The sequence below is a fragment of the Melanostigma gelatinosum genome, assembly GCF_949748355.1.
Source record: "Melanostigma gelatinosum genome assembly, chromosome: 4".
In the NCBI taxonomy this organism is placed as follows: domain Eukaryota; kingdom Metazoa; phylum Chordata; class Actinopteri; order Perciformes; family Zoarcidae; genus Melanostigma; species Melanostigma gelatinosum.
Genome location: NC_136637.1, coordinates 15,519,726 through 15,573,495, shown reverse-complemented (window position 1 = coordinate 15,573,495; position 53,770 = coordinate 15,519,726). Strand labels below are relative to the sequence as shown.

Sequence of the window (53,770 nt, the reverse complement as noted above, 5' to 3'; positions counted from 1 at the left end):
GCCGTCAGCAGAGTGTAAAGATGGTCGGCCAGTCTTCAATGCTACCAGGGGGCAGGAAGCCTGTGTGCCAGTCTGCCTCAGAGCTCACTTCAGGCTTCCGGTGTGTCCGATGTCGGCTGCTGTGGTAATATACTCTCACCAAACTCCTGTTGTGTGAACCAGCAGCATATCTGACCTGTAACTTTGGATTCAGAATAGATTTTGTCCGTTAGCACTTTTCGGAATTTGGCTTAGTATGTTTGATGCCACTATAATAATTTAAGGATTACCAAATCCCTCCTTGAATATCAAATTGTTAGCATTGATTATTTACTGAGGGTCAAGTACAGTAAAACTTAGAGAGCTTTGCATAGAGGAGGGATATTTTGAAATATAGTATTTATAATCATACAGTTGTAAAATAATTCACAAACTGTGTAAAATGTTGCTCACAAGTTTCTATGGATCATTGTTATATCTGGACACTGGTCTTGCCTCTAACGTAGTTGTGACACATGCAAGAGTAACTTCCCTGGTTGCCCTGATCGTGACAGTGAGCGTGTACTGTCGGGGAGAGGCAGTCACGTATCTCCTGAGTGAGAGTCCTGAACGGTGACATGTCACTGTGTTGGGCTGCTGTTTCAGTAGTATCAAACAAGGGGATGGCCAGTCTTCAAATCATGTGCCAACATGCGTTTGGGTACTTCCGGTGTCCGATGTACGATGATGGGGTAATATACTCTCACCAAACTCCTGTCGTGTGAACCAGCAGCATATCTGACCTGTAACTTTGGATTCAGAATAGATTTTGTCCATTCGCACTTTTCTTAATTTGGCTTAGTATGTTTGGTGCCACTATAATCATTTAAGGATTACCAAATCCCTCCTTGAATATCAAATTGTTAGCATTGATTTTTTACTGAGGGTCAAGTACAGTAAAACTTAGAGCTTTGCTCAGAGGAGTGATATTTTGAAAGAATTAATTTACAACTGTATGATTATAAATACTATCACTACCGGTATGTAAAGTTTGAGGATTTACTCTAACTTCCTACATTAGGACAGTCTTGTTATGCTCTCATTCACTCACTCATCTCTCTGGCTCTCGCTCTCTGGCTCCTACTCTATCAGCTGACAGTGGGCGATTTCGCCACGGCCTCCCTCAGCCAATCATATATTTCCTGTCAAACTTTAAAGACCTGTTCTCTTCTGTGCAGTCAGCTGTCATTTCAGTAGAAACCGATGTGACCCTCCTCCCCATTCATCATCACATCGGTGCTCAAGGTTTCTTCCACTGAGGGCAGTCCCACTCCACATGCCATCATCTAGATCTTCAGCCTGCCCCTACTGTCTTCAACAACTCCACAGAAGACACCTGGAAAGCTCTGAGGCAGGCCGCGGAAAAACCACTGGTCATAGCATCTGCACAGTCAGCATGCTGCGTCCGACGACAAAGCATGGCGCTGATGATAAGACAGGGGTACTCGAGGCCCGCGGGCTCCGGCCCGTGGGCTTTGAGTTTGACACCCCTGTCTTAAGAACTGCATTCTGGGAAGACTACGGAGTTACCCAGGTAGTAGCCCTGGCTTCTCGGAGCCAATGCTGACGGTGGGCGTTTGGACTATGGGGAAGACTCAGTCGTGCTCTTAAGCCCTGCATGGTGATAGGTGTCTCTTTGTGGGGCAAGCCAGCGCGGGCCGGAGGACTTGTTCCTCTGGAGCTTGAGTGGCTGCCGTCAGCAGAGTGTAAAGATGGTCGGCCAGTCTTCAATGCTACCAGGGGGCAGGAAGCCTGTGTGCCAGTCTGCCTCAGAGCTCACTTCAGGCTTCCGGTGTGTCCGATGTCGGCTGCTGTGGTAATATACTCTCACCAAACTCCTGTTGTGTGAACCAGCAGCATATCTGACCTGTAACTTTGGATTCAGAATAGATTTTGTCCGTTAGCACTTTTCGGAATTTGGCTTAGTATGTTTGATGCCACTATAATAATTTAAGGATTACCAAATCCCTCCTTGAATATCAAATTGTTAGCATTGATTATTTACTGAGGGTCAAGTACAGTAAAACTTAGAGAGCTTTGCATAGAGGAGGGATATTTTGAAATATAGTATTTATAATCATACAGTTGTAAAATAATTCACAAACTGTGTAAAATGTTGCTCACTAGTTTCTATGGATCATTGTTATATCTGGACACTGGTCTTGCCTCTAACGTAGTTGTGACACATGCAAGAGTAACTTCCCTGGTTGCCCTGATCGTGACAGTGAGCGTGTACTGTCGGGGAGAGGCAGTCACGTATCTCCTGAGTGAGAGTCCTGAATGGTGACATGTCACTGTGTTGGGCTGCTGTTTCAGTAGTATCAAACAAGGGGATGGCCAGTCTTCAAATCATGTGCCAACATGCGTTTGGGTACTTCCGGTGTCCGATGTACGATGATGGGGTAATATACTCTCACCAAACTCCTGTCGTGTGAACCAGCAGCATATCTGACCTGTAACTTTGGATTCAGAATAGATTTTGTCCATTCGCACTTTTCTTAATTTGGCTTAGTATGTTTGGTGCCACTATAATCATTTAAGGATTACCAAATCCCTCCTTGAATATGAAATTGTTAGCATTGATTTTTTTACTGAGGGTCAAGTACAGTAAAACTTAGAGCTTTGCTCAGAGGAGTGATATTTTGAAAGAATTAATTTACAACTGTATGATTATAAATACTATCACTACCGGTATGTAAAGTTTGAGGATTTACTCTAACTTCCTACATTAGGACAGTCTTGTTATGCTCTCATTCACTCACTCATCTCTCTGGCTCTCGCTCTCTGGCTCCTACTCTATCAGCTGACAGTGGGCGATTTCGCCACGGCCTCCCTCAGCCAATCATATATTTCCTGTCAAACTTTAAAGACCTGTTCTCTTCTGTGCAGTCAGCTGTCATTTCAGTAGAAACCGATGTGACCCTCCTCCCCATTCATCATCACATCGGTGCTCAAGGTTTCTTCCACTGAGGGCAGTCCCACTCCACATGCCATCATCTAGATCTTCAGCCTACCCCTACTGTCTTCAACAACTCCACAGAAGACACCTGGAAAGCTCTGAGGCAGGCCGCGGAAAAACCACTGGTCATAGCATCTGCACAGTCAGCATGCTGCGTCCGACGACAAAGCATGGCGCTGATGATAAGACAGGGGTACTCGAGGCCCGCGGGCTCCGGCCCGTGGGCTTTGAGTTTGACACCCCTGTCTTAAGAACTGCATTCTGGGAAGACTACGGAGTTACCCAGGTAGTAGCCCTGGCTTCTCGGAGCCAATGCTGACGGTGGGCGTTTGGACTATGGGGAAGACTCAGTCGTGCTCTTAAGCCCTGCATGGTGATAGGTGTCTCTTTGTGGGGCAAGCCAGCGCGGCCCGGAGGACTTGTTCCTCTGGAGCTTGAGTGGCTGCCGTCAGCAGAGTGTAAAGATGGTCGGCCAGTCTTCAATGCTACCAGGGGGCAGGAAGCCTGTGTGCCAGTCTGCCTCAGAGCTCACTTCAGGCTTCCGGTGTGTCCGATGTCGGCTGCTGTGGTAATATACTCTCACCAAACTCCTGTTGTGTGAACCAGCAGCATATCTGACCTGTAACTTTGGATTCAGAATAGATTTAGTCCGTTAGCACTTTTCGGAATTTGGCTTAGTATGTTTGATGCCACTATAATAATTTAAGGATTACCAAATCCCTCCTTGAATATCAAATTGTTAGCATTGATTATTTACTGAGGGTCAAGTACAGTAAAACTTAGAGAGCTTTGCATAGAGGAGGGATATTTTGAAATATAGTATTTATAATCATACAGTTGTAAAATAATTCACAAACTGTGTAAAATGTTGCTCACAAGTTTCTATGGATCATTGTTATATCTGGACACTGGTCTTGCCTCTAAGGTAGTTGTGACACATGCAAGAGTAACTTCCCTGGTTGCCCTGATCGTGACAGTGAGCGTGTACTGTCGGGGAGAGGCAGTCACGTATCTCCTGAGTGAGAGTCCTGAACGGTGACATGTCACTGTGTTGGGCTGCTGTTTCAGTAGTATCAAACAAGGGGATGGCCAGTCTTCAAATCATGTGCCAACATGCGTTTGGGTACTTCCGGTGTCCGATGTACGATGATGGGGTAATATACTGTCTGTAGAACGTTAACATTGTAAATAACTGACTGTATTTTGATTGTTGTAAAAAACTGATTTATCGGCCTCTGCAACACAGACGCAAGCATGCTGTGTCTATCATGATGATCAAAGTATGATGTCATACTTGTGTTGATCTCCACAGATCCTAAAAAGATGGCTTGATCCAAAGCAGACCATTGAAAACCTACAGAAAGCCTGATGTTAATCAATCAGTCGGACACACAATCCAAAAGGTACCTTAGGATAATACAAGACAAACAAACAAAAATACCTGCGCTTTGCCGTATTGTACACTTGACCTACAAAGTTTTCTCCTGCAATGTTTGAAGCACAAAATGATTCGAGCTTATAGCTTAGGTATTAAATATATTGACAACAGACCTGAGACATCCGACACATCCAGATACAGTAAGGGGTCTGGTCTGGTCTTGTTTACTAGGAAACAAGTGCATTGAACATAATCTGATGTAAAATGTGGGAATTTAACAATAGCAGGCTGATTGCAATCAGTACTTTATTGTCATTGTGGATTGAACATTTGGGATTATTCTCTGTCCCCCTTTCAGTCTGTACTGTGTGCAATAGAATCTTATCTTTCATAGATTTACGAAGAAAAAAGTATATTGTAAGCCACTTTTGCTCACCAACAATGACATTATAATTTCTTCAGACCTGTACTTAAAGGAACAGTGTAACATGTAGGGTGGATTTATTGGCAGAAATGGAATATAATATTCATAACTATGTTTTTATTTGTGTAGAATCACCCAAAACGTGCCCTCCTCTCTCTACCAGCAGTACCTGCAGGCAGAGTAAATCAGCAGAGGGAGGAGGACAGAGGACAGGAGGAATGACATAATGAAGGAATGATAATATCTGATGTTTTGTTCTTCATTCTTTATTAACTTCACTCACTCAACTTGTTTATTTTACTGACATTCTAGACAACAAAGAAAATGTTTTTTAAAGCAATTGCTTTTCATGAAAACGAATATTGTACCGATAAGAGTAGCTCCTAGTATTATTAAAGTCCTAAATTTCCCGACCTGAAGTCCAACATTGTTTTCCGACACACTTGGGAATGGAGGGGTGAGCGGAGTGGTATGTTGTTGGTTGCAATTTGCAACTCACCACTAAATGCAACTAAATCTTTCACACTGTTCTTTTAAGATTGTGAATGGTGGTAGTCGTATAAAGTATTTCAATCCACACACATATAAAAGCAAAACATAAGGTCCATATTACAGTGTACTGGCAAACATTAGAAAATAAATATTAGACTTTGGAGGAGTTTTTTCCCAATCGTTGCGTCATGCTGAGATTTTAGAGATCTATTTTGTTAAAGTTGTAGAGAAATGTTTGATCCAGATTGCGTCTGCAGTGTGACATACAGTACAAGTGTGACTGTTGAAAGACTGATGCATGGCAGCAAGGAGAGACAGAGATAAAAGGGAAAACTAAACCGAAGCGCGACAGTTTAAGGGCGTATGATACACGGCACACACCAGAATCTCAGCAAGAAACTCCATCAAGGTAACAAAATAACACACTATTGATTGGCATCAGCAGGTATCTGCCGTTGAATCCATTGTATGAATAGAAGTAGATTTGTAAGATTAGAAAAACATGATTACTTTTCTAATCCAGGAATTCAAAGGATATTGAAAATGATGGAGCAGAGCAGGAAACAGTTTAGAAAACAATTTCATTTTTTGGAAGATAAAGACATGTTTTGTCCGAATCATGCCTAAATGTATACAATCAATCATTCCTTTAATAGCACACCAACGTTTTCCAGACACTGTGGTTCTGTGTTAATGTCCAAAATCCTCTAAAATTACTATTTTGAATATGATGAAAGCGAAATGCATTTGTGTTACAGAGGTAAAGTGTTTTATATATATTTATTTGTTTCCCCCCCATTATTCTCACTTCACTTTCCCAGGCTCGATTCCACCATGGACATGGGAAAGTAAACATTCTGTTAAGATGTATGTTTCGTCATCTCTCAGCAAGGAGCATCACATCCATAATGATAGCAGATCACAAAGAAAAATGATATGCACAGAGCCCAGTGGGCTTTTTCCTACAAAAGAAAATTGCTGTAGTTGTCGGGCAGTTGAAAGTTTCCATCCAGAATTGAACCTGGGGCTCCAGTCCAGAGTGTCAACTAGACCAGTGACTTCCACTGGTTGATACTGATGCTGCATAATTGTTTGGAGGTGTCTAATAAGACTATTTATGTTCGACAATTGTTTTTTTGAAGAGTACAAAAATACATAATGAGGAGGGTACTGTCTTGTTAACCAGACAAACTGGCTAGTTTGCAATCAGTGCATTTCGTTATTTGTATTTTAAAGCTGTAAGCAGCAGACCAAGGGAATGTACATTTTTTCTTTTTCTATTTGCAGGTGTGGGAAATGAGAGAACCCACATGGCAGTAGAAATTCATGGAGAAGTATAGAGTACATCTAAGATATACATGTGTGACAGGCAGAAACAAGAGAATCTGTCACACCATTGGTGTGTTCTTTCCAGCACGAACATATATTTTGACTATAAGCCTCACACCTGGGGCTGTTACATTAGCAGCCATTTCACATGGAGACGAATGATACACATATTAGTGAAGATGCTGTACAGTAAGTTATACGAGGCTCTTCTCAAAAGGGATAATAATTCATGGCATGTGATAGGCCTTGACTGTAACATGGCTAACTGGCAGAGATGTGTTGGCTTGCACTGAGTGAAATCTTGGAGCACTAGGTGGCAGTTAGGTGGCAGCTCTTGGCATGAAGCTTCTGAGACAACAGGTGGTCTTGGTCTTTACGGACGGGTCCTGTCTCCCAGAGGAAGGTTTTTGAACAGGTGGTTGCCTGGGTGGAAAAGGTTGGTGGCAGTCCTTGCTGCCCTTTTCTTTCTGCTGGTGGCTTTAGACTCATCAAAGTGGCGGCCGACAGCTCATGACCTGTGCAGACAGCACTCTGCAGCTTGGCGTCAGGGCCAGAGGTGGCCTGTTGATTGATCGGTCTGGAGGGCATCTGAGCATCGCAACTAATTATGATTAATGCCTCGGTGTCTGCTGGATCACAAACTGCAGATGCGTGAAATGAACTTTAATTACTCAGTTTGTACAGTTCAGTTGTTTTTGTTTTGCTGTGATAGACCACTGACTGAGCTACTGTGTGGATGCGCTAAATAGATCAACCATTTTAAAATGGCTCAGGGTGTGCATATAAATGTAATCTGTAAATGGTGTATAGATCCTCTGTCTATTATCTGTTTTAATTAGTGATAAAAACTGAATCCATGCATATTTAAAATGTATATTTTACTATTTTTCATCGACATCAAGATCACCCTCGACTCCAAATTATTTGTCTGCTGATTGTTACTTAACTTGGACGTTTGACCTTCACTGTGTAAAATTATATGGATGTTTACGACATCATACACATATTGTGTCCTGCAGTTAAACCTTTGAATAAGCAGAATTGTTATTTTGAGAATTTTCAAAGGTGCTATTGATGAAATTGACAACAATGTCACAACAGCTACTTAGCTAATGAGATGAACCGAGGACAACAGCTGATTACTTGACAAGTTTGTTGCACAGCCTGCGTATTTGATGGTCGAGTGGATTGAGACACAGACAGACGCTTCATGTCAAGTGAATCTTTCTTGGTAGCATAAGGTAGCATTTTGCAACATGTAGCTATATGCCTACATTAGCTGTAGATTTAGCTTACTTTGTGCAATAGTGTTTCAAGATTGATTCAATGTAATCTATGGTAATCGTAGGATATAGAATTTTGTAGATATTTTATTAATTTCTCCAATTTGGAACATGCAATTCCCTGTGCACTGCAGTAGTTTTAGGGATTGTTAAGCTTGTCATCAAAGCGGTGGTGTAACGTTAGTGCAGGATATATACACAGATATACAGTGTGTTACGACATCAGCTGATATGGAGCCTGGATCAGGATTCTAATTATTCAGTAATTCTAATGAATAAATTGAGGGAGAAAATAAGAAAGAAATCATATTTGAAATAGATAGATAGACAGATAGATAGAGTATTCCTGAAATTACTTATAAGGTTCATACATTCAATATACCGATACTCTTTCCATTGGTTGATTGGTTGATTGGTTGACCATTGTATTAATTTATATTCAAATGGGGCTTAAATATTTTTCCCAATATGGACTTGATAGAACGTAATTACATATATAATCTCCAAGAGCTTAGTAGATGTACACAATTACTTCAAATTAAACATGCATAACGACAGATCATCCACAATATTGGGTTGATTTTCACAGCATGTTCTCAATTTTTTAAATCTATTCATAGAATGAAAGTGCTTCAGACATAAATGTTGTCGATATATGATCCAAACAGAAGAACTTAAAAGAATGTTTGTGTTAAAGAGACCGCTAAACATTTGATCAAACTGGACTTATTCTCGTGTTATACTTGTCCTCGGCAGGCCCTTGTGAATCAGAACACCACCATCATACAAGATAAGAAATGACCCCCGAAGAAAAACAGATAAGTTCTCACCGTGGGCTGGCAGATTAATCATTGCCTACCCCAGGAGGTTCTGATAAGCATGAAAACAGAGGAGTTTACAAAACAGTGGTCTGAGCACCCATGAACAATTCGGAGCTCACATATAAGCATAATTGGACCAACAGATCCTTTGACTTTCCAACTGTTTTTCAGAATTGATTGAATGTAGAATTTGTAAAATATGGCCAACATTTTGGTTAAAAACATTCAGAAAATTGACAAACATTATCAACTATGTGAAGAAGTAACAGTGAAGACGTCTATGTATTACGTTGCAGAAATCGACTAAAATGAGCATTCAGTCTCTTGATCATCCGGTCTGCCCTCAGTCCAACATGAGAGGACGAAAAAGTAGAGCTGCCCCGCCAGAGCTGTCTCCACTCTCTTCCAGGCAAAGTCACCTGGCTTTTGGGGTCTGATCCCGGCCGACTGCCCCAACTCCCCGTGGGCAGCACTAACAGACAGTGGTAAAGGTGAAACTGACCCCTATTTGTTTGGAGCATGTGGCAAGATCTTACACATAGCACATTTAATCCTTTATTTAATTAATCTTCGTCCCACTAAGATTTTAAAAAGCTCAATAGAAAACCTGGCTGAGACAGATTAAGTGTGTGTGATTACAATATTGATCTTTAATACTTATTCATCCCAGCATTATGCTTCTTATCCTGAGTAGATGTTGTTCTTACATATAGACAGTCCAAGTCATAAGATACACATTAACATCCCATGACTGGAAGGGAATCAATGTTTGACTCAAGGGCAATTTTAGGAGGATGCTTGTCAAGACAAATGATTGTACTTTATATCTTTAAGACCGGTACAGTACAGAGCGAGAGGAAGATGCTCCTCATCAAGCCTGGTAAACAGGCTTTTTAAAAAACAGAGCCCACCAGCCCCGATCACCCTGTGTGGCTCCCCCATCGACGTGGTGGAGTCCTTCCGCTTCCTGGGCTCCATCATATCCCAGGACCTCAAGTGGGAGCTCAACATCAGCTCCATCACCAAGAAGGCTCAGCAGAGGATGTACTTCCTGAGGCAGCTGAAGAAATTCAACCTGCCAAAGACAATGATGGTGCATTTCTACAGGGCCATCGTCGAGTCCATCCTCTGCTCCTCCATCACGGTCTGGTACGCTGCAGCCACTGCAAAGGACAAGAGCAGACTGCAGCGCATCATCCGCTCTGCTGAGAAGGTGATTGGCTGCAATCTGCATTCCCTCCAAGACTTGTTCACATTAAGAACCATGAAGCGAGCACGAAAGATTGTTGCCGACCCCTCCCACCCTGGACATGATCTATTTGTGCCCCTTCCATCTGGCAGGAGGCTGCGGTCCATCAGAACTAAGACCTCACGCCACACAAACAGTTTCTTCCCGTCGGCAGTCGGGCTCATTAACAGAGCCCGGGTCCCCCACTGACTCTGGCATCCCCAGGACAATTTCCTTCTGGTCTCTTTCCTTCTGGTCTCTCCCCCGCACATCCCTGTCTCTCTATTTAAACACACTCGTCACTGTCTCTTTATTTAAACACACTCGTCACTTTTAACATTCATACACTTCACTTGGTTTACGGTCCTGTTATCTGTTTTTGTGTGCACTTTATTCCATATCCTATATTCCATATCTTATTGTACATTTCAAATATGTTTCTATTTCCTGCACTGTGCTGACTGTTTTTGATAGTTAAATGTTATTTGATAGTTTATGTTATTTTGATAGTTAAATGTTGTAGCTACTGTGTTAATTAATAGTTCCAATACTTGAAACAAACAATTGACTCGCAAATGTAAGAAAAACCTTTTTTTTAAAGCAAATGCCTTCTGCACATGACACCTCGCATCGACATATAATTAAACCTAATGACAAAAAACTAAGGATTCTGATAAAGTACGTTACTTCCTTTGCAAATTTGGAAGTAAAAGCATCCATACATTTAACTAGACCATTTTAAACAGTTCATGATAAATACATAAAACATAAAACACATTTCCGTACTGTATGTTTAACACTGAAATGAATGAGTCATCAAATAAATAAATATGGCGTCAAAACTTGGTTCACCTGCTTGAATTTAACATGTGACTTTTAAGTGGTTCAGTAAAATAGACTTGACTTGCTTATAATTAGAGTGCACGATCATTGGTAGACATCTCCCTACAGAAAGCTCAACAGGGCCATGACATTTGAGACAAGACATTTCAAGAAATTGAAAAGTAAAATATTCATCAGTTGTGTTAAAGTTCCTGGGAATCTATCCATATGAAATTGCAAAGACTTGCCTTGCAGTCAAACCGGCAGGCTCTCACATTCGCTCAACCTCTTTTACTCCACATACTTGATATTGCTTTTTTCAGCACAAGCCTTTTGACTTCCTTGTAATTGCATCCACCGGCTATTTCATCATATTTTTAGCCAGAAGCCAGGAAAGCCCATGCACAGGCACGCTGAGCGATTAGGATGCCTCGAGGTGTCACCGACAGAATCACCGAAACAGCATGACCATTCTGTGAACACTTCTCCCTGAGTTGCAGCCCCTGACTGTGGTGAACAATACTGTTAATGCCTCTCAACATGAACATGACTAAAATATGTATTTAGCATGAATCAGGCAGAAAGATTGACAGGTTTTCATCAGATTGTTTTGTTACAGAGTTAATACTTCCTAAAACTTCCTTAAAAAAAAACTTCCTAATACTTCCTTAAAACTTCCTACAGCAGAGCCCCACGGGCTCTGCTGTAGGAAGTTATAAGCTTTTCTCTATTTCAGATACAATAATGGCAAACTTCGTCTACTTCATGACATTTTTTGCAATCTTTCATCATCACTACATATTGCTTTGTAATGTGTGTAACTTTGTCTTTCTGCCTGAAGCTGCTCGCCCGTTTCTGCTTCGTGGGGCACGGCAGAACTGGCCTTACCGCACTTTTGGCTCTGGACCGACAAACCATGTGTGTATTGTGTGCACGCGTTTAACCTGAACTTTCCGGTCGTGAGGTGGGCCTGATGGCTAGGGCCCCTATAAGCATCCCATCGGTTGATTTGAATGGTGCAAGGGTGTACACTTCGTGCTAGCTAGCTAAGATGTTGAAAAGTATTATTCCTTTTAGTTCTTGTAAAGTTTTTAACTCTCACAGCACTTGAAATTTTAAAAAAATATAACAAGGTGGGTGGCCAGTAATAACCACAGACAACTGACTGGATATTAAAACAGTAAACCTCCAAAGCGTCATGAATTGCCTTCTGTTAAAAAGTAGGTTCAGGACAAAGTTATTACAATTTCCAGTAGAAAGATTGTGGAGGGTTTCTTTTTCTAGATATCTTTTCTATCTTCATTTTTTTCAAAAACTGTTGAATGACAGTAGTTCTGAGGAGCTGCGTTAGCTGCAGCACCCAAAACGACTGGTCCATTCAGGTGTAGGACAGTTGTGACACTTCCTATTAGAGTGTCCAGGATTCAGGACATGAATGAAATAAGCCCTCAGATCAAATGTATTCATCCAGAAAAGGGCTGTTCAGCAGGAACCTGCCCCCATCTCCCCTCCATTTGGAGGCTCGTCTGTCTCAGGTCTACTTATCCAACCGCAGCCATGAATTCTGGTTAAGGGCTGAAGTAGTGTCTTTGTAGCTTTTGTCTCTTTCCCTCTTTCTTATCTTTCTGACACAAAACCAAACAGGATGCAGGGTAAAAATGCTGTTGTGACAGAATAAGTGCTGATACTGTAGATGTGAAAGGTCAGCAGTAAGGAGACGCAGAGGAGGGTCGATCGGAGGATTTCAAAGCTTTTCAAAGCCTGTCAAAGTGATTTCCTTTGACATGGGATCTTGTTCTTTTGGGAACCAAAGACAGACTTATGGGCAGACATGCAAACAGAGCACAAGACAGGCAGGAAACCACCAAGACAGTATGCAGGATGATGGAAAGACAGACCAACAAAATAGAGACATACGTGTAAAAACAAAGACAGACAGCAGCAAGAGAGAAACTGATACGCAAGCAGACCATCAAATTGGCTCATTCATCAAAAAGACAGTGAAACTCTGGACAGCTTTTTGGATGACGTTGACAATATTTCCCTCTACCTGTGCCTTTGTGCAGGAGGTAACAGATTATGATGAATGGACCATTACTTTGAGGAAAGAGAAGTCTCTAATATAAAAAATCCAGAAACATAGGTCCGTACTTTCTATTGTTTTAATGCAGTGTCTAATCAATTTGAACATGTTTAATGATTGTCCTCTCCAAAGGAAACAGCAGCATTGGATGTGTGTTTGAATTAGCATGTTGTTTTACTGCCATGCAAGTCCTATCTGGGTGTGACATGATGTAGCACGACTCCGGCACTGTTCCAAAGTCCACTAAAAGTGTTTTAGTTCTATTTTGTGTTTAACAAGTAAAACAAGTTTTGAAAAAAAAAACACTTTGCTTTGCTTTACTTGTTTTAATTAGTGTACACATCCTGTCTTATCTTTCCTGAATATCAGCAGGAGGAAAACCAAGTCGTTCCTTATCCTGGATCACTGACTTCAGAGAAGATTAATAAAATCAAACAAGAAAACTAGTTTTATGTAAGTACATATAGATAAAGTCAATAATTACTCATTAAATAGCAAATTCATATTCAGGTGAGTGTAATGCTTTAGAGATGCAAGCTGCTCCAGCGAAAATAGACCACAATGTACATGTAAGCCCTGATTGAGGCCCTTGCTTCACCAGCTGTGGTGGCAGTGGATCATCTTCAGCAGGTGCGAAGGAGACAAAAGTTCACACTCCATGTCCTTCCAACACTCATAGTTGTTTTCCTCAGGCTTTTCTCACACGGCGTTCACAGCTAAACCTACGTGAATAAAGATGCTGTAATTTGTAGATATCTAACGAAATCAATTCATAATATACACCGCAAAACTCCCTCAGGGCGGGTGGGACGCGAGGCAGATAGGTCCAACAAAAACCGGCCTCTCGTTCGTGCCCTGTGGGAAACAAGAAGTCAATGTTGACTTTTCCTAAACCCAACGAAGTACTTTTGTTGACTAAACCTGACTCATTCGTTTCCTATGAAGAGTGGAGTTTCTTTTAAAAAGACTGTATGGTTGTTACGAATGGAAATTGCCTCGTGTTGCTGGACTTTCGTAAGAAAATGCATGAAAAACAAGGAGTTGTTTTTAGTTCTGTCATATGGGTAGTTTTGGATGCAGAGCATGTTAAAGGCGTTTAATTTACCACACAGTCACGGCAAAAGATCCCACTGTTGCTATGTCAGCCCTCCTTGCAGAGGCCCACGACGATGTCAGGATGGGAAGGATCACATGTTGCTGCCCTTAAGGTTTGCTCCCCTCCTCACCCCAGAGCCCCAGCTCTTTGTGCCTCCAACTGATAAGACTAGACTAATACCTGCTAAACCCACTGCCTGCGTGGGAGACAATAAACTCCCTTTATTCTTACCTTTACTTGGTGCAATGGAAAATGGAATCTAGCCACGAGTCCATTGTTATTCTGAAAAGAAAACCCATTGAAGGTAAGGCTGTGTAATAGCAGAGCAATACTGTAGCTGTGTGATCTATAGGTATCTGACATGGAGGGAAAGCTGCAGAATCAAAGAGCAAAATAATACACAGAACCTTGGAAGGAAAATCACTTCTGTCTGATGCATCGTTCGGCCATTCCTCATACTGTAATTACACAGATCTTTGGATTCCCAGCCGATCTGGAATCAGACCGCAGCTTGCAGGAACATGAATAATGGAAGTCCTAAAGAAGTCTCAATTATGTTTTTATATTGGGGGAAATTAATGATTCATATCTTAATATCTTCAGTGCTAAAGAGGCTTTTGGAGATCTCTGACAGATATTATGCTGTATTAGTATTCAGTTATTTCCACCCATTCAGGTGCAGCAGCTCAGCCCTCAACCAATGAGGATTCACTGTAGGAGACAAAGTCAGAGAGGCATGTTATTGTAATCCCACCACATCCATTTATGTTTCATGAGACAGCTTCATAATATACAGTGCAGGCCAATGATGGATGGGGGGATATGAAGAGCATCAATAATAAACGAGCAGACATTGATTGTCAGATACATGTGTGTGTGTGTGTGTGTGTGTGTGTGTGTGTGTGTGTGTGTGTGTGTGTGTGTGTGTGTGTGTGTGTGTGTGTGTGTGTGTGTGTGTGTGGTCTCTAGCCACCCCAGGCAAACCTGGTTCTTGCGATCAGCTTTGCATGATGATTACATCCTCTACAGTGATTTACGTGCCGCTCACCATCGTGTCCTGCTCTTAACCCAGTGGGAAATGCCAATAGCCAGATGTGTTGAATGTGTTGACATGCAGGTAAGTCCACCAGGTGGGTTCATTATGGAGACAAGCACGGAACAGACAGGCGTTAAGTTATTGCCAGCTGTGGCTTACCTTCAAACATCACAGCGCTTCCTCCTCATGTCAACAGGGCTGCTTTTAGATGTACAGTGCAGCGTAGATGTTGGATAGGGCTTTTTGTTGTTGTTGTTGTTGTTGTTAGCTACTGTCTACTGTAAGTCAGGCCAACAAGCCGAGTCTGGGTGTGTATGGTAATGAAAAGGTGCATATTGAAGGCTAAACAAGTTACAATAAAGTTAGTCTCAATCCAGATTGAACCATTAGGTATGCTTACATGCTCAAAAGAAACAGATTATGCAGGAAATTGGATGACAAGGCACTGCTGTATGCACAGGTTGTATTTTTGAGTGTCTTAATTTGACCAACAGTGAAAATGTATAAACTACTTATAAACTGACTTATTTAGACATCTAGAGGTATTTTTGAGGTTTTTCAGTTGTGTTCGGACTTCGAATTAAAATAAATAAAACACAACTGAGCATACATGAAAACTTTGCTTTCATCTTGCCAAACATTTTCAGTCTGAAGAGAAAACTATAAATCTGGTTTGTCTAATCTCTCAGACCGATTATGGGAACTGGGTCTCTTACAGTACATGACATCACATTACTAGAAACCACTCATGGATTTTTCGTAGGCTCAGAATAATACAAGGTAACATTTATAACGAATTATTCTACAGATTACTCTGAATACCTGTATGTTTTGTGTTTTATTATATTAAGTGTTCAGAATGTTGCTATTTGCTTTGCATTAAAAGTTGAATCACAGAATTGAGAGTGTATTCAAGCACAAGCGGAGATCTCTATTAAGATACTGCAGTTTGGAGTCACTGCAGCTCATAATGCTGAGCTACCGATCTCTGATGATTATGGGAACCATTTAAAACAGCCAGAAACAACGATGAGCACCGCATATTAATAAACCTCCAAAGGAAATTTAAAAAAATGCTCAGAGTGCTGTTTTGTGATCTAAAGAATTTGTACAATCAGACAACTGGATTAAACACGAGTTTGACTTGTTCATGTACTCTGCTTCCAACTGTGATTTTCATTACCCTAAATGCAGCTCTAAATATCTGTTGAGTATTGCTGTGCTGCATCTGATCTATGCTACTGCACAGGGCGTTTAACTCTAAATCCAAACATGAATGTTGTAAACATGTTAAAATCAGCTGCACCATTATGTAAAAACTGCATTTTACATAATATGTGACAGGATCTGTTTGTTCTAACCATCGTTTGATTGACTCAATTTGTAGATGTGAATCAAATCAAACTGAATAAACTGCAGAAGGATCAGACTCTGAGGTAGTCTGGATTTTAAAACATAAACTCTGCTCGCTGTTTACCGAATTCAGCAAGATCGATACAAATTGTCACTGCGGAGTGGCCACACAAATCTGTATGTTTTCAACTTGCTGGGCCACTGTTCTGTGGAAAAAACAGTTTGCTTTAATGTAACCAATGCTGAAGCAAACTGCTTTATACAATCAAGATGGATGAAGTGGAGAAACTTGACGCTTTCTAACTTTTCTGCTTTATGTTCCTCTCATTTTTAAACCCTTTCTTTGGATATAAAGAATGTGTTGAAGTAGCGAATGTTTTTCATGCACTTTGAAACTGCCTCATACATGAAGTGTGAATAATGTGGGTATAATACACATCAAATAAAATACAATTCATATTTTTTTACATTTTTCAGACACACTAGCATTATATCACCACTGGTGTGAGACAGAGGAGTGATGTGATGTGATCTGATGTGGTGTGAGACTGGTGTGACACTATCTTCACAACGTTTTTTTTTTTTTAGAGTAATTATGCCTGGATATCACCATCAATTTGACAGGGATCTTTTGATCCTGAAAATGCTAGAACTGCCTCCAATTAAAGAAGATGATCTGCTTAAAAAACAATCACCACTTATGCTGTGTTTTTTAAATGAAGAAAGTGTTCAGCCTCGGGGATTGAGCATGCACGGCGACGGGAACAAGGAGTGAATGTTAAACTCCTGCTCCACCTTTGTGTCTGGTCTATGAATGTTTGATCACACCATTTAAATTCTCTCTGCATCGGGACGGGGCAAAGGTGCCAATTTTCTCTGATATTCCGGCATGGTGAGTGACAGCGAATGGGTGTCTCACTGAGTTAATGAGAGCGATCCAGAAAGTCCATTTTACTGATCGACAATGAAACCACTGACATGTTTTCACATTCGGCTCGAACATTGACAGCTAAAAACAGTGAGACGCTGGCATTAACGTCAGCACTTGATATGTTACCACAATTTCTTCACGAGCTATGCTTCGTGTGCATGTGCGTGTGCAACCAATTCACACTCCCAACTCGTCAAATAGCAGTTGGTCAGTGCCCATTGCCGTCTGAAACAGACACACCGTGCTTTCAACTAACTCCAATGTAAACCCACCCCCGTCATGATTAGATGGGCAGAGCAACTCACTTAGTATGAAGAGCAAGAGAGTCCACAAACACAGGACTTTCATCTAGGAGACCCATGTTTGTGTCCTGTATGAAACTAAAAGTAAACATTGACATTTTGTCACTTTGTCGTTAGTCACGCAACTAATTTGTCACGTGACTCACGAGAGTCATTAGTCATTTTGGCAGGTCCCATTTTTGTTCTCTAAGACAAAAAAAGATGAAAAGCATATACAGAGATTTGTAGATTAAATGAACTTCTCTATTAATCACTACAATCCTCTAGTATAGATTTTCTTGAGTCAAGGACAACCCAAAAAAGCGACAATAGCTTTTTAATCAAAGAAGAGCCTTGAGGGATGAACCAAGGACACAAGGAGAAGGCTGTGATTTCCAAAGGAGTGCTTTCTTTCAGGCTTTTAAACCACAAATCATCGCGGAAAGTTACAGAGTTTCAAGTTGTTTTCGGGAAATACAAGCCTGTTGTCATATGTAATGTTTACAGGGTTCAACACTGTAGTTCAAACGTGACAAGCGATGGTTTCAGCATAAATGGTCTGTGTCTTCGTTGGAGTTCGGTGAGGACTATTTAATCCGAAATAAAAGTAGGTCAATTCAATCACAAGATTTAGTTGTTTTTTGCTTCTGATAAACCTTTGAATTTACCTTCAGAAGGCTTGAAAGCTTCAGCAGAGTGAAGCAACCGTAGTACGGTAAGTATTTTTCTGTGTTGTGTCTCACCACCACCTCAGCTGCAAAATGATTTAAATGTCAAATTAATTAATTAATAAAAAAGACAAGGTGATAAATGAAAACAACCATTTAGTATCAAATATCTCTGCTTGGCTGCTCTATTTGGGCTAAAAAACTATTTTAAAACAGATTCACCAACCTGATGTAGAGACGAAATATCTTCTTAAAACCCACAAAGACTGACATTCACCAACGTTTCTTATTTGGGATTTGATCTTCGGTGACAACAGAATCAGCGCACACTTGCGTACATTTGAGTGCTGACACGATTGTGCAAAATGTTGCACTTTCTATAATTCTGCACTTAAATAAGATATAAATTGCAATCATATTTTCATCAGTTATAATATTTGTAGACTTTATTTACATCTTTGGTGGTGGAGTACAGTCAACATGTGGTTAATGGAAACCTCTCGGAGTATCTAGCTCATGGTGGTGATGGGGAGGTCCAATAGTAACAGAATCTAAATGATATTCAAAGAGGGGCATGTGTGGGAAAGTTGCATTACATGTCACCATTCACCCATTTGCAGCCATTCATACACTGATGACAGGGGATACCCTGCAAGATGCCACCTGCCCATCAGAAGTAACTAACATTAATACCCACACAGAGCAATTTGGGGATAAGTGTCTTGCCCAAGGACACATTGACATGGACTAGCGGAGCCGGGGATCGAACCACCGATCCTCTGATTGAAGGACGTCCCTGCTCTGCCACTGAGCCACGTTTTAGCTTGAGAACTAACACTGCAGGGACTCTCTGACAAATTGAGGCTGATATAATGTCTTCATTAGGTGGTTAAATTAGGTGGTTGAGGGTCAGTGTGTTACTCGCAGACACACGGATGTTGATGGACATGCAATCTATGGGTGAAATCAGTTATGAGGCAGTTTTTCTATCCGACGGGCCGCTCTCCCACCCACACAGTCTGTACCTCGAGTCTGACCAAATCAGCTCTATAGACATTTCCTCAGTTCAATGTTCTTTCAATCCTTTTTAATCACTGGATTAAATAGTTTCCATTCAGTTTGATCAGGCTTAGTGCGGAGGACAGAAATGATTTATGACTTTGTGACTAAGCAGCTCACAACAATGAGTTTATACTTTTAAGGTGGGCTGAAAGGTTATCTGAAACAAAGGGGCCGTTCCTTGAGAAACTGTCCGATTCTGATGGGGAGTAGAGTGGATATAAGGTGATGCTTATGCCAAGCACAGCCTATATTAAAAATGGCCTATTAAACATGCACTTAGTCAAAATTGATGGCTGCTAATGAAGCCGGTGCATTTCAAATTGGCTGAACAATATACAACATGTGTAGCCTTTTAGAGGAAAGACGAAAGACAGACGGAACATCTGACAGCAGTAGATGTTGATGTCCTCCGGGGAGTTTTAATCTGCTGCTGCTGAATGTTGCTGAACAACTTGAGTCTTAAGAAGCAAAGTCCCCAGATTCCCCAGTATATTGTTTCAGAGTTTGACAGCGACAAACAAACCCAAGGTCACTCAATCACACAGGTGTTTTTCTCAGTTTTTCTGTTACCAGGAGAGTTGACTACAGACAATAGAAGCTTCAGAGCTTATAGATGTCCTTGTGCTAAACTCCACTCGAACGGTCTTATTTTAGACAAGATGACCAGCTGGCACTTAAAAAAGAAGAAAGGGAAAAAACAAGCTTTAGAATTCCAGCTGGATTTAAAATTCCCCCGACTGTCACTTTTCCTTGAGTGTTTTGGGTAACAACACGATTGAATTCTAACAGGGAGACCGCTTCAATCAATATTTGGAGCACTTTTAAGATGTCGTCTCATGGTAATGACATGGCACTAACTATTGTAAAAGTAAAACTCATCTCTCCACTGTATGTGCAGATATTGGTGTGTGGCTAACAGAGAGAGGAATTACTCTCATATATGACCTGTAATCATCTTTCAGTTATCAAAGCACTCTGTGTGAACAGAAATGTAGAAAGTATGTGGACATTTGAGCAAGGTAAGTCCCAAACATTACATCAATAGGTGATTAGGATCCTAAAAATAATAACTGAACAACTAATTTGAACCAGGAAATACATCTTGAAAGAAACATAATGCCTATTTTATTACATTTTGGCAACTAAGGCATGATTCATGTTTGAATGAAGCTTAGCAGGAGTTCAGTCAGGGAGACTCTGAGTCATTCACAAATCTCTCTGTCTCTCACTCTCCGGTTTCTTTTCTGTCTGCTGAATATCGGCTCTAGTTAAATCAACCAGATGTTCCTGAAGCCAATCATATCATTGCCGTAAAACTTTAGATAAAAGACTGTTCTCTTCTCTGCTGTCAGTTGCCATTGAAGTGCGAACGGACGCAACCCTCCTCCACCTCGTTCACCAACAGTCTTCATCACGTCAGTAGCCAAAGTTCCTTCCACTGAGCTCATCAGAAGTCCTGCTCCACGTCCCATCATCCAGATGTTCAGTTAACTCTCCTTACCGCTTCACCACCACCATCGGTGTCTGATTTCCTAATGGAAATGGGTATTGAACAAACTCAAAGTTGCTTATAGTTAGGCCATGTGTTCTGTGCTTTTTTAACTCTCAACAAATACCTCCGACAACAACTGTGCAGAGCTCATCCTCCTGCTGCTGCTGCTATGGTGTATGGATTGACTCGTGGACTTCCCAAACTTATACCTGGCCGATACTATTTATTTTGCTGACAGGTGGCTGTTTGGTGTTTTTCAACAAAGCAAGGCAGTAATGTGGTGTGTTTCACAGGGTTTATATATTCAGCGTGAGAGCCACGGGGATCACACACGCTGTCCCCTGACACCCGACCTGCTCTGTTTCCACAGAAACAAGTGCATGAATATGTTTCCTCCAGCCTGGCCGGAGGAAACAGCATCTTTTATTCTTCCGTGGTGCAAAATGGCAAGAACAATTTTGTTTTTTGGGTAGGTTTTGTTTGAAGCAGGAAGGCTATTCAGAAGTGAATCATCGTCATGATTGTCACCAGCATCACGATGGGTTTCTCACTTGGTCTCTGACACTGAAACTGTAAAATTTGGGGGTGTTTTGTTTGAAGTTTTGAAGTTTACTAGTGCACCTATACTGCGCATACTGTAATATGTTGGTGATTTATCTTCTCCATCTTCTGATTTTAACTTGTTTATGTTTTTAACTATTTTAACTTCAAAGATTCTTAAAATTTAAGAGGTTTACAATTTTATATATTTCTCTATAACACACATATTCAACACTATATCAGCAAAAGACGGGTGCTCCCAGAACAGCAGAACAGAGCCATACTGCCAGATGTACTGAACATGGAAATAAAGTGATCCTGACTGAACTCTGATTGGTGCACAGAAATTTGGAATTCACGCTGGTCTCCATGCTCCTTTTAACACCTCTGCAGTTATCAAATCATTAATTAAGCTGATGTCGAATCTGCCCAGAGAGCCTGGTGTGGGAGAGAGATACGACTGCAGGCACCACCGGCCATCTGGGGGTCATGTGTGAAGATTGGAGCAGTACCTATATTTTGCCAATCAAACGGATCACTGATGAATTGATCACATGGATATATGTTTTGTATATTAGGTGGCCCTGAGAGCTCAGTGCACAGCTGCCTCCAAGAAAAAAATATCCAAATAAACCAAACACAAGTAAATTAAGAAAGAAAACATAGATCACATAACAAAGTATGGTAAATGAAGAAAACAACAACAATGAGAATACAGAAACCTTAAAAGGTCAATTTGGGAACCGCTGTTAAAGGTACAATCCAGAACTGACTAAATGTTTGTATATTGTTGAAGTAAAATGGGAGTTACAAATGTAACGATGGTTCAATGAATTCTGGATGACCCTCGAGTCGTCACGCATTCTGTTCCTTCAGAATCTTCTTGCCCAGATTCTGAGTGACAGACAACTCTGGCGGTCAACCAGAATTCATGGACCCATAGTTACATTCAGAACTCTTGTTCTATTTAATTCTTCCTAAAACAAATGCACTGGATGACTGATACCACTAGTGTGATGGGAGAACAATTTAGGGTTTAACCAGCACTTCTGGAGCTCTTCAATACAGGGCTTAGAAGGAGGGACTGAGAAGGCATAAGGCTGTGGCGTCTGCCTGAAAGAAGCACTCAAAGGAGCCGCTCCTACAGGAGCTTTATCCAGCCCCAGCCATGCTAAAGCCATCCTAATAGCTGGCTTCCTTGTGGCATGGCCAGCCTCTGATCCATATAAAGACCCACCATCCGACCCCTGAGAAAAAGCATCAGATGCCCTGTATCTCAATTATCGCTCTGCCCATCATCACACAAACTGTTGACAGTACATCATCCTCTAAACAAGGTGAGTCCCTTGTGGCGGAGTCACTAAGAGGAGCTGGCCTCCCTATTATAAGGCTGGAGATTGAGGAGGAGCTCTTTAATCTGAGCAAACTCTGATGAAAGATTACCAACATTGAGAGCCAAAGCTTCAACCTTTCTTACTTTTTTTGGTGGACCATGTGAGACCGCCTTGAGCCTCTTTGATGTTGTTGGGTCTGCAGACACACGAGCAGGCAGCAGCCCAAAATCCTCACCTATCTCTGCAAGTCTTGCCATTTTTACTGACAGTGGCATGAAACTACAGTTCATACAAGGGTCGTCAGATACGCCCGGCCTGAGGTTACATGAGTTATAGACATGCAAGTTCAACATGTCCTGAAGTGGGTCAGTCCCAAAAAATAAACACTGACTAGATGAGTGAAACAAATACATTACACAGCCAATACTAAGCAGTTACTTTTAAGAAACTACGTTCGGAACACAAATTCACAAATGTCTACACATGTCTTTACACATCCGGCCCCAGATACAGGATAACTGTAACATCTTGTTTACTTTGCTTTCTAAATGTTTTTTGACATTTCAAGGTCCACTTCCTTTCATGAACACTTGCACATGAACTCCCTGTCTCTACCAGCAGTGTTGACAACCTTGACATGCGATTAGAGGGGTGAAGGAAGCCATGGATTTTTCCTATTTTGTGATTTGTTATTTATTTTTCCTGTGAGCCTGAGCAAGACCAACTCTGGCTTGAATATGGTGTTCCTGAGTTATTGTACAGTTAAATGAAAATCGGATCTTTATGTAACTTGACTGCTTAAATTGTTTGTCTTTTCTCACCCGCCTAAAGTTAGTTTGCATCAGGTATTTAAAGCTGCCTTTAGATTCATGCACCTGTTTTGCCTGTAGGACAGTGCAGTCTGTGTGTTTGTGAACATATGTTACCATTGCTACCGTAAAGAGGTTAAACCTGTTTTATTTGGGTAACATTTGTCTGAAAGTCACAGCCTCGCATGTTGCTATAGCATTACTTTCATACTTATTATTTTGTTCTTTTCAAATCTGAATTGCAGCTTTAAATTGTCTCCTTCAGCAGGCTTAAACAGCAACATATTATGGCTCGGGTAAAGTCACCATAGCCGAGTGAGAGCGAGTATCAGGCAAAGTTTTACCAGCTGAATATGACAGAACAGTTTGGCACATCATTGAGATGCAGTACAGGTTTAGATCAGAGCTGGCATTATTGGCCACATTTCATGGTCTGAATCTTTTAAATTCCATTTCCTAGTCAGCTAATGGAGCACTGCAGGTGGCTGCTAAGACACTGATCTGCTCTCAGTTCAGTGAGTGTGTGAGCGTCTACGTGTTTGGTATGTGTGTGTGTTTGGTGATGATAGCTGATCCTCACAATATCAGATCCCTTTGAACAATGAAAAAGGGGCAAAGTCAGAATAAAGTGGCTCCTCACAAGCCTGTCAAACTGCATATTTATTTGAATATATTTGAGGCTTTTATCTGAGTCTGGGACATGCTAAAATGATTCATAGCATCTTCTATTTTGGGATTAACTTCCAGGATTCTAGACTGCCTTGTCGAGCACTTTCATTGTGACACTAGACTCCAGGAATCATAGACACCGCTCACAGGATTTGCAGGACACGTGGCACACAGATGTGTATGAGAGATTGGAGCCATTCAATTTCTCATCAGTACTTGCGGACTAACTGCTCCTAATGGATCCCCTCTCAAAGGTTCCTCTGTGGGACACTGACAAGGTCAAAGGCTTATAGTTGCATCATCTTGAAAAGTCAGAGGTGGATCCAAATTTCCTAGTTCGCAGTGACATCAGCTGGATGAAAAGAGGAACTGTCAGTTGCTTTTCTAAATTGCTTCCTTAGTTTCATCTAAACATATTGGTCAAGTCAAGCCGAGCATGTGTTACTCCTGCATCCCTCCGGTGCACTTAAAGTGTTATTGTGTATAATGTTTGTAGAAAGTCAGATGATCACACTGCATCAAAAAGACATAGCCCAGCAGTTACAGACAGACACATGCATCAGCGACATCTGAGCTGCTTCACACTGGTCTGTAGCTGTAGAGATGCAGCCTTGCAGGTCGTAGACTGCTAATGTTGCTAAATATGCATTAAAGTGATATTACTGCAATCCACTGGTGGATCAGACTGAACCCTTGCTTGTGTCAAAGTATGAACAACTTGATATCCTGATTGCAGGTTTCCGGTGGCTTTCATGTACATGCTTGTGAAACCTAACCGTACATCATTAGGCTAACATTTGTTTCAGTCCTAAGTTTTCTCTTTTACCCCTCCAAGCATGAGACCTCTAGAGAACATGTACTGCATGCTTTTTCAGTAAATGTTGTTCAGCCTACTAGGGGTTTTGAGTTATAATGTTGGAATGAAAGAAAATCTAAATTTTTTATTTTTACAAATACTATTTTGATGCTATTATTACAAAGAATCCCACGACAACATAACTAGCCTATTAAATAGGCCGTATTTGCTGGGTTGCCAATCACCCTAATAATGAACAGCGTCAGTTACTCCCATCTTAAATTCATTAGGGAAAGTTGGAAAGACTATTCAGGTATTTAGGGAATAACCTACAACATAATATTAAAACATAAAAATGTTTTTTTAAGTGTTGCTCTGAAAGACATAAAGCTGAGCAGTTTGTGTGTGAGTGTATGAACACAATGATTGGTTGCGATGCAATGGGCACCAGCTAAAATCATGCGCAAGGCAACACTACATCCCTACCTCACAGTAATCACTCAAAAGGTTATTCCAAAGGATACATGTTTCCCCTGCTGATGTGTTATGTGAGTTACATCGCTGAAGACAACAATGTTCACTTGTGTTATAAATGATTTTAGTTTCCGCACACAGTGCAACTCTACGGCTACAGTGCCCCCTGCTGCCCGACTGCTGTCATTACATGCCACACATAACAGTTATATAGAACTGTTCATTCATTTTACATTTTTCTTTATTTTTTTCAGTATTCTTACAGGCTTCAGTGTCATTTGGGAAAATATCAAAGCAGATAGACAATTTTAAAAATGCACATTTTATTATTTATGAATTGTGATGTCTATTCTGAGATGTAATTATCTGCACAAGTAACCGTTCACATTAAGATGAGTTTATGAAGAGCGTTTAATGAATTGGGTCCTGAAATAAAATGTCAGCTCATCTCGGCTGTCTTCTATCCTTTTTTCTCAACTGTTCAGCCAAAGATTCCCTTCTTCTTTGCTGTTGACGAGAAACAAACATGTCACTCTTTGCACAGCATACTCATTATCTCGCATTTCTCCAAGCCTGAATTCATGTCCCTGCCCAATTAGTGTTCTTACCTTTCTCAGTAACAGTATACATCGCCTCCATGCCACCTTTAATGTGGTCAATGACGTGACAGTGGAGCAGCCAGGAACCAGGATACTCAGGACGCATCTTTACAGTCTGAACAGGGAGAGGATGGAAACGTCAAGTGAGTCACAAGTTTCATTTTTATTCATGTTTGACAACACTGAACCGACAGAATCCAGTTTTCCTGCAACTGACTGATGCAAAATGTTCTAACATTTTAAGTTCTATATATATATATATATATATATATATATATATATATATATATATATATTTGCTGTTAAAGATGGTAGGATTGGCAAAGGAACACTTATATCATATATGCAGCAGCACAATTAAAACAATACTTTTACCTGATTTCCTTTTTTAAAAGTGAGCAAAAAATATTTTAAGTTAATCTGTATTCCTTATTTGGTGTGTCTATATGAATTTTGTAACCTGTTTTAAGAGAAGATAATATTTTAACATATTTTACAATCCAATGGATGATGAACAATAACCTTTTACGACACTGATCCCTTGAAGTTGTGAATATAATAAGACAAATTAAATCAGTTGATGCCACGTCAGGATGTTTTGAGGTTTTACCTGAAAGGTTGCTGGAAACAGCTCATACACATCCGTACGATGAGGACCTCCACCCAGCTGGAGAGAAAGAGCAAAAAATAGTTGGAATTTGTGTGTATTAGTTTGCGTAATGTGTGATTGTGTAGGCATGTCTTGCAAGTTTGTTTGTCTTGTATACCTTATATTCCACACTGTGCCCATGCCAGTGTGCGGTGTGTATGTCCACATCATTGCCCATTCCCATCAGGTACCAGTACACCTTATCACCCACCTCCATGTTTAGACCATTCAGATTTCCATACATATAACCATTGATGGCTGCATATACAGAAAAGCACACAAACAAACATATTGGAAAGACATGAAGAATATTTCGATCGACATCGAAAGTAAAAACAAATACCATCGGTCAAAATGATGCCGTTTATTTTGATAAAGATTATCTTTATCTCACCATGCATCTTGTTGCTCTCTATAAAGGTTTCATCATCCTTCAAGTTTGTGCGAGGGTTCCTGATGTAGGTCCTGATATTTTCATCCAGATACCTGGAATAATAATAATAATAATAATAATATTAATAATAATAATAATAATAATAATAATAATAAAAGGATATGAGGTGGGACCCGATAAAATTGCATATAAACTTCACTGTTGAACCATCTACTGATGAAATTCTCTAAACGGAAAATGTTGACATTATTAAAGTGTGTGGATTATCCTGATTATCTGTGAGAGGGTTTACAGAAAGTAAGTATTTCAAATTGACAGTGTTAATTACCATAATTGAAATTCCAATCAATTCCATTGTATGGTGGTGGCGGCATACATTTCAGACAATTTCAAAACCTCAGAATATAAAACCAAAAGAACATTTTTTTAGATACCATGAAGTAAAGGGACAAAATCAGTTTTGCATTTAAATTAGACACCTTAACTACTAAAGGTCTAAACAGTTCATAGTTAGTTTTAAGGTTAGACTCCACTTACCAACTTTCATTCTCATCAAAAACCAGGAAAAGCAGCGCGAACTCTTTCACTTGCTTTTTCATACCAAGACTCCTGAAAGAAACACAGTTTATAAAGCTGTAAATTAGCACTCTATAAAATACTTTATAATATTGTTTTGTGATGCAGAACAAAAATTCATTCCTGCCTCATCATACCTTGAAAACACACACGCACACAGTACATGCTGCATGAAATGATGCAGAGACACTCACCTGCCCCAGCTACGGCGACAGATCACCAACGGACCAATCAGACCGCTGTACAGGTCCTGTTAGGCAGGGAGGCGAGGTAAGTGTGTGTGTGTGTGTGTGTGTGTGTGTGTGTGTGTGTGTGTGTGTGTGTGTGTGTGCGTGTGTGTGCGTGTGTGTGCGTGTGTGTGCGTGTGTGTGCGTGTGTGTGCGTGTGTGTGTGGCGTACCTTGGTAACATCAGCAGTGGAGTAGTATGCTGACACAAAGCACTCCTCCTGCTCTGTGGTTGGTCCTGTATTCTTTGTAACGTACCACTGGTAGGAGTAAGTCTCACCTAGGAAAGACATGTTTCTAGGTATTGAATCCTATACTATGTGAAAAAAGTATATTAGAGCTAAGTGAAGGACCTTTGCAGAGTCCTTTTGGTATTCTCAGAAAATTGTAACTTTGTTACACAATAATAATGAAGTAAATCTACAATTAAAATGTTGCATTCTGGGATTAATTCCAATATTTCTTGATGGTCTGCAAGCAGGTAGACACACTACCTGGTTGGGTGAGATGAACTGCCGGGATTTCTGTCTTGACTCCATGGGCGTGGATGGAATAAGGCCTGGACGCCATGTTTTTAAAAACCACCGTCACCTTGTCTCCCACATCAGCGTGAATCATTGGACCTGGAAGACGGGAAAGTGTTGTGATTACAAGACCAATCCAGCTGGAACATAAATCCAAGATGTTTCATACATAGTTTTTGTGGCTTTTATATTACAATCACAGTTTGTGCATTCCTGCTGCCCTGGCTGAGAGCCTACCCATGATGCCGAGGTGTTCTATATCAGCTGCTCTTTCCACTTGCTTGGTGAATTTGTTATTGGTGAACTGGCGGTAGACCACCTTCTTGTAACGGGAGCCGATAAACCCACCCTGCTGGTCCAGGAAGACAGAAGCAGGGCTGCGGAGGGAGAGAGACGGGCTTATTTTGCAGAGGATTAAATGTTGTGTGTGTTTATGGTACAATCACCTCATGCGGATGTATTTAAGCATTCACTTCCATTTGCATGTAAATGTCTTTGTGCATGAATCTGTGTTTTGCTGTTTGGTTATCAAAAGATACAAAACACTAAAGACAACAAAAAACATTAGGTACAATATTATTTCATCTTGACATAAATAACTGAGCAGAGTTAAATGAAATAGTAAGGAGAGAAGTTTTATAAAAGTGCAAAGTTAGATTTAAAGGATAAGACTGGTGGTATTCTACTGTACATTTTTCTTATTGTTAAAAAATCCCATGAAAACACCAAAACCAACAATGTGTTAGTCCATCTCTCAGCCCCTCTGGTTCCTTCGCAAGACCTTTAATAAACACGTCTCCAATAAATAATCTCATTTTCAAAAGGCTCCATTTTCTAAAACAGCTGGGAATTTTAAGAAAACTTTACTCAAACAGGAGTACACAGAGAACTTGTTGGGCACCATTTTTATACGGATTACTCCATGTCTGGTGCTCAGCTGCATGCCGGTGTGTGGGATTGACTCAAAAATAATGTGTGTTTGTACTGAAGTAACATCTCACCAACAGCAACAATATGGCTCATTGATGGGTTTTTTAATAGTTTTGGGGCAAAACTTGAGGTCTAAGATGCATCAAGCTTAAAAGGCAATACCTCTTAGTCAGATCAATTGCATTGCTGGTTTTGGTCTTTTTCTGACATTTGTGGACAGTAAGAAATATTCAGGGAATCAACATTTATCTTATCCTTCAAGTTTTATACAATGTTTGTATAATAAAATAAACTGCATGCATGTTAAGGTAGTGCATGGTTTCCGCTGTCATCAATCTTTGGAGGCCAATTTTGCCGCCAACTGTCTGCAGAAGTCCAGATATTTGTTAAGCAACTGTTTTCATGCTGTACATGTGCAGGGGACGATATTTTTTTCCGACGATGGCGAAGGCATGAACCGCCCTACTCTGCCTCTGATTGGCTTACCCTGATATTACCCTAACCCCAACCAAGCTATCTCCTCATACACAGGCAGAGTAGGTCGGGTCATGACTTTGACATCTTAGGGGAAAAAAATAAATTGGTGTGTGCAGGTGGTACTGTACTTCTCATGACCGCGGAACATCTCAGCCTCCCAGGTACGGTTTGGAGAGTAGTCCCAGTCCATCTCCATGGCAGCGATGTAGTAGGTTTTTGAGCGCAACATAGTCTCACCCTGACGCTGAAATATGCTGCACTTCGCTACCGTGTAGTTGGCTCTCATCCCACCACGGTAATGGTTCACTGTGGCTGACACCACTTCAAACTGACCTGAAACAAACACAATCATCATATGTACAGAAATACACAATGTACACGTTCGGCTCAATAATTATCCCAGACACCCAATGTTTGAAATCATTCGGTCTCTCTCACACACACACACACACACACACACACACACACACACACACACGTTATATTCTCATTCTGTTTGAATTGTGAGATCAAAACAAAGTTGTAACAATGTCACTGAAGGTTCTCACAAGTAAGAAGTACAATCATGTGTGCGTGAGAGAGAGACAGAGAGCGAGAGAGAGAGAGACAGAGAGAGAGAGAGAGAGACAGAAAGAGAGAGAGAGAGACAGAGAGAGAGAGAGAGACAGAGAGCGAGAGAGAGAGAGACAGAGAGAGAGAGAGAGAGACAGAGAGAGAGAGAGAGAGAGACAGAGAGAGAGAGAGAGACAGAGAGAGACAGAGAGATGTATACCCATGCTGTCTGGCTCCATAGTGACAGTGTGTGAGATGTGAGGGAAGACGCTGATGGTGTCTCGTCTGTTCTGGCGGTAGATGAAGCGGTTTCCCTGGAAGTAAAGGCTGATGATGTCCGTCTCTGAACCCAGTCCTGACACGTGCCATGTTACCGTATCCCCCTTACACATGGTCAGGCCTGGGAGGTTCCTATACACAAAGCCATTGATTGCTAAAACAGAAAGACACAGAAACAAAACATACAGTGATTAGCTCAAAAATGATAAAATCATGAAGGGAAAAAGCTAAGCTGAGCTGAGCTGCCAGTGATCAGTGTGTGAGTGTGCGTCGCCTACACACCGTGCATCTTGTTGCTTTCGATAAAGCCATCGTCCTCCTTGTTAAAAGGAGGCTCTATGGGAGCAGTGGTTAGGGACATAATGTTCTCATCCAGATACCAGCTCAGGTTCTCGTCAAACACAGTGGCCATGAGGTGGAACTCTTTTTTATAGTTTTTCTACATGAGGAGAAGAGAGAAGGATCAGGAGGAAAGGTGTCTAATTGTGATTTCATCAATACATTTCAGTTTTCTGTGTCCCTCTATGGCAGACCTCTATTGAAGCTGTTCTCCAGCCTTCTTGCCACAAGCCAGATATGTATCAGATTTAGGTCCACATATACTGCAAATATCCCCCAAATCATAACTGGAAACACCAGATTTAATGGGATGTGACCTGATCAAACATAAGTTTAGTGATGCCCTCTTCTTACTTGTATTCCTTTTTTCAGTGATCCAGGACGACAGATAAGGAGCGGTCCAACCAGTCCAGAGTGGGTGTCTTTAACAGGGTCCACTCCAGAGTAGTACAGATAGGTCAGACAGTCGGCCTCCCCTTGGACTGGACCAGCACCCAATGGCACCGTCCATTCATAGCTGTGCAACGTTCCAGGTCTGACTAGAGCAGCTGGGGGAGGGGTCACCACTCCTAAATGTATTAAAAGAAAGAGGAATATTATAATGATGTTAATGCATGCTAACTTAGACTGGCACTGTAATATTCCAGCTTTTAGCTCACTTGGTTCCCTCTTCAACTCCCGCAGTTTCTTTGCTGTATGGGACTCTGAGGAGGAGAAGAAGTGTAGGGCAGGAAAGACGGAGACATAAAACAAGATAAGAAAGTGTCTAAAGTATAATCTAGTACATTGATAACAGTGTGAGTGCATGTGCTTGTATTAACCTTCCAGTTCATTGTGATAGAGCGTCCCATCCTGTTCTATACTGTACTGAACACCATGAGGCTGTATACTGTAAGGCCGGCTGGCTTTGTTCTTAAACACCACCTTGATAGTGTCCTTCTCTTCAGCTCGCAGCACAGGACCTGGAGACATGGATGGACACAAATGGACACACAAGCACACATTTAGGACAAAGGACCATTAGATGACACTATGTTGGGAGATATCTCATCATGTTAACAAAATCCTGCCGACATATTTCAAACATTAGTGTTGGAACTGGCAAACTGTTGTTGAAGTGATCTGACGAAGTCTGTCCAAAATATGAACAAAGACCTCCTTCAACAATAACAAAGCTATAGAAGGTCAGAAGAATTTTTTTTTAAAGCTGTTTTTAGTTGTAACCCAAATATCTTTGGTTGTTTGGGACAGTTGGTTGGACTAAACAAGCTATTTGAAAATGTTTGGGAAGTTGTGATGAATAAAAAATGAAAAAGTAATCTGCAGATTAGTCAATGATGAAACAGTCCAATGTTGTATGGAAAGTTTTAACCAGAAAGGGGAGCAAGACATATAATATATTTCGTTACATACCATACTATCGATATATAGCATTTTTCATTGAGTAATAAGCATGTTTGGCTGTACTAATTTGAGTTTATTTGTGCCTCCAGAGCATCGCTGACTCTGGAAAAAAAAGTGCAACCAACCCCTGCCCAGCCTGGATTACCCAGAATTCCAAGGTGTAGCTCCGCTGGGCTGCGTAGCATCTTTGTTGTGAAGGTAATGTCCGTGTATTCCACATAGCGAACCTTCTTATAGCGGCTTCCAATACGGTTTTGACTTCTAGTTACAAACATATCTGCTTCACTACACAAACACACACACACACAAACACACAATACAAATTATTAGCAGGTCTCTTACAGAATCATGAAGATTAGCCTGGACAATTTCTGTGAGAGTGTGTGTGTGTGTGTGTGTGTGTGTGTGTGTGTGTGTGTGTGTGTGTGTGTGTGTGTGTGTGTGTGTGTGTGTGTGTGTGTGTGTGTGTGTGTGTGTGTGTGTAGGTGTGTGTGTGTGTGTGTGTGTGTGCGTGCGTGCGTGCGTGTGTGTGTGCAGTAACCAACCCATCAGTAGGCGGCGTAGGAGCGTAGTCCCAGACTTCCTCTTCAGCAGCAATGAAGAACGGTCTGAGCTCACCGTGTGGCCGGGCCTTGTGGACGATGGGGAAACACTTCTTGATCTCAAACAGAGCCTGCATTCCAGCTGGACAAAACCACAAAACAAAAACTCACAAAGAAATACTAAACAAATTTGTTCATTATCCAACTGGGTGACAAAAGGACTTGCTTGAATCAAATTAAGAATTAAGGAAGTCGGCTCACCCATCAAATGGTCATTGACAGTGCACGTCAGCAGCCAGTGTCCAGGGTTGTCAGCTACCATTTCAGCTGTAGTGCTGGAGCCGGGGAAAAGACTGATTATGTCTGTGTGGTGGTTCTGAGTGGTCAGGATCTGGCCATGGAAATGAACTGAATGCATGTCCACCTGTTGCAGATAAAATACATTTAAACTGGGTTAAGACCAGGTGCTTGCTGCTAACACCAAGACATGATGTGGGCTATTGTGAGTCCAGTTTAGCAGCCCTGCAAAAAAGTAACACATGTTCACAAATTTAGTTTTTTCAACAAACTGTCAACAGAGGCCAGATGCAATTGTAAATGTGACGGTTACTGTTCAGACTTTCACCAACAAAATGAGAACTAGAACTGCATGCACTCAGACAATAAATGTGAGTCCTATTACAGGTACTTGGTATTGTTAGTATACGTTAACATATTGTCAATATAGGCCCAGTCAGACAAAGCTTGAGCTTCTTCTAAATGTGCTCAAAAAGACAAATCAGACAATAACTACAAAAGGTTCACTCAGTAGAAAGCAGATCTCGGCAAGACGGGTCTGCTACGACCACTGCTGTATTGTGTGATTGAATGAAAACACCCCAAAATGGTTGAGAGCAGTGAGTGACGAGCCAGCAGGCAGCCAATGGCCGTATAAAATAGTTGTGAAAGTTGTTTGTAGACAGTGTGAGTCATCACAACCACGAGAGGCTCTTGAGCATGCAGCCATGGGCACCCAAAAATATCATTATGTTTGCTGCAGCAGAATGCAAGATTAGCCGAGGGGAGACACAGAGGCGCACACTCACTCACTCACTCACACACTCACTCACTCACTCACTCACTCACAGACTCACTCACTCACTCACACACTCACTCACTCACAGACTCACTCACTCACTCACTCACAGACTCACTCACTCACTCACTCACAGACTCACTCACTCACACACTCACTCACTCACTCACACACTCACAGACTCACTCACTCACTCACACACTCACTCACACACTCACTCACTCACTCACTCACACACTCACTCACTCACTCACTCACTCACACACTCACTCACAGACTCACTCACTCACTCACTCACACACTCACTCACTCACTCACTCACTCACACACTCACTCACTCACTCACTCACTCACTCACACACTCACTCACTCACTCACTCACACACTCACTCACTCACTCACTCACTCACACACTCACTCACTCACTCACTCACTCACTCACTCACACACTCACTCACACACTCACTCACTCACACACTCACTCTCTCACACACTCACTCACACACTCACTCTCTCACTCACTCACTCACTCACTTAAGGGTGTACACACATGCGCACACACACGCGACCGATCGCATGATCTTCGTGGAAAATATGAAAATGAAAAATTAAAGGATTAAAGGGCTAGTTGCATATTTTGAACTTTGGTTGGTTATGTGCCTCAATTAAGACTTTTTTTTTAAATATGACACATGCAACTAGAACAATATTCTGATTCGTGGGAGTAATAATAATAATAATAATAATAACAATACCATTAATAATAGTAATAGTACAATAATACTATACAATAATAATACAACTATTAACAACAGTAATAATAATGATGATGATGATGATGATATTAAAAATACAATATTTACCTCATTGCCTAAGCCAATCATATGCCAGTGGATCTTCTTGCCTTGGCACATGCTCAGTCCAGGCAGGTTACCATACAGAAAACCATTTATACCTGCAATTAAATCAGAGTTAAAGGTATTTGTATGTGTATGCATATGAGTATGCGTATGTGTACCTGGATACTACCACTCACCGTGCATTTTGTTGCTCTCAATGAAATCTTCATCCTCCTTCAGGCCACTGGCAGGATTTGTAATGTGCGTCCTGATGTTGTCGTCCAGGTACCAGCTGAAGTTCTCATCTGACACCATGAAGAGCAGAGCGTAAAGATAGTCTCCTGAGCTGTCTCCATGCAGGTCCAGGGTTCCTACAGAGGAGTGGAGAGAGGACATTTTAGGATAACATGCATTAATGTACTGAAGGGGAAACCTACAGTAAGTAGTGCCCCTACACAACTATTTTCTCAATTAACTTCTTACTATTTTGGATGCTGATTTTTGGTATTGCCACAGCTGATCTCACAGATTTGACAAGAATCCAGCAATATTTTTGATAGTTTAATTTGTGGTGAAACGATTGGCTCAAAAATTGATAAGTTGATAGTAAGAAGTTAAATGAGGGAAACGTTGTTTGGGCCTTAAAGTAGGTTTCCCCTTCAGAATAAACCACAGAAAGTACAGAAAGTACAACATTTCCCTCTGAAATGGAATGGAGTGGAAGTAGCCGATATAGAAGCAGAAAATTAAAACTAAAGCAGAAGTACCTGAAAATATTACATCAGTTAAATAAATGTACTTAAGTTCCGTCACCAGATAAGTTAAAAAAGGTTCCAGTACCTCTCTTACAGACAATGAGGGGTCCCATCAGTCCTGAGTTGATGTCTTTTGGTGGGTTAACGTGGGAGTGGTAGAATCTGGTCAGGCAGTTGCTGTCCTCTAATGTTGGGCTGTGGCTCTCTGGGAGGTTCCACTCATATGTCACTGTTGTACCAGGAGCCACTGAGTCATCACGCTTCAGCTCTGGACCAGTACCGTCTGGGTAAAGGGCTCCTGAAGATACAAGCACACAGAGTCACACATATATCAGCCTGTTAAGGCTGCCCATCGATTCATTAATGCCTCACCCTCATTGCCCTTGCTGTAGTTCAGTCCATGTGAGTGGATGCTGTAAGGTCTGTTTGCCGTGTTATTCAGGTGGACGGTCACTGTGTCTCCCTCCTCGGCCATCAACAGGGGTCCCAGGTAGCCCAGCCACTCCGCCTTCACCACCTCTGTCCTGTAGGTGGCGTCGCTGTACTGCTTATACACAGCCTTCTTGTAGACGGAGCCAATGCGCTGGGGGCCTTTCTTTAAAAAGACGGAGGCTTCTCTACAGAGACAGAGAACGAGGATTATTATGGGTTGCAGTTAAAATATTACAAAAACCTGTGATTGGCTAAAAATTTTAGGGCCTTTTCACATCAGACATTTTGATTTGTGATTTTAGGGAAAGCAGAGGTGTAACTCATAACATTAACGATGGCTCTGATCTAATCAAGTTTCCCAGTAAGTCGTGACAGTATGACAGTGAGTGAGCATGTACAATATACCTTTTTTACCCACAAACACTGCTCATGATCGGACATGATTTTAACCACAAACGGTCTTATTATTTAGATTATTTCGATAAATGTATTAATTGTGGAACACAATTCATTACTGCGGTTTCTTCTTCTTCTTCTTCTTTTTTTTTAAAGCATGCTGAGCAGAGAGGTTAAAAATTACAAAATAAATAGTTCACATGAAACATAAGTAATTGGTTAAATGGGTAAAAGTAAACATGTAAAATGCATTTTGCACAGAAAGCACATCAAATATAAAGAATCACTCTCCAAAGGAAACTCTGCACTACACGTGGTGACACTGAATTTTTCTTTGATGAAGAGATGGAATAAGTGTTAAAGTAAGGCTATTTGTCATGTCTTTAAAAGTTGCCTTCTTTCGAGATACAAGGTTTTCACACAACAGTGAAGATTGTCGTAATAATATTGCAATACTTGACATTGAAGGTTAAATTGTTGAGCAGTGTGGGTCAAAAAATGACAATGCTCAAACATCCATGCATCTTAATTGAGATCATGGTATGGGGGTGAAGTGGCTATTGGAAAGACAACATAATCTTTCCAACGTAATCAAGACAATGTACTAAGTTTGTACTCACTCATCCTCTTGCAGTGTGCGGTTTTGAATGATGTTCATCCCACTTGGGGCATAGTTCCAAGACACTTCCTCTATCTTGAGGAAGTACTCTCTCCTCATCCCAGACGCACATACTGCTGCACAACACAGCAACAACACTCCCCTTAACCCCAGTCGCTGCATTTTGAAGATATAGCGCTGGCACTACCACTGATAACCTGCCCAAGGAGGACGATGACTCTTTAATTCTGTTGAGCGATCCAGAGGATGATAATGATGAAGACAAGCAGTGCAGACACCTGACAGCTGTAAGTCAGTCTGTCTGAGAGGCTTTAGACCCTCTGTGTGTCTTTATACTACCTAAGCTGACTGGTGGGAACAGCCAAGCAGGGCAGAGGGGTCACTGACCAACAGACAGGGTTTGAGCCAACCCATCACAGAGATAAGGGAGGGCGTTCCCTGACAGACTTTTTGATCAAAAGGTTACATTTGCATAAGAACAGAACATGCTATTCTTTGCAATGTCCACATTTGATGGCACAACCACGAAGAGATCAGATTTAACTTACATTTACATCAGACATTATGCAGAATATCTCATATTTGTCAGAATATAGAAAGCCAGATCTGTACCACAGTCAGTTATATTTTCCGTGCTTGTGGAAATGCAGCCAAAAATCTTGCTTAGTCATGTACACATGACTAAGCAAGATTTTTGCCAGTGATGAAAACACAGACTTTTGATCCAGTCACTACTGCTGTCCAATATTAACTGCAAGGTTGAAAATGATACAGAAAAATCTGATTCCGTTGTTTCGATTTGCGTTTGTCCTAATCCACAAAATCAGTCTAACCAAGCTAAGTAATTGAATTAAAACTAATTTGAAGTACTTTCACCTACCCCTAAAGACAATTAAGGTCAATGAATTCTGCTACCAAAACTGGTTTGTCATTGTTTTAAGGTTTAAAGCGCAGTAGTTTTTTCACAATGTGACATGGACATAAAAAGTAAAAAATACTCTCCCCACAGCCACCGTGTGATAAAGAATTGAAAAATGTCTTGTGATGGACTTGACTGCAGGGTCTGAGGCCACATTTACTCAGTCTGTGTCCTGACATCGATCAATAACGGGCAACTCTGGAAACTCCAGGACACTTTAAACACACACACACACACACACACACACACACTGTTAAATGTAAGCTAATATTGCATTTGTGCAAGGCCCCTTCTCCAGATAAGTTAATGGAAACATTTTGTTTCCAGTAACAGTTTGGAGGAGGTGCAGCAGGGGAGTCAAGCATGCATACACATATACACACACAGGATATATATATATATATATGCCAATTATGAAAAGAGAACCTGTTTTTGTGGACAAAGATCAGCCTCAACTTAATGACTCACTGGATACTTAAAATGGAAATAGACATTTTTTTATTAAAGGCGGCACAAACAAACAAACATTATAAAAAATATGTCACTAAAACATATATAAAATGTCTGTTTACACTGATCTAGCTTCTGAAAGACGTAAAGAAAACAATTTACAACTAAATGCTCTGAAAATTAAAACAAATGTACAAACATAAAAATCTGCTCGTAATCCTTAAGTGATCCAACAGTGTATAAATGTTGGAACAACAACAACCACTTCCTGGTGCATCCAGATAATCATGTCAGCCAAGATGCGGATAAACAACCAAATAATGGAAATGTGCTTCTCTCCTTGCAACACCAATGACACAAGAGCTTATCTCATATGTGGCTGCCATCTTAAGTACACTAGTTTAATATCATTGGTTTGAAGTGTAATATCATCTGTTTAAGCAATAAAAACGTTAATGTAGTTATTGGGTTTCTGAAGGTACAGAAAGTATACCGCCAATAATGATAACAAAGAAAGTGAGCAACCTTGAAATTAAGAATGTAAATTTCATGAAGTGAACAGTTGTCACTCAAGTTTGAGAACAGTTGTTTTTGTATCTTCTTCTTTAAAAAAGCAAATGAAAGTTTCACACACTGCTACTTACTTCAGTGAAACCTATCCCATGTAGGATAGGACAACATACTAAATAATATTATTGATATTATTGTCGTTATCATTGTCTACTTTGTCTTTATTATTTAAGTTTACTGTATTTTCTATGGAGTATTCAGGACACACGCTCACACACATATCTACATTATTATGTACTAATAACCTGTTGCCTTTGAAATGTTGAGACTTCTGCACCAGAAAAGCTCATCATCATAATCATAATCAATGACTGCCTCGTGATTTTTGCCACTCTAAAAGGGCAAATCAAAAGCTTGAAAATATAGTGATTACACTGACGTGGCCGTCAGAAGTCCATGATACTGTAGGTGTGTCTAAGTAAGGTTGAATTGTACTCGCACACATGGTGCAGTGTGTGCAGACTTCCGCTTCCATGTGTGTCCATTAACGTCCTGTATCTGTGCATACATATTGCGTGTGTGATTTGTTTATGGGTGCACAGGCACTTGTGTCTCAGCAGGTGAGTCTACATACACGTGTGTGTTGATCTACGCGTTCAGACTATACTCCTGCTTGTAGCAACAGGGCCGGCAGATGGCGTTGACTAAACCATTTCCCAGCTGTAACAGACAGATGATGAACTCAAGCACAGCCAGGCCCAGCAACACACACAGCAGAGTCACGTTCCACTCCACGATGTGAACCGGCTGAAGACACCGTGACCACGTCTCTGGTTGTAAGAGATACCTGGGACACAGAGAGAGAAAGATCAATCACGGACAGCATTTACTACATTTATATTTTATATATTTTTTGCATTGGTTACAACTCATTGTGAGTGCTGCACCACATTCTTAAAATACTGAAATACTAAGGGGGAGAGTTGTCTCTAAGTATACATTGATGACATAAGTCGACACATGACAAGGTGTCCTCATTTACGAAATTAACAAAAAAAGTGGAGGCAAAGTCCATTGTTTTCCAGATTAGGGCACCTAGTCACATTTACCACAAAAGGCAACGGGTAAAACTGTACATTTTTACAGTTGTTTGTAGTCAGTTCATTCTGTTTACCAGTGAAATATAAAGTTAAGGACATGTATACACACATTCTTCTCTGTTTATAAACCCCCCATGCCCCAACACCCACGCACACACACAGCATCTCTCTACCTGCCCCCCTGGTCTGCAAATGGGTACGTCCATCCATAAGGAGTGAAGCACTGGGGACCCTGCACCAAGGCAAGTCCTGATATGACGAAACAGTAACCAGACCCCACCAGGCCGACCACAGCTGCCAACACTGACCCGCACTTCTGGAGAGCAACACAGACACACAAAGTGATTATATAGAAGAACATGAACGTGTTGGCATGCCTTTGTGACTGTATGTGTGAATGCCTGTCTGTATAAATGTTAACGGTTTCATTTATGTGTTTAATAGATCAGATACAGAGACTGCTATAGACACACACACACACATAACAGCAGCTGTGCATGTGGCTTGAATGGTGTGAGCCAAGCTTACTTTGTTGAGATTTGAGTAACAATGGGACCCTTGTAGAATTATTATAGTTGATTAGCATTAACATTCCACCTCATAAGGACACAGTGTTGTCTGGCTTAATGACAACTGTTCAGTATTATTCTCCAAGTGGTGAGAAAGAAACAACAAAATGGCAGTAAAATGGGGACACTAAGAGTTACAATTCGTGAAAGATGTGATTTTGATCTGTGTGCAGCAAACAGAAATGTATAAGTATTTTTATATGTTTAGAGAGCAGCATGGGAAATGAGGATGCTGCTAAGCATCAGCTGAGCATCAGTGTCATTACTCCTGGAGTGTTTGATGCAGACTTAGCTTAGCATATACCTCCTGTGGATTTTGAGTGTGATGGTTTAATAAGTCCCTTACCATTAAGCTCTCATTCCAACAACAGTTACATTTCCCCAGAGTGATGAAGACCACAGCTGGAACCAGCATCTGGAAACACAGAGTTACATTTCTGAACAGCAGCATTTTTTTTTCATCATTTGAAATGGCAGGAAGTGATACACATTAAATCGTTATAGTAGTAGGCCTATATATACAGTATATATAGATGCTAAAGCTACGTAAGCTAGGCTAATAATCATATTCTACTACAAGAAAAGATTATTGATCCTGCTTCTCTTTGCTAGCAGCTAGCATATCATTATCACCACCCATACTGTATTATTGTTTTATACAGCACATACATACAGTAAACATACAGCACCTTGGCCTCGACACATGTTTTGTCCCACCTGTCAATCACCATCCTTGTTGAAAGCAGTATTGTACATATGGACGTCACCTAAAAGACAAATCGCCTGGGACGTAAACAAATGTGCAACATGAGGCTGTGTTGCTTATTTCACACTAATCGAATGTTTGCAGGCCATTTAAGACTCAGTCGGGTTCAACTTGTCAGAATTTGGCTCAACTCTCAACGGTCTTAAGACAGGGGTCTCAAACTCCCGGCCCTAATCATTTTATGTGGCCCGCGAATCCGCCAGCAAAAAAAAAGTTTAAAAAAAAAATCATTTTTTATTTCTTTTAATTTTTTAATTTTTAAGTTAGACTAATAATAATAAAAATATCCCCATAGTCGAAATTATGAGATATAAAGTCGAAGTTATTAGATAGAAAGTCATAACTATGATAGAAAGTCATAATTCTGAGATAGAAAGTCAAAATTATGAGATTGACAGTCAAAATGATGAAATAGAAAGTCAAAATTATGAGACACTTAAACAGTTAGAATCAGCTCTTTGACTGGTTACTGTACATTTGACATGGATATGTATTGTGAGCACATTGAAGACTACTTTAAACTGTGAATGCAGACAGTTATTTAACAATATGTTACGAGTAGTTACATTTACAACCGGCCCTTTGCGGGCGAGTTTGAGAATCCTGCTTTAGACACTGACCGCTCCACTTTCTGTCCGTTATTTGGTGCCGAGCAGGCAGCGCTCAGTGGATTTGTATTGGTGTGTCAGCTCAAAACAGCTGCTTGTTGACGAGAGTGGGGACACCGAACCAAACCGTGAATGTGTCCTAAACCAAAACAATGAGCTTAAAGAGGCTTAAACGTTCTGCAGAGCTGCAAAGTAAAGTGATGAATCTTTGTATCTGCCTCTCTGGAGGCTTAATTCTCACTATGAGGAACAAACATCTGTAGTCCTCTCATTCAATATAAATATAAAAGAAACATTCCTACACTACAATTTCTCTGTTAAATAACAGTAAAGTGCTGCCAGCAATGTCCTGTAATTCTACAGTATTCATACCGTGAAATGACTTAACAGCATATTACTGTAAAGTTATAATGCAGTGTATTTCTGTATTTTTTTAAATTTCTGTATTTTCATCTGTATTTTTTACGTCATTTTGAGACATAAATAACCTTATTATGAAATGACCACATGGTCAAGTATATTTTTGTATACTCCTGTGACTTCAATAAATGAAAAGTACTGAGTGTTTTCTCTTTTTTTGTTCAGAACTTAAAAGCAAAATGAATACAACAGTCTCAAGTGAACTTATAGAAAGGAAAAAGTATATGGTTCTGGCCAATGGGACAGCAGAACGTAATAAAAATCAAAAACAGCTGATAGATGCATTTTACAGGACAGGTGGCAACATTAAGGCCCATCATGATGATTTAGTCTGAATCTACTGCATGTTAATCATATGGCCGACATAACCTCACTGATAATTGAATCATTGTTTATAGTAACTGAGGTTAGCTTTAGTTTAGAGCAGTGGTCCCCAACCACCGGTACCGGCCGCACAGGAAGAATAAATATTATATTATTTCCGTTTTATTGATTATCAGAGTCTGAAGGAAGTTTTATTTTGAAAGATGACCGAATTCTCTCGCAATTTCATCCACCTGTGCCTCTTGACATGTCAAGACGCTTTGTCTCGGTCACAACTCTGCTGGTGTTTTGGATTAAACTCGAGGCTGAATATCCTGAGATCGCCACTAGAGCACTGAAAACCCTGCTTTCATTTCCAACCTCCTCTTTGTGAAGCGGGATGTTCTGCAGTGACAGCAATCAAAACAAAATGGCGGAGTCGAGTGGACATCAGGAACAGACTTCGGGTGTCATTGTCAGAACACAGGATGCAACATATTAGCGTTTGAATATGAATTTGCAAACAGAGACAGCTTAACAATGTTAAAAGGATCATTTGTGGAGTTACTTGCAACAGCTTAAACTTTTGTTGTGACTTGTTGCATGCAGTGGTGTATAAAGTACCCAAAAGCCATACTTGAGTAAAAGTAAAGATACCTTACTGGAAAACGACTCCAGTAAAAGTAAAAAGTCACCTATTAGAATACTACTTGAGTAAAAGTCTTAAAGTATCTGATATTTATTGTACTTAAGTACAAAAGTACTTAAGTACAAAAGTAATTTTCTGATATTAAATGTACATCATAACCTGAACATTAAATGAACATCATAACCTGTTCATTGAAAGTAAAAGTACAAGTAAATGCTGTTAATAAAAAAGCAAAGGGTCAGAATTTTGAGAATTATCAAGTTTATTCTTTTAAGCGCTGTGGCACCATGACCAAGGACATGGAGCTGTGTTGAACATAATTGGGTTGGCTGTGATCCATTCAGGAGCAACAATGTTCAACATAATATATTGTACATAAGTATACTTTTGCATCTACTATGAACTTATCATCATAATTCTCTGAAAAGCAATATGACACTATGAAGGAGTTGTAACAGTGCGTTTATAAGTCTGCTCATTAGACTAGAGGATGTAGAGGACAAATGCATAATATTATGTTCAGCAAAACATATCCACTTGATGCATCAGGTCAGTGTTTAGAGAAAGGACACCTGCCTTGTAAACTCCTATGGGTCTGATTTGAATACAAAGGTTTTGCTCAAGCTGAATCTGCAATTGGGCGACTGCTACCATCATAACTCCATCTGATCATCCACAACATGACTCAAATATCAAAACATGATCAATACTAAAGCAGCAACACAGTCATTACTTGAAACTGAAAAATGTCCTGTTCATCTTCAAAAGAAGTTGGTTTTTAAAATTGCGAGAATTCAGTCTCGCTCTTCTTGGGCTGAAGACTAGTCCTGCTATGCTAAATAGTCTTTCACAGGCCGCTGAGGCAGGTAGAGGTGTGTTCAGCGTCACAGACAGCTTGCGCACAGCTGCGAAGGATTTCCCTAATGCTAACGCTAATGCTAATGCTAACGCTAATGCTAACGCTGCGCTCTCTCGGCTCCCGTCACAACTGTCAACACTTCCTCAGCTCACTAACTCGCTAGCGATCCACTGATGTTGGTCTTCGTCACCACCGTAGTTTGTTGCGGGAGTAGCAGGTGCTTCCATTTCTGCTTCCATCATGAAATCAGTCATCGTAGAGTGGAATTATACTCATGTAGTCGCCCGCTAGCTTATAGCATGTAGCATCCTGGCATCACTGGGAATCAAAACGCCGCAGCTTTGAGAGCACTTGTTTGCAATTGTGCATTAACGTGATTAACCAATGATTTAACTTGCTGCTAGGACCACTGATTCACCAAACCTGCTTGCTTGCAGTCTGTGTTCCACCACAGTCCCCGACGCTGCTCTCATCATTCATTTTGTTTCTAAAGATAGATTTGATTTTGTAGCGAGTAACGAAGGTTTCAGGGGAAATGTATCGGAGTAAAAGTATCAGTTTTCTTTGCAAAATGTAGTGAAGTAAAAGTAAAAGTCAACATAAATATAAGTAGTAAAGTAAAGTACAGATACCCAAAAAAACTACTTAAGTACAGTAACTAAGTATTTCTACTTCGTTACTATACACCACTGGTTGCATGTATGATTTAAAATATCTGCAAAGCAATAGACTAAATTATTTTTTTTAATATACAGTGTTGTATCATTACTGCTAATGGGTCATAATGTGTGGAGTTTTGTGAAAACATGCTGAACACTGGACCAGCAAATAGTGAATTCATAGAATAGAACAGAATGGAGTGGTCTCGTGTGACGTCACAGTTTAGCTGTCGGCCATGTTGGAGTACACACAAAGCCACTGGCATGCACGGCTGAGTCGCATAACCTATCGATCATGGTGAACTTTTGTGCTGTCTTTGGTTGTGGCAGCAGAGCTGATAGACAAGAAATCATTCTTTCGTTTGCCAGCGGTCATTACACATCAAGGAAATGACACGAAGGAGCTATCCAAGCGACGTCGCGAGAAATGGCTGTCACGCATCTCTCGAGATATAAAGGAATGGAATTTGGCGTACACTAGAGTATGTGCGGATCACTTTATAAGTGGTCAGTGATTTTATTTACAAATTCGTTTGTGAACAGTATTTAATAAAGGAAATATAAATTAAACTTGGACATGAGAAGGTTACCGAAGCTTCATCGGCCCGTGACAGCAGTCGGTGCCAGAGACGTGTCGAGCGTGTACAACAGGCGAAACACAGAGATGCAGCCTCAGCATTGCTTGATATGAGTTTAACGTCAGATCATATATATATATATATATATGTGTGGGGGGGGGGGATGAAGTTAGGAGTTAGTTGAAAGTGAATTCCTACACACACGCACACAATGACATGCACGTACAATGTAAACAAACACACGTGTCTGTTTGCGCTGAGTAAACATTGAATATTGCTAAATATCTGACCAGATCTGTATATATTTATTCTTCCAATGACGAGATGAGAATTGTCGATGACCGTTGCTTTGACGTCTCGGACCCGTCCACTGACAAACTGATTATAAGCGTCGAGCCCTTTGTAGCACTCCAGCTCGTCTTTTGTGTAAGGACTGGGGGTGTTCACGAGATATGCGTAGATGTTGGCGTAGTTTACCGATGGAGATAAGTAGGATCGGCACTGAAATGATCTGCACTCATCGTATAGGGATCCAAGTTACCAATAACCTTCAATTTGGCCAGGTAGCGAACCTTTGATGCACTATCCAGTGATTCAAAGTATGGTATTTTCGCCGCACTTCCTTGTTTACGCGCCGCCATGTAGGATCTGTATGTACTCCAACATGGCCGACCGACCTCGTAACCAGGGGCGGACTGGGGGAAAAAAGTGGCCCGGGAGTTTACTGTCAGACCGGCCCACTCAATGCATCGCACGTATCGATGTCAGTGGCCTACTTGGAAAAATACCCATACACTTAACATTATTTTCGATGATTACAAAGAAATTACATCATATATGTTTTTTTTATAATAATACTCCAAGGTAGTAGTTTGCTCGATGAATATGCTGAACTTTGGGCTAGTATCAGATGGTTATACGTATAACTACAGAGCCTTAAGGAATGAATGTCAGCAGAGAAAGACCACACAATAAAGAAACTGGAATCAGAGGGTAGAATTAGTTTGAACTATATTGAAATGAACAGAACATACGATGGGGTGTGAACATCAGTGGTATCAGTAGTGTTGCATGCTGGGTGTGTGATTGTGTGTGTGTGTGTGTGTAGGGGTGTTGAAGGTGCATAACAAAACAATAAGTTAAGTAACAGAACCTAAACTAACTCTGCCAGCCCAGGTGCATTATAGTCACATAGTAATAAAAAACAATATCAGTATACTCATGTGTTATTATTACCTCACTACACGAGTAGCAGCTCACTCTTTTCTGCAACACCGTCTATGATTTTCTCACTGTCCAGCATCTGCAAAACATCTGTCTGAGTAGCCATCAACATAAAAGCCTCCAGGTGCTGTTGAGAGCTGGTTAACTTAAACATTATTTGACATAAATTATTAGAAATGATAAGATTGCCCTCTTTACAACTACCACCATGGATAGCTTGCTCATCGATTGTAAGCAAGTAACTACGGCTAACATGTTAAATTAAATAATCTCGATGATGCGAACAGCGCCAGCTTGCTTATTTGACCAGATCATAACGGTCTCAATTTTGGACATTTATCATTTATCTAGCTAACGTTAGCTAGGCTAGCTTGTAGCCGAACACCTCATCTGTGAAAAGCAAGCTAACATTGGCCAAGTCAATGCCACAACTTACCATCATAACACTGTCACCAGTCGGTGGTTTCCCAAATAAGTCAGAGATTTTTAAATATTTTGATGCACCTTCCTCCAGATATCTCTTCTTTTTCTCCCTGAGCTTTTCAGCTCCACCTTTAAAGGATTTACGTTTTGGTACCGGTGCCATGCTGCTAGCTCGCACTCAAAACGGCTTGTCTCTGAGCGAGTGACGCAAGCTGCAGATACATGAATCCGTGACGGGACGCTACGTCAATAACTGACAACGCATGGTCAAATCAACGTAATTAACACAATGACAGCCACAAAGTCATAAGAACCAGTCACATATATTCATATGACAACAAAGCACATCAATCCAGCAGACCTGCAGCGGATCCACGCATTCCACCACACACAAGAGCACGAGCCATCAAATATTATTCATAAAAACGTTACTGCAGATGTAAAAAAACAAACGCAGTTTGTCACTTACCAAATTCTTTGTTGACAAAGAATTTAATCCCAGTACATCGTTTCAGTTCCAGTAAGAAGTCCTTCTCGATTCATGGACGCCGTGACAGTCGAGCCGCCCCTGTATTTCGCCGGTCTACAGCGGCCATTCGCACCTCCGCGGCCCCGCCCCGACCGTCGCCCGGCACGAGCGCACGGCGCAGACCGCGGTTATGGAGAAACGTTTTTAAAAGCACCGTAGTGTCCAGCCGTGCTATGGCGTCTCAGATCGCGAGGAGTAGTATAATGTCAGTCTATACTGTTGATACAGTTTTCACTGATTATTGACTTTCGGTATTAGAGTCAATTGAACGTGTTCTGTGAAGCATATAATATAGTCGGGGCCGGCGATGTCAGAGACCGGCCCAAACCCCGTCGGCCTACCGGGGATTCCCCCGGTATCCCCGATGGCCAGTCCGCCCCTGCCCCGCCCCTTAGTTACGAGTCGTAACTAAGGGGCGGGGCAGGGGCGGACTGGCGGGAGTCGTAACTAAGGAGATCGTGACGTCGGTGAGAGAATGCTGGATGAAACTGGAACACAGCAGAGAATGTTGAGGTGTCATCTTGTGAAGGTCTGTCATCTGACAAATTGGCAGTTGAACTTGCAAGCTTTTCAACCTCACTTCAGGCTTCCGGTGTCCGATGTCGGCTGCTGTGGTAATATACTCTCACCAAACTCCTGTTGTGTGAACCAGCAGCATATCTGACCTGTAACTTTGGATTCAGAATAGACTTTGACTGCTACCACTTTTCAAAATTTGGCTCACGATGTTTGGTGCCACTAGGAGGGATATATTGAAATATAGTATTTACAATCATACAGTTGTAAAATAATGAACTAACTGTGTAAAATGTTGGGATTTCCTCTAACCTCCTACATTAGGACAGAGTCTTTATGCTATCATTCACGCGCAGGTTTGTTTGGATCATATCTATTATCTGGCACCGGATTGCTGGACCTGCCGCTGTTGTGGCACATGTGCTAGTCAGCGTGAGTGTTCTCCCCGTGTCCGATGTAGTGTGATGGGGTAATATACCCTCACCAAACTCCTGTCGTGTGAACCAGTAGCATGTCTGACCTGTCACTTTGGATTCAGAATAGATTTTGTCCGTTTGCACTTTTCGTAATTTAGCTTGGTATGTTTGGTGCCACCATAATAATTTAAGGATTACCAAATCCCTCCTTGAATATCAAATTGTTAGCATTGATTCTTCACTGAGAGTTAAGTACAGTACAACGTAGAGAGCTTTGCTTATAGGAGGGATATATTGAAATATAGTATTTACAATCATACAGTTGTAAAATAATGAACTAACTGTGTAAAATGTTGGGATTTCCTCTAACCTCCTACATTAGGACAGAGTCTTTATGCTATCATTCACGCGCAGGTTTGTTTGGATCATATCTATTATCTGGCACCGGATTGCTGGACCTGCCGCTGTTGTGGCACATGTGCTAGTCAGCGTGAGTGTTCTCCCCGTGTCCGATGTAGTGTGATGGGGTAATATACCCTCACCAAACTCCTGTCGTGTGAACCAGTAGCATGTCTGACCTGTCACTTTGGATTCAGAATAGATTTTGTCCGTTTGCACTTTTCGTAATTTAGCTTGGTATGTTTGGTGCCACCATAATAATTTATGGATTACCAAATCCCTCCTTGAATATCAAATTGTTAGCATTGATTCTTCACTGAGAGTTAAGTACAGTACAACGTAGAGAGCTTTGCTTATAGGAGGGATATATTGAAATATAGTATTTACAATCATACAGTTGTAAAATAATGAACTAACTGTGTAAAATGTTGGGATTTCCTCTCACCTCCTACATTAGGACAGAGTCTTTATGCTATCATTCACGCGCAGGTTTGTTTGGATCATATCTATTATCTGGCACCGGATTGCTGGACCTGCCGCTGTTGTGGCACATGTGCTAGTCAGCGTGAGTGTTCTCCCCGTGTCCGATGTAGTGTGATGGGGTAATATACCCTCACCAAACTCCTGTCGTGTGAACCAGTAGCATGTCTGACCTGTCACTTTGGATTCAGAATAGATTTTGTCCGTTTGCACTTTTCGTAATTTAGCTTGGTATGTTTGGTGCCACCATAATAATTTATGGATTACCAAATCCCTCCTTGAATATCAAATTGTTAGCATTGATTCTTCACTGAGAGTTAAGTACAGTACAACGTAGAGAGCTTTGCTTATAGGAGGGATATATTGAAATATAGTATTTACAATCATACAGTTGTAAAATAATGAACTAACTGTGTAAAATGTTGGGATTTCCTCTCACCTCCTACATTAGGACAGAGTCTTTATGCTATCATTCACGCGCAGGTTTGTTTGGATCATATCTATTATCTGGCACCGGATTGCTGGACCTGCCGCTGTTGTGGCACATGTGCTAGTCAGCGTGAGTGTTCTCCCCGTGTCCGATGTAGTGTGATGGGGTAATATACCCTCACCAAACTCCTGTCGTGTGAACCAGTAGCATGTCTGACCTGTCACTTTGGATTCAGAATAGATTTTGTCCGTTTGCACTTTTCGTAATTTAGCTTGGTATGTTTGGTGCCACCATAATAATTTATGGATTACCAAATCCCTCCTTGAATATCAAATTGTTAGCATTGATTCTTCACTGAGAGTTAAGTACAGTACAACGTAGAGAGCTTTGCTTATAGGAGGGATATATTGAAATATAGTATTTACAATCATACAGTTGTAAAATAATGAACTAACTGTGTAAAATGTTGGGATTTCCTCTCACCTCCTACATTAGGACAGAGTCTTTATGCTATCATTCACGCGCAGGTTTGTTTGGATCATATCTATTATCTGGCACCGGATTGCTGGACCTGCCGCTGTTGTGGCACATGTGCTAGTCAGCGTGAGTGTTCTCCCCGTGTCCGATGTAGTGTGATGGGGTAATATACCCTCACCAAACTCCTGTCGTGTGAACCAGTAGCATGTCTGACCTGTCACTTTGGATTCAGAATAGATTTTGTCCGTTTGCACTTTTCGTAATTTAGCTTGGTATGTTTGGTGCCACCATAATAATTTAAGGATTACCAAATCCCTCCTTGAATATCAAATTGTTAGCATTGATTCTTCACTGAGAGTTAAGTACAGTACAACGTAGAGAGCTTTGCTTATAATTGAAGGATTACAAAATCCCTCCTTGAATATCAAATTGATAGCATTGATTATTTACTGAGCGTAAAGTACAGTAAAACTTAGAGAGCTTTGCTTAGAGGAGTGATATTTTGAAATATAGTATTTATAATCATACAGTTGTAAAATAATGAACTAACTGTGTAAAATGTTGGGATTTACTCTAACCTCCTACATTAGGACAGTGTTTTCATGCTGTCATTCACTCACTCTCTGTGCTTTCTCTCCTCACACGTTTCTATGGATCATTGTTATATCTGGACACTGGTCTTGCCTCTAACGTAGTTGTGACACATGCAAGAGTAACTTCCCTGGTTGCCCTGATCGTGACAGTGAGCGTGTACTGTCGGGGAGAGGCAGTCACGTATCTCCTGAGTGAGAGTCCTGAACGGTGACATGTCACTGTGTTGGGCTGCTGTTTCAGTAGTATCAAACAAGGGGATGGCCAGTCTTCAAATCATGTGCCAACATGCGTTTGGGTACTTCCGGTGTCCGATGTACGATGATGGGGTAATATACTCTCACCAAACTCCTGTCGTGTGAACCAGCAGCATATCTGACCTGTAACTTTGGATTCAGAATAGATTTTGTCCATTCGCACTTTTCTTAATTTGGCTTAGTATGTTTGGTGCCACTATAATAATTTAAGGATTACCAAATCCCTCCTTGAATATCAAATTGTTAGCATTGATTATTTACTGAGGGTCAAGTACAGTAAAACTTAGAGCTTTGCTCAGAGGAGTGATATTTTGAAAGAATTAATTTACAACTGTATGATTATAAATACTATCACTACCGGTATGTAAAGTTTGAGGATTTACTCTAACTTCCTACATTAGGACAGTCTTGTTATGCTCTCATTCACTCACTCATCTCTCTGGCTCTCGCTCTCTGGCTCCTACTCTATCAGCTGACAGTGGGCGATTTCGCCACGGCCTCCCTCAGCCAATCATATATTTCCTGTCAAACTTTAAAGACCTGTTCTCTTCTGTGCAGTCAGCTGTCATTTCAGTAGAAACCGATGTGACCCTCCTCCCCATTCATCATCACATCGGTGCTCAAGGTTTCTTCCACTGAGGGCAGTCCCACTCCACATGCCATCATCTCGATCTTCAGCCTGCCCCTACTGTCTTCAACAACTCCACAGAAGACACCTGGAAAGCTCTGAGGCAGGCCGCGGAAAAACCACTGGTCATAGCATCTGCACAGTCAGCATGCTGCGTCCGACGACAAAGCATGGCGCTGATGATAAGACAGGGGTACTCGAGGCCCGCGGGCTCCGGCCCGTGGGCTTTGAGTTTGACACCCCTGTCTTAAGAACTGCATTCTGGGAAGACTACGGAGTTACCCAGGTAGTAGCCCTGGCTTCTCGGAGCCAATGCTGACGGTGGGCGTTTGGACTATGGGGAAGACTCAGTCGTGCTCTTAAGCCCTGCATGGTGATAGGTGTCTCTTTGTGGGGCAAGCCAGCGCGGCCCGGAGGACTTGTTCCTCTGGAGCTTGAGTGGCTGCCGTCAGCAGAGTGTAAAGATGGTCGGCCAGTCTTCAATGCTACCAGGGGGCAGGAAGCCTGTGTGCCAGTCTGCCTCAGAGCTCACTTCAGGCTTCCGGTGTGTCCGATGTCGGCTGCTGTGGTAATATACTCTCACCAAACTCCTGTTGTGTGAACCAGCAGCATATCTGACCTGTAACTTTGGATTCAGAATAGATTTTGTCCGTTAGCACTTTTCGGAATTTGGCTTAGTATGTTTGATGCCACTATAATAATTTAAGGATTACCAAATCCCTCCTTGAATATCAAATTGTTAGCATTGATTATTTACTGAGGGTCAAGTACAGTAAAACTTAGAGAGCTTTGCATAGAGGAGGGATATTTTGAAATATAGTATTTATAATCATACAGTTGTAAAATAATTCACAAACTGTGTAAAATGTTGCTCACAAGTTTCTATGGATCATTGTTATATCTGGACACTGGTCTTGCCTCTAACGTAGTTGTGACACATGCAAGAGTAACTTCCCTGGTTGCCCTGATCGTGACAGTGAGCGTGTACTGTCGGGGAGAGGCAGTCACGTATCTCCTGAGTGAGAGTCCTGAACGGTGACATGTCACTGTGTTGGGCTGCTGTTTCAGTAGTATCAAACAAGGGGATGGCCAGTCTTCAAATCATGTGCCAACATGCGTTTGGGTACTTCCGGTGTCCGATGTACGATGATGGGGTAATATACTCTCACCAAACTCCTGTCGTGTGAACCAGCAGCATATCTGACCTGTAACTTTGGATTCAGAATAGATTTTGTCCATTCGCACTTTTCTTAATTTGGCTTAGTATGTTTGGTGCCACTATAATCATTTAAGGATTACCAAATCCCTCCTTGAATATCAAATTGTTAGCATTGATTTTTTACTGAGGGTCAAGTACAGTAAAACTTAGAGCTTTGCTCAGAGGAGTGATATTTTGAAAGAATTAATTTACAACTGTATGATTATAAATACTATCACTACCGGTATGTAAAGTTTGAGGATTTACTCTAACTTCCTACATTAGGACAGTCTTGTTATGCTCTCATTCACTCACTCATCTCTCTGGCTCTCGCTCTCTGGCTCCTACTCTATCAGCTGACAGTGGGCGATTTCGCCACGGCCTCCCTCAGCCAATCATATATTTCCTGTCAAACTTTAAAGACCTGTTCTCTTCTGTGCAGTCAGCTGTCATTTCAGTAGAAACCGATGTGACCCTCCTCCCCATTCATCATCACATCGGTGCTCAAGGTTTCTTCCACTGAGGGCAGTCCCACTCCACATGCCATCATCTCGATCTTCAGCCTGCCCCTACTGTCTTCAACAACTCCACAGAAGACACCTGGAAAGCTCTGAGGCAGGCCGCGGAAAAACCACTGGTCATAGCATCTGCACAGTCAGCATGCTGCGTCCGACGACAAAGCATGGCGCTGATGATAAGACAGGGGTACTCGAGGCCCGCGGGCTCCGGCCCGTGGGCTTTGAGTTTGACACCCCTGTCTTAAGAACTGCATTCTGGGAAGACTACGGAGTTACCCAGGTAGTAGCCCTGGCTTCTCGGAGCCAATG

At 41.2% G+C, this 53,770-nt stretch overlaps 1 protein-coding gene across 1 annotated transcript; it reads right to left on the bottom strand.

Moving 5' to 3' along the window:
• Positions 1 to 25,774: 25,774 nt before the first annotated feature.
• Positions 25,775 to 37,147, bottom strand: LOC306776115 (ceruloplasmin-like; the record flags this gene model as incomplete). The annotated part of the gene is made up of 24 exons (XM_079266709.1): positions 25,775 to 25,885; positions 25,987 to 26,092; positions 26,588 to 26,644; positions 26,745 to 26,884; positions 27,021 to 27,112; positions 27,558 to 27,629; positions 27,791 to 27,846; positions 27,996 to 28,102; positions 28,317 to 28,445; positions 28,584 to 28,723; positions 29,882 to 30,086; positions 30,526 to 30,738; positions 30,867 to 31,023; positions 31,278 to 31,492; positions 31,583 to 31,627; positions 31,745 to 31,885; positions 32,473 to 32,612; positions 32,873 to 33,011; positions 33,131 to 33,293; positions 34,808 to 34,899; positions 34,981 to 35,154; positions 35,624 to 35,836; positions 35,911 to 36,155; positions 36,987 to 37,147. 24 exons carry the CDS (start codon positions 37,145 to 37,147, stop codon positions 25,860 to 25,862), a joined length of 3,228 nt encoding a protein of 1,075 aa, XP_079122835.1. The 3' UTR covers positions 25,775 to 25,859.
• Between the last annotated feature and the right edge of the window lie 16,623 nt (positions 37,148 to 53,770).